Raw genomic sequence first — 72,089 nt, 5'->3', positions numbered from 1 at the left:
CTGACCTTCGCCACTTCATGCCGCTACCTAGGTCTAATACTTGATCGCGACCTAACGTGGTCCCGCCATGTGAAGATGGTTACCACAAAGGCGGCTGCCTCAGTTAACGCCCTCAGACGCATCGCTGGTGCGTCCTGGGGCCCGTCCTGCTCTGATCTTCATCGCGTCCCATCATGCCCTCTTGTTGGGGACACTGCGTTACAGTTTCCCTATCTTGCATGCCCTCAGCCAAACACAGGAGCGCGAGCTACTTAACATCCAGGCCCGCGGCCTTCGCATTTGTCTGGAAGTACCACGAACATCAGAGACTTATTGTTCCCTTGCTGAAGCACGGGAGACGCCTGCCGCTCTTCTGCGGGATGCTGATACACTTCGAGCATATTCTCGCTATCTCACCAGTCACCCTCACCACTACCTTTGCCATATTGACGACGAATGCCCTGACTCAGCTTTCGGCACGGCCATCGCCCGTCTGAAGGATCATCTTCCTTCCTCTTCAACCACTCCCAACTATGCGCCAGCAAATTGGACCCGTGCGAGTCATGATATCTGCTCCACCATCCCCGGTCTTCAGCGCAAGCGTGACTCTCCCGCACCTGTAGCCCTCCAACTCGCTCTCCATTTTCTGCACTCCACGTATCAGAACCATCGCCAGGTATACACGGACGGCTCAGTCACGGCAGACAGCTCGGGTGCTGCATTTTATATCCCTGACAGTGACCTTCAGCAAGCCTTTGTCCTCCCATGCTCTCTGTCTCCTATGGAAGCAGACCTCCTCGGCATCCTGTCGGTTCTACAGCACCTGCTCGGTCTGCCGGCTGCACAGTGGGTTGTTCTGACTGACAGCAAGGCTTCACTGGATCTGCAGGTCTCGTTTCGCCCTAACACTATATGCATTATCCACACGCTCATACTGCAAGCTCTGACACAACTCGCGGCAACTGGTCATTCTGTGGCGCTTCAGTGGATCCCGGGACACGTAGGCCTTCTTGGTAACACCCGCGCAGACACAACGCAACATCTAACAGAGCTCTCCCTGCCACCCCTCTGCCCCTAACGATCTGTGTCTGCTCCCTGCTCATTCACCGGTGGCGCTGTGTCCGTACCCGGCAGTTCCGAGCGGACTCTACCTCGTGTCATAATTTCGTACGTCTCATGGACCCCCTGCAGGACTTTACTATTGCCTGCTGGTGCAATAGAGCTGAAGAATCACTCCTCCACCGTCTTCGAATGAATGTTGCACGGACACCCTTACTCCTGTATACAATGCGCCAGACGAACTCTCCCAATTGCGCAACTTGTTGTGTGGAAGCCGACATGGAGCACTGCCTCCTATCCTGTAACCGGTACCTCTCACAAAGACTCGTCCTCCAACGCCACTTGCGACAACTTGGCTACCCTAACGTCTCTTTGGCCACCCTGCTCGGCCCGGTCCTGCACAACCCGGGGGCAGTTACGACTGCCCTCTTGAGCTTTCTCCGTGCCACCGGCCTCTCGACCAGCCTCTAAGGCCCTTTTGTGTGTCTGTCTGTGTGCATGTGCGTGTTTCTTTCTTTTTTCTGTTTCCTCTCGTTTCGTTTTCGTTCCTTTTTTAGTTTTCTTTCGTTTTTTACGAGTTCTTTCTTTTTTGTTTTCTTTCCTTTTTCGTTTTCTTTCGTTTCGTTTCCTTTCCTTTTTTCGTTTTCTTTTTATGAAAGGAATAGCAAGTCGGTCTCCCCCTGACTAACCTTTCCTCATTTTTTTAAATAAACATATCCCCCCCACACACACACACAGCGGTCTGTGACAAAAGCAGTTTTGACGTTCCTCAGCGACACATGTCTCAGGAACAGCCTGTGAACACAAGTCGTGCCATCTCATTCTTCAGTGCCCTACTCTCACCTCTCACCCTCATTCGCATTACCCTAATTTTTTTCAAAGTTATCTTTGTCTGTAGTTCATCTCATCTTGCTTTCGCCTTTTGTTAGTTTATCCTTTATTTCCCAGTTATATTCTTTTTATTTTACTTTTGTTCCTTTTTAAGAATAGCAACATGCCGTTTGGCTGACCTTTCCTCCTTTCTTTTCTTTATTCTAATAAATATATCCCCACTCCCACCCCACTAGTTTGACACACGTGTCGCCGGGGGCCATCCAAACTGCTTTGGTCACAGACCGCTGTGTCATCTTTTTTTTTTCTTATTTGCCTTTAATCTGCCTCATCCTTCTTGCGCCTTTTGTTAGTTTATTCTTTATTTCCTAATTATTTTCTTTTCTCTCTTTTATTTTTGCGGAGTAGCAAGCTGACATACCGTTTAGCTGACCTTTCCTTCTTTTTTTTTCTCCTTTGTTCTAACAAATATATCCCCGCCCCCACTAGCTTGCCAGCCTGAATAGAATGCGTTTCAGAACCTTTGTGTTTCAAAATTGGAGGAGCAATGAAACGCTTAAAAATTGTGGATTGCTTAGAACAGATGGCAAAAACAGACTTTAATTGCCTGTGCTCATAGCATGCTGTGCAGGGCATCAAATGTGTACACAGATTGCTACCAAATCGTGTACGCGTGGTACATGATATAAGGTAATATCGGCGTAACAATCGCACGGAATGGATTTTAACCCGAAAAAATCAGACCCTACCATAAAGTATGCACTGTTAGAAAATTTTCTGTAATTTCACTGCACAAGTGGCTGCTAACTCTGTTGCCGGAGTATGTGCCGTAACCTAGGTTCTATGTTGCAAAAAAATCCGTTTGGAGTGCACACTGCACAGTTCTGGACTAGGCTTTCGCAGTTTAATATCCGTCCGTTTGATCTGTCATTCTTTTCGCGTATGGAAGCTGTGCAGTGTGCATTTCAAATGATTTTTTATTTTCAATAACTAGGTTACGCCACATATGCCGGCAACAGAGTTAGCAGTCACTTGTTAGTAAAATAACTGAATTTTTTGACAGTGTAGTAGTAAATGAATGGAGGCTTGTGAACACTTTTTTACATATATGAGAACATGCTTCATGAATGTTTTTCTTTATATTTAGATATTTTCCTTGAGTAAATCAGTCAAAATCTGTTTCTTTCCTGTTGCTGCGCACCCTTCTGTGCAGTAAAATTCAGTTCAAGCCAGCGCTCGTGTGTGCCTGATGTTCCTCCCGTGGTTGTCTGTTTTCGCGCTATGTTTTTTTTCCGGTCTAGCAATGAATTACCAACTAGCCCAACAAAACATTTTGTTGAACTACAGTCAAAATCAGCGCCTCTAGACTCTAAACTAACAAGTTCAATGAGAAGTAAAAGCGGGAAGTGCCAACGGCAAGGATAATGTAGTCGTCCTGTACATGACAGAAAGTTCTCCAGTTCGGTTCTAAAGAGCCACTATACGGATTCAATCTCGTGTCTTACAGGCCTAATCGAATTTATGGCATTGACGTCCGAGTGTCTCACATGGTATTTTCCTCATGTATTATTCTCCAAATATTATATTGAGCAATCCGTAATACGTCTGGCAACATTTCTCTCGAAGATCAATCTCCACCTTCTCACCAGAGTCTCTGGCCAGACTTCCAATGTTAGGCGAAGAGCGGAAACGCTCGCGCTATTACGAGGAAAGAGACGCGAACTCCCGATGACGTTACCTGTTCTTGGAGCAGTTCGAAACTCGTCCAAGCGAACTTTCGAAGTGCCTTGCGTCTAACCTTGCACTTCTTCCGCAAATTCGTGGCAGTGTGTAATGCTGAGTGACGACATTACTATTTTGCACGAGGTTGACTTTTAATACAAAAGAAAATAATTATAATTCTTTAGCTCGTAGTGGCACTTTAACCACGGACTTATACCTGTGTTTACTGGATTTACTTGATTACTTGCAATGATAACCAACCTTTCTGTACTGCCCCTCGCTGTGAGGTTCTGCCTACGGGAGTCCACCCATTACGTTGCTGCCATGTGTTGTAACACTGCACGAAAGAGATCATTCGCAGCTTTCTTAAACTTTTGACGTGCTGAAACGTGTGCAACGCGTGTTGGGATCACAAAACAAAGATGAGCGTTTGGATTTTTATACTTACTTCTTGACGCCGTGAGCAGCTGTTACAACAATATCTGATCTGTTCAAGCTTCCACCGCAGGTGTGCACCAGCTCGTTCGTCGAGCGAAGGGAAAGCTTCACCTGCATCGCGTGTCAACACATCAACACATCACCTTACAAACAAATCCGTAACAAATTCGAAGCTGTACATCCGGTTCAGTCTGCTAAAATGGGCTGTGGCTCTTCACCCCGAGATATCACTGAAAAATGTAAACGACTTTTGTCTGCATTGAGGTGAACCTGCGTTTCAAGCTTTCCAGCTAATGGGGTGTGATAGGCACTTGGAAAATAGTCAGCGTTGTCACGGGAGCGATTCCCGGACGAGGTTTTTGTTGACCTGTCTACACAGTGGGGACTGGCTGTTAGGCGTGTAAGCGACACGAGTGAGGAGCCATGTTGCCAACAAACACAACAAACATTTACTTGAATCACAAAGACGACTAAACCTACAAATCTCTGCCACACAGGCGCTTCCGTTTAGTACAATTACACATACGTTGCCACACAGGCTCTTACACCAACCCTTGCCACACAGGCGCTTACAAACACTAACAGTTTGCCACACAGGCGCTTACAAAACTATACTCGAAATGCCACTCAGGCCCTAAACATCAATACAACAAGTAAAAGTCTTATCTGCGGGGTGAGAAGACTTCCGAGTTGGGTTCGCCGGGTCCTTGCTTCTTCTTCCTTCAGAGTCCTTGTTTCCTTGATCCTCCGTCACACATCACTTCACTTCACAGCACAAGTAAAATCACGCTTGAAGCCCGTTACACTCTGAACATACTCTTCACCCCTAACGGCAACGTACCCGCTCGTCCATACTTCTCCGGACCGAATGTGGCCTAAGCCCCGCTCAATCTGCGAGCGACTTCTCCCTTCAAAATCCTGACATTGTCTCTCTCTTCCGTCAAGATGGCGTCTCACTTAAATAACATTTTGCCAGACACAAATAAATGACACAAAGAAAACAGCCTCTTCATTTAAACCACCTGGCCATTCGGCCTTCCGACATTCCTGCTTGCTCAGCTTCCGCATGGCGCGGCCTGAAGGACACTTCCCCATAATTCCATCCCTAAAGCAGCTTTAACCCCTTTTGTTCATCTACAAACAAACAGGTGTCTTTCGGGGGTGTCTAGACGGTTAGCAATTGAGGAAGTAGTCCCACACGGTAACCCAAGGTAAAACATGGATCTGGTGTCCTTGCGGCTTTGTCCGTTGCAGCCAACTTGAATCCCCTATCTCTGAACAGGTGGTTTCCATTAGGGAGGAATTCGTTCCAGAGAAAATAAAGTTGGAAAGACGTAAACATCTAAAAAAAATAATACACATGATTGGCGCACCTGTGACACGACCCCGAACACAAGAATATTATGCGAATAATATTTACAAACAACACACGTGCGACAATGATGAAATATGACATACACAACATAAGCCAGAATAAGACTTTTCCAACTCGCAGTGACAACGTAGGTTCTTCTTCCTCCCCTTTTCTTTTTTTTTTTTTTTTTCATTGCACCAAAACTACACATTGAAACCCAGAATATATTGTAATTACAGGAACATGCAATGTAAAATGTAAATACAAATAGCATGAACACATGGTCACACTGCCCTAGAGACATTACATGCTTACGAATGAGAGCATCATATTCTGCTCAGGTAGTCTGCTCCTACATTTTCGCTCCCCTTTAAATATTGCACACAAAAATCATACTCCTGCAACTGTAAACTCCATCGCATGACACGAGTATTCGTGTGTTTCTTACGGTTGATATATACAAGCGGCTGGTGATCTGTCTGCAGCACGAATCTTTTTCCATACAGATAAGTATGAAATTTGTGAATACCCCAAATGAGGGCTAGACCCTCCCGTTCGACTGTTGCGTATGCTGCTTCCCTTGGCAACAATCTGCGACTCGCATACGCGACGGGGTGCACAATGCCATCATACTCCTGTAAAAGGATCGCTCCCAAGCTTTTATCGGACGCGTCGGTCCGCAAGATGAACTCCTTTCCTAGGTCAGGCAGGCGCAAGATCGGTGCCACGGTCAGCAAACGCTTGAGCTCGTTGAAAGCAGCCTCATGCTCATCCCGCCAATCTACAGTGTTGCTGCTCCGCTTCCTCGTTAACTCTGTCAGAGGCGTTGCCACTTCAGCATAGTGTGGGATAAAATCCCGATAATAGCCAGTGAGCCCGAGAAATGCCCGAACTTGTCGCTTCGTCTTCGGTCGTTCGGCGTTCTGTATCTTCTCCACCAGCTTCGTCAGTGGAGCTACATGCCCTTTTCCGATTCTATGCTCCAGAAAGGTAACCTCTTCAAGGCCTATTTCACATTTAGTTGGCCGAATTGTGAGTCCAGCATTTCGGATCTTTCCAAAGACTTCTCTGAGAGCCGCCATATGCTCGTCCCAAGTGTCACTAGCGATCAGGACGTCGTCGTAATAGTACTTCACATCCGGCATGTCATCAAATAGTTTCCGCATCAGCCTTGTGAAGATTGCCGGCGCGGTCTTCAATCCAAATGGCATGTATCTGAATTGATACAGCCCCGATGCTGTTGAAAATGCCGTCATCGGCTTTGATTCTTCGTCCAGCGGAATTTGCCAGTACCCTTTACTGAAGTCGAGCTTGGTGAAAAATTTCTTCTTCCCAATTTCCGCAAAAAGGTGATCTGCTCTTGGGATTGGTTCTGCGTCTGCTTTTAATCCATCATTCAATTTTCGGAAATCAACGCACAGCCGATGAGTGTTGTCTGGCTTGCGTACAACCAGAACCGGGGAATCGTAAGCAGACGTAGACTTCTCAATTATTCCCATCCGAAGCATGGCCTGCACCTCCTCTTCTACGGCCTTTCGAACTGCAAATGGCAGTGGATACTGCTTAGTATGTACGGGCGTTGGAGTGGTCATCTCCAGCTGGCAAGTAGTTACACTGGTCTGCCCTGGCACATCAGACATGATTTCCTGGAATTTATGTACAAGCTGCCCAGCTTCCTTTCGTTGTTGCTGCGTCAGGTTTGCCTCGAATACCACGTGCCTACAATCTTCCTTTTGCTCGAGATTGAGCATAGGCACAGAATCATGTCTTTCGCTTCCATCAATGGTGAGAACGCTGCATGCTTCCGTACTTTTCCCTTCACAGTGATGCTCCTTCCTCTCCTCATATCTTTTGAGCATGTTGACATGAAACACTTTAGTTGTGTGGCCCAAATCCACTGCGTAGTCAACCTCTCCCTTCTTGCTCTGAATAGGAAATGGCCCCTTCCACTGCATGAGTAGCTTATTGCGATCAGTTGGCAGCAATATCAGCGCTCGATCTCCCACTTGTAACTTTCTCACCCGAGCCTTCCTGTTGTAGTACTGACGGTACCTTGCACCCGCTCTCTCTAACTCCTCATGTGCCACCTTGCACGTTTCCTCAAGCTTATTGCGGAGTTCAAAGACATACTGGTACGTCGTCTTGACGTCATTCTCGATGTCACTATTGGTCCATAGCTCTCTCAACACTGATAGGGGGCCTCTCACGTGGCGACCATACAGTAATTCAAAAGGTGAGAACCCTAAACTCGCCTGCGGCACTTCACGGTAAGCAAATAGTAAGGGCGCGAGATACCTGTCCCATTCTTTTGGCTTTTCTTGGCACATCCGCTTCAGCATGGTCTTGATAGTACCATTAAATTTCTCTACGAGCCCGTTACCCATCGGGTGGTATGGCGTTGTATGGATTTGCTTGAGGGAGAGAAGGCGACTTACTTCTCTCATTGCCTCTGAAACGAACGCAGGACCCCGATCGCTCAAAATCTCATTGGGAATTCCCGTTCGTGTGAACATTTCAACCAGTCCTTCAGCCACATGTTCAGTCGTGATGCCTGGAAGAGCAACAGCGTCCGGATAACGCGTTGCGTAATCCACCATAGTGAGGATATATTGGTTTCCTCTCGCAGTCTTCGGAGAAATTGGTCCAACAATATCGACTGCTACGCGCTGAAAGGGGGCCTCGATGGTCGGCATGCTTCCCAGGGGTACCTTTGATACTCGTCCCTTTGGCGTGGTTCTCTGGCACTGATCACACGATCTAACAAATCTCTGCACCTCGGCTTGTACTCCAGGCCAGAAAAATTCTGTGAGGATGCGATCCGTTGTCTTCTGGACACCTTGATGCCCAGCCATGATTCCATCGTGTGCCATTTGAAGCACAATCTGCCGGTATTTCTTTGGCACAGCTAATTGTTGCAAGTCTCTGCCACCTCCCATCCTGTACATCCGATACAACATTCCCCCTCTCACCACGTATTCGTAGCTGTGATTTTCATTGCGGCAGTTCATCTTCTGTCCCAACCTCTCAAAACAGCATTTCAGACTTTCATCTTCCTGCTGTGCCTTCCCTATCTCTGCTGGTTCTTCGGGCCATCCCTCTATCTCGGGTACTAGCAGGGGCTCCTTGTTCTTCTTGCCTTGTGCCCTTTCCCTGGCTTGATGTCTCGTCTCCACCGCTGCCGAAAATTCCTTCTCTTCTCCTGTCTCTTCACATGCTTCCTCGCAATGATTTTCTTCGTCTTCCTCCTCCCACTTTGAGTTGGGGTCGTCAGGGGCTCGAACGTTGGGAAGATTCCCTAAAATCACATCGTAGAGTGGACTTTCCATGCATTTCACAGTCAGTACTCCACTGTAGAAGGGGGTCCTTATACTGATCTGTGCTTCAGGCAGGTACTTCACTGTCCCATCCACCAGAACAACAGGGTTCGTCTCTCCCGTCATGTCGTCCTCACTCACTAGCGATTTTCGCACGATCGCAGTATTGCTTCCGGTGTCACGCAGAACGGTGATCTCACGTGACCCCAGTCTTCCGACCACCACCGGCATTCCATCTCCCAAACATTTCGTGTTGCGGGTTACAAAGGCATTCACGATTGGGAGCTTTTCCCCATTCTGCAGCACCACATATCCCTCTTTCGGCCATTCCCGCATCTTCTCTTCTACTCTCGGGGCAACGACACACGATGCTTGCGATGTTTTGGACCCTCTCTCCTGACAATAATTCGCAGTATGTCCAATCTTTCCGCAAGTGTAACACGTGACATTCCTTTGCGTTGTTCCTACTCTTGTTCTACAATCTGAAGCTATGTGTCCTAGTCTATTACACAGGTAGCATCTCTTCTGTTTGCGCACATCCTCTCTATCACGACCATTTCTTCCATTCGACACACGTCTCGATTCTTCCTGCATTTTGGACTCATCCCCTCTTCCCCTGTTGGCATGATTTTGCGCCTCCAGGAACCTGTCGGCCATTGTTGCTAGCTCTGTTAGAGTACCTGTCTTTCTTTCCCTTAGGAACGTGGCCAGCTTTGATGGACACCCTTTAATAAACTGTTCAGTTATCAGCAAATCGCGCAAACCTTCATAGTCTTTCTTGGTCTCAGAAATGTCCACCCATCGGTCGAATAGGTTGCTAAGTCGAGCAGCGAACTGTGTTCCCGTTTCCCCATCCTCGGGCTTTCCGTTTCGAAACCTTTCGCGGAATCCCTCCGCCGTCAACCGAAATCGCTGTAGGAGTGCTTTCTTCACCTGGTCATAATTTGCGGAGTCCTCTGGGGTCAGTCTAGCAAACACGCCCAAAGATTCTCCTGCGAGGCATACACTTAGTGCGGTAGCCCACTGTTCTTTAGGCCAGCGTTGACCCGTAGCCAGCCGTTCAAACCGTAGGAGATAAGCATCGAGGTCATCTCTCTTCTCATCAAATGGTGCAAGCCACCGATGCGGCGTCACGGGCAACGTACTGACGGCTTCCCGGGCAACCGTTGTTGTCGCGACCTGGCCCGACCCATTGTTTTGGAGTTCCTGTAGCTTAATCCTCAACTCCAAACATCGCTGTTCTTCCTCCGCTCTAACCTTAGCGGCTTCCTCTAGAGCTCGCGCTGCTTCTTTTTCCCGAGCTACCTCTAGTTCCTTCACACGTAGTCGTTCTCGCACTAACTCACGCTCTTCGGCTCGCTTCTCTCGATCTTTTGCCTGTTCTTTCTCAATCCATTCTCTCAGCGTTGCACCTTCGAGGCCCAGTTTCTCGCCCACTAACAATAGCTCTTGTAACTCCATTATCACTTTACACGGTCCTCTGCTGTGTTCGCCCCAAACCAACACACCAGTTGTCGCCCACGGTAACAGGTCCTGTCGCGGACGCCACTAATTTGTCACGGGAGCGATTCCCGGACGAGGTTTTTGTTGACCTGTCTACACAGTGGGGACTGGCTGTTAGGCGTGTAAGCGACACGAGTGAGGAGCCATGTTGCCAACAAACACAACAAACATTTACTTGAATCACAAAGACGACTAAACCTACAAATCTCTGCCACACAGGCGCTTCCGTTTAGTACAATTACACATACGTTGCCACACAGGCTCTTACACCAACCCTTGCCACACAGGCGCTTACAAACACTAACAGTTTGCCACACAGGCGCTTACAAAACTATACTCGAAATGCCACTCAGGCCCTAAACATCAATACAACAAGTAAAAGTCTTATCTGCGGGGTGAGAAGACTTCCGAGTTGGGTTCGCCGGGTCCTTGCTTCTTCTTCCTTCAGAGTCCTTGTTTCCTTGATCCTCCGTCACACATCACTTCACTTCACAGCACAAGTAAAATCACGCTTGAAGCCCGTTACACTCTGAACATACTCTTCACCCCTAACGGCAACGTACCCGCTCGTCCATACTTCTCCGGACCGAATGTGGCCTAAGCCCCGCTCAATCTGCGAGCGACTTCTCCCTTCAAAATCCTGACATTGTCTCTCTCTTCCGTCAAGATGGCGTCTCACTTAAATAACATTTTGCCAGACACAAATAAATGACACAAAGAAAACAGCCTCTTCATTTAAACCACCTGGCCATTCGGCCTTCCGACATTCCTGCTTGCTCAGCTTCCGCATGGCGCGGCCTGAAGGACACTTCCCCATAATTCCATCCCTAAAGCAGCTTTAACCCCTTTTGTTCATCTACAAACAAACAGGTGTCTTTCGGGGGTGTCTAGACGGTTAGCAATTGAGGAAGTAGTCCCACACGGTAACCCAAGGTAAAACATGGATCTGGTGTCCTTGCGGCTTTGTCCGTTGCAGCCAACTTGAATCCCCTATCTCTGAACAGGTGGTTTCCATTAGGGAGGAATTCGTTCCAGAGAAAATAAAGTTGGAAAGACGTAAACATCTAAAAAAAATAATACACATGATTGGCGCACCTGTGACAAGCGTAAATACGTCAATATCGACTAGTTAACGAAATATATATAACTGAATAGTCGGGACTTCTTTGTTCCTTTCATTGCGGTCATTTAATTAGGGGCTTTCGTGCGAAAGTGAGGCAGCAGAATGTGAGACAATCCTCGTTCAAATACATTATATTCTTTAAAAATTCTGAAGCGAGCACGGACGTTGAAATACCTGCGAATTTCGCTATGTAAATGAGCCGAAACCGCGCGTCACGTCAGAGGCCACGTGCTTTGGAGCGATGGAGATCATTCGAGTAGCTTCTGATCTGCTGGCGATATCACCTGCTGCTTTACAACGCAGCAAGCCTCAAATTCTACAGGGTGTCCCAGAAAACGTGTCATTGAATCATAATAAAAAAACTACACAACCTAGAGTCATACGGTCAATGGCATTTGTTCTTACTGGGTTTTTGCCACCTCATCATGTGACTGTCGTGTAACGTAAGTTTAATTAAGTAAATTTTTGCGAGCTTAAGTCGGAAATTTGCCTAGTAAAGGTCACTTTTTTACCCCACCAATGTGAAGAGCGTGTCTAATTTAGCCAAATTAATGATAATTGACAGGGATATTCAGGAGCTATCCCATCGGAAAAAATAGCCGAACATCATGCTCTACGGAGGTCGCACAGAATAGCGCACGATGAATTTTTCAGCGCAATCTTTGTCAGTTCGACGTAAGGAGGTTGGAATCCCAGCCCTCCCCGACATCGCAGAAAGAGATAAAACAGGAACGGCTTATCACGTCCGACTTTCGCTGAGATAATGCTTTCCCTCTCCCAATTTTAGGAACTGTTACTTTTTCTACTATCACTCTGTGGGCTGGCTTCGGAACCTCCTTTCGTCGCTCTGAGAGCGATTGCGCTCAAAAAGTCATCGCGCGCTATGGTTCGGTGCTCCGAAAAGCATGATATTCGGCTATTTTTTCCGATGGGATAGCTGGTGAATATCACTGCGAACTATCATGAATTTGAGTGAACTCAGCACGCTCTTCATATTGGTGGGGTAAAAAAGTGACCTTTACTTGGCAAATTTCCGAGTTCAGTTCGCAAATATTTACATAATTAAACTTGGAGTACATGACATTCACATTAGGAGGTGGCAAAAACCTAATAAGAACAAATGCTGTTGACCGCGTGATTCTAGGTGGCGTAGTTTTTTTTATTATAATTCAATGACACGTTTTCTGGGACACCCTGTATAGGTGTCCTTACATGTGGCACTGACCTCTAATCGCTGCTTGCGCATATACATACCTGCCAACTTGGGAACATCAAAATTAGGGAGATTTCAAAGGCGCGGGAGGGGGGGGGGGGTAGGAGAAAGCCGATGTTGGGTGGCTTTCGTAACACGAGCACACTTCATCCCAGTAGGCTCGTCGGGCACAAGTTTTACAGCAACAGACTTTGCCCTCTCCAAGAAACTATCTGGGTGTCAAGCTGTGACAAGGCTATGACACTTTCTCAAAAGAACGTGAGGTCACAAAACTACGTCTCTGTTCTCTTTGCGAGGTACGCAAGGTCGAAACAGCTATAGTGCAAAGGCACCTTTGTCGCCCGAAAACATGGAGGAAATGCACGGGAACTAGAAGTGCTAGAACTAGAACTATGATCAGAACACCTGAACTCCGTAACACAGAGGCTCCGGGAAGCGGCAGCGATGCCGACGGCAATTGGGCTGGTATTGGATTGACGTTTTCATCTGTGTGCCCAGAGAAAAAGCAGGCGTTTGAGATATAGAGAGGGAAACTGCATTTTCCGGGAGATTTGCTTCTCGGCCGTACAATCGTACAAACCGGTCCGAATCCGGGAGTCTCCCGGATGAATCGGGAGAGTTGGCAGGTATGCATATAGCTGCTCCAATGAATAACATGGCCAGGGTTTGAGATGAGAAACATTTTTAATTCAAGACGAAATCTTTTACCTTACAGAGTAGGACACAAGAAAGATGCCGCTTAATCAACGTCGAATGCCTTCGACGCGGTGGCTCTGGCAGCTGTTACGAACCCAATAGCGGGCACTTGCTCACAAAACTGACTGCAGCGAATGCAGCGCGCTTAGGTACTACAGTGTTGGAAGATAATTTTATTAAGAGTATTTTAAGTCGATGTCCACAGGGGCTACAGAGACCGAACCTTGGTCCATGTGATTTACACTGCGGTGTTCTGGTAACAGTACGTCAGCCTCCTTGCGACCTACGGACCTATACGTGCAGTCACTTACTCGCTTGGACGTTACAAAGTTTAAAGTTAGGAAGATTTAAATATCATGCTGTTAGCAAGTGCATGGAATACCTGCTTGGTGACACAAATGCATGGGAAACATATGTAAACGGTTCTAAGATTGTGTGAGCTGTCCATACCTGTCTTAACTGCCGTTGACATAGCGCAATTATAAGCACATGAGACAGGACATGGAGGGTCCCATGCTCAATATTCAACGCCAGCGCACGACTATTTTCTAAAGTGCACTCGTGTCATGTTAGGGGGAGTACATTTAGCGATACCGTAACTAAACGTCGGAAACGCTGGCGTATTCGTAGAAGGCTATCTGGGTTCGTTGAGGTGACTTCCACAGCAACTTGCATTCAATCTTTGCATGCACGCGTGTACTCGCACGCTACATTCTTACAGTACAGAAAGAAAATAACTCAGTTCTGTGAAATATGTTCGTGTGTCCTTACAATCCATGGGATTTCTCCTGGCGTCGCACTTCTTCCTCGGATGATCCGACCAGTTAAGCCCGGTGGTCTACCACATGGCGGATCAATGACTGAAAATAGAAAGATGTGGCTATATGGCGAAGTTGTTTTCGTTTCGAACGTCGTTTCGTATGGTGTCGTCGTTCACGAACGTTGTGTTCGTGGAGGGACCCTTTGGCTCTTTTGGAGCCCTTTGAAAGGAGCAATCTAACGTTTCACGGACCACCCGCCGTAATCTGGACGGGAGGTCCGATGTCTGTATGACACTTCCCACAGGTCAACAGGTCCTCGTCAGCCCTGCCAAACGACAGCGGGTGGAGAACCCTTCCTCTGGTGATGCCGACAATCCACAGACCGTGAATGTTCCCGATAGCACAATGGACACTTCGGTACCGGCAGCTCCTCAGCAGACAGATGAGATGAACGATGGCAACCTTGCCACTTCTCTTGGTGACCCGTTCACCACTGTCACCTACAGGAAGAACCGAGACGGCGGTATTCCCATACTGTTTCGACCATCAACTAGTGACTACTCCTTCTGGAAGGTCATCCCTAATGTAGTCGCCAGCGAAATACGCCTGCTAGCCCAACAACAGGTTATACACCACCGTTTCCACCGAGATGGATCTCTCTTCGCCTCCGTCCAGTCAGAAGCGGCTGCCCGCAATCTTTTGTCAGCTCAGTGTTTAGCTGAAATCCCCCGTATCCCCTACAGTACCTCAATCGTACGCCAGAAATATGGGCAAGATTTATGCGACAACTAAGGAATACTCCAATGACGGTCTCGTTCTCTACCTGAAAGACGCAGGAGTTATATCGGCCAGACGACAAGTTCTGCACTCCATGGCAGAAGATGGCAGAGATGTGTTCATCCTGTTACCCAGCGTCATTTTAACTTTTCAACCCACAATCCGTCTTCCACACCGAATTGCCCTTGGGTTTGAGACCTTCATCGTTCAAGAATACATAGAAGGCTCCGTGCAGTGTTATAACTGTCAACGCTTTGGCCATCTTGCTCGAAATTGCAGAGGTGCTACTACACTCTAAATCAGGTAAGGCATATGTAACGGTTAAGTACCGCTTGGCCAAGAGGTACATTTTTTTAAAAATTTACCTCTCAAAATTAAGAGGTACACGCGCCCTCACATGCGGTACATGTAACGGATAGCGCGCAGCGATTTAGGCCTACCTGTCGGGGTGGTTCCCCTCCTCCACGATATATTAACAGCCCAGAAAGCTACGCTGCATGACAAATATAAGAAACAAATACCTTTATCCGAAAATTATATCAATTTCAGGGGTGATGCTTGTCCATCGCGAGCGTGCATTGTCATGATGCACAAACGCCGAACATACGGGGCACAACGTATATTAGATGAACGATGACCACTGCATCTCTCCTTCACCATTGCAGCTGCTCTGTGGTCACGCTTCTTTATCTCTACCACACCTTTGGATTGCTGTCCTTCCCCAACTTCCGTTTCTTCCGCAGAACGTAGCACCAACCACAGTAGACGATTGACTCACCCATTTACGACATCGCCGGGACGTAACCTAGGAGAAAATAAAATCCAACAACCGAAATAGCTTGCCTGAAAAACATGCCTACTTGCTTGTGTAATCCAGGTGTAAAGTGCAATCTAGGCTCCTCTAATTCACGCATGAACGTTCGTGCATGAAGCACAAAGTTCGTTGTCTCCGTCCCTCAGTCGTTGTGTCCAGCCTGCCGGTGATCAGGACCACTGGGAATCAGAACGAAGATGAACGAAAATGCGTCGTGCGGACGAATGATTACTTCATAGATATAATACGCACCTTAAATGACTTCAATCTTGAAAGTCTCAAACGAGTTTCTTCAAAGACCGAGCAGACTCGTCCTCGCTCCCCGACGTTTCAAAACAGACTGATTTGCCAGCGGTTGCAAGAAACGCATTCTTCCCAAACGTGCGATCCCTCACGGTCACGGGTTCTAGTTATTGCACTTCTTTGATAGAATGATAGTGCAGACCCATTACGGCGCTGCCACATAAGGGAAGTTATTGCCTGGTTTTCGGAATCACGCGAAATATTTTTGCAGCGCATGGAGATCGTGAGAAGGCGTTCGTACCCATACGCCGGAAACACGCGGTACACATGAGGTACTGAGGTACAGCTGCTAGACCGCGCTTAAAAAATGTACATAGCCGCTACCATTGAGGAAGGAAACACAACGAGCGGCCCCTCCGACAATTTTCCATCGGGACAAGCGTAGCGGGATTCGCATTGCATTCTGGGATGCTCTGTATCCCACGTGATCGCTCACGTGACCCTGATCGCTCACGTGACCCAGACAGCACGGCACAACCAGTGCAGACGACGCGAGCTGTGGTCGCGGGACGGGAAACGTCACATGTGGCAACGGTGGCTTCCAACGTATGTACATTTCCTGATTAAGTGGTAAAGAATGCCGAACAACAGGGGATATGAAATGAATCTGCGGCACGGTGTCATGTCCCAAACGAACTATTCAAGATGACTTGAACACGTCCCTTATGAAAATGGGTGTTTAGTTTCTGTTTACTTTCTACAGACCCCAGTCAACATGGGTAGCAAACTCTCTTCAGAGTTTCTGTAGACATCGTGTTGACGGCGTATGTTTACTTCTTGTTGACTTATGGCCCTCAACTTTTTGTAGACATTTGGCTACAGAATAGCTGTGCAATTTTTGTTCACTTTATGTGTACTGTCAACAACACTACACAGAGGCTACTAAAACAACTCACCGTGTACTTACGAACAAAACGTGCTCCCGTGACAGAGCTGCTTCCAGGTAAAAGAGAGCCGCAGCAGGGACAGGAACACGTTGCCATACGTCGTTTCTACGATGGTGCTCGCATTTTCACAATAAATTACTTTCGAAAAGCAAAATCACACAGAAAGCAGCGACCCTTGCAAAACTGAAACTTTAGAGAGGATCACGTGGTGGATAGGACGTAACGGCGAATTTGACTCGACCTACCGTCAGAGGGTGGCTAGCTAGTCTGGAGCTAAGAGCCGCTCCTTGTGTTTCCTTCCTCAATGGCCGGTAGGGATGGGGTGTCGGAGCCCTTGTACCGCTTGAATTTCGCAGTGGTCGCGAACTGTACCTGCTGGTTGAGGACCGTACCTCATGTGCACCGCTTGGCCCAGATGCGGGTCCTCTTTCATGCGGTACATATCGGGTGCCGGATTTATAGTGTACATCTCCTGTTGCGGAGTGTGGCGCTCCTGCGCCTCTACCCACAAATCTGGGTGCTTTTCGCGCTCTACAACCTCCTCTCCGGTTTGACCCGCGCCTTAATTAATATCTTTCACGCTCCAGACAACCGGATCGCAAGACGACTCTACCGGAAAAGAGCATTCTGTGACACCCAGATACCTGCAGGCGCTTTGCACACGCAACACGCACACATCATGTGGTTCACAATCAAAAGCTCCCTTGGCTTAAAAATCGGTTTAACAGAGGCTCAGGACCGTGAGGTGCAAAGTGGATGGAGCGCGCTCTCGAAGTCGCTACTTAACGCGCCCCGACATATTGTACAGATCATTGCTTACTCCTTACCAGCGCGGGACGTACGCCTTCTTGTGACAATCAATTAGAGGTGGGGAGTAATGCATTACATCTTCGTAATCGGTGCTAATACATTACGATTTGAGGTCGAGTAATGAGTAACGTAATGCCATTACTTTGAGATCGGATGATACGTAATGACATTACTTATTGCTTAGGTTGAACGGTCAGGTATTGTCTAAAGTCAGTAGATGTAGTAGTCAGTAAAGTCAGTATTCAGTAGAATTGTGTCTGGTACAGGCAGGGAAAGTCTCCGAGCCGGGATGTTTTTTTTTTTCTTTTTCTTTTTTTCTGAGCGGTGTCGTTTGTCACCGACTACGTTGCCAAGAAGGACGACACAGTCCAAGTGGAGTCTTTGAACACGAACTTCTTCTATGCTGCTGTAATCTTTATATCTCTGTCACACAGGTAGGCTTCAATGGGCATTGAAACCAATGGCCATTGAACGTGCGTATAGCGCCACCAAGCGCTTATAGGTCAGCGACGCCGATTTCCCGATGTGTTAAAACGGTTGTGATATTGAGAACGAGCACATCCAACTGCCCCCGAAACACACCTTCGTTTCTCAGTTTTGTCTTCTTATTACGAAAATTAATTAATCAAAGAAACCAGAACAAGCCATGGGCGCAACCCTTTTTGTGACGTAGATGGGAGAAACCTGCACCATCTACGTAGATAGAGAATCGTGCTTCTGATTGGATGAAAGCTGAGGCTTTCTCTGACTTCCCTGGCGTCTTCTCCGGTTTGCGAGGAAATCCAGTTATGGCCGCCGGCTACGATGAACGTTTCGTCCGAGGTAATCCCGAGAACTATTGAACTACGGAAACAACAACCGCGAACTCCGTATTTCTGTCCATGCACATCCTGCGATGGCCAGGCATGTTACACGAGATACTTATATTGTGCAGCATTATAGCGTGGCTGCAATGAACGACGTAGGAATGTATCGTGGCCACTCGAACTGCATTCGTTGAACCATTCGTCGGTTATGTGAAAGTGCTCATTAGAGTTGTCCCGCACAAAAAGTGTTGGATGTAGTTTTGTAGTGTGTTGTTTATCCCGTAGAGCGCATCGCGGCATGTAGATCGAGAGCCCTTATACGTATTTTTTGCATGTTTACTTGAGTGTGCGCATTGTTCTATACCACACAGGCCATATTTCATTCATAATAGTCTCGCAAATAAACACGTACGGGTCGATCTCATACTGCTTTTGAGTTAGGCGTTGTATCCTCAGATTAGGGTATGTGTATCCTGTTTGTTCGGCCCAACAGATGTTATTAAGGGTAGTACAACATTTCCCACTTCTTGAACCATGTCAGAATAAGGAACATTACACTGTGCTGTGCATTCTACATTCAGTTGTCTCGCGACCTAAACCCCCAATTATTATATTGTGTACTACACATGTTCAACCAGGCGGCACTTCTCATACCCTACTTTTTTTTGAACATGTGCTTAAAATTGCGCAACTGCCACTCAAGTAACTTTGCCACCGAATTAGTCAGTGACAAAAGGTATATGCACTTTATCACAAATTTAATAACCTTGCTGGAAATGGTTGATGCTGTCCTCTGCCTTGTACGGTGCACTTCGTAGCAAAATACACAGGGTCCAAATGTTTTCCTTGTCCACAAATGGCCTGTCAAAGCTGAAAGACCCTTAACATGGGGAAGCCTGGGCTTGCTTTTCCAGAGAAACAAATATGAAACTGCAGCGCTCAACGTAAGTAACTGCATGCTCAGAAACTAAGGCTGCTGATGCCGAAGACCTAATATTTCTACGTTAAAAGGAACAAAGGAAAAAAGACCCGTGCGGCGGATTATTGTTGTTTCAAAAGTACAGGGTTCGCCAAGATAAACTCCGGGGTTTGTAACGAAGATAAAACAAATAAGAACAGTGTCGGAACGCTAAAGTAGACGTTAGAGGACGTATTATGCCCCCAAATTTTATGTTCATAATGCCACCTAGTCTGTTACTCTGCGGATAAATCGTGAAAATTTAAAAACCGCCGCTGCCTAATCGGCTATACCTGTGTTCCAGCTACTTTCCTCGGATAGCGACACGGTCGAATGCGGCGTCGTGGAGAACTATTCTGCATTCAGTTCCACATGTTCGATGTCGTCTGCAACGTCGCACTCGACCGCTTCGCCATCTGACAGAAAGGAGCTGAAACACAAACTGTGGTTCAGCTCCTTTCCCTCGGATGGCGAAGCGGTCGAGCGCGAGCATGTGGAACTGAATGCAGACTAGTTCTCTGCGACGCCGCATCCGACCGTGTCGCTATCTGAGGAAAGTAGCTGGAACACAGGTATAGCCGATTAGGCAGCGGCGATTTTTTAATTTTCACGATTTATCCGCAGAGTAACAGACTAGGTGGCATTATGGACATAAAATTTCGGGGTATAATGCGTCCTCTAACGTTTACTTTAGCTTTCCGACACTGTTCTTATTTGTTTTATCTCCGTTACAAACCCCGAAGTTTATATTGGCGAACCCTGTATAACACCACAAAATTTGTGAGTGTCAGTTGGTGTGTTTTGTTATGTTGGTCACCTCCTGCACCAATTTTTAATAAGGGTCAATTGCGTTGATACCAACCAGGACCAAAACGTGACCTATGATCTAATAATAATAACAATATCTATCTATGACCTATATGGACCTTCAACACTACAGCTTTTTCCGTCGTTATTAATCCTCTTGTCGTACATCTTAATCCTTATACCATGACATTTAATTCATTTGTCATCACAATTAATCCTCCTTTCATTATTTTTAATCCTCATTTCACATAATTTAATCAGTTTCTCATGGAATTTAATCCAAGTGACTATGTGTGTGCTACATGACTTTTTTTTGTGTATTTTGGGACAATTCCCATGTGTACGCATATTGCACGTGCTTTTCACTAATATTGTGGATTTCTGCACCATAACGGGATATACCACACAAAAGATGACAAGTTCGGGCAGTTGCCCCGTTTTACGAAGGAAATTGTGCTTTTCACGTGTACAGGCGCCGCGACCCTTAACCGCAGTGCGGGAGCGCGTGACTTGCTCGCATGCCAGCGCTGCCTTGCGTCGACGCTGGGGCGAGCTGGGCTGGAGACTCTGCGGCCCCAGAGCCGTATATTAAAAGGGAGTCTGACCATTAATGGGTCATGCCTATACCTGAAGCTCCACCCACTTTTTCAGCTTACAATATACAGAATGGACGCCTATTTATTCCTTGATAAAGAGTGACTCACCTGTATGAATTTAGACCCTGTATCCTTGCCAGTACGGTTGGTACGACCGTAGTTGCAAGAAGTTGCCATGATCGCTGCGGCGACTGTTGTGGGTACAGTAATATGGCGGCCGGTTTCTTCACGCTCGCGCTCCCTATCCGCGATCCAGCCTTTTACAATCGAGATCAGTGATTAAAAGGGAGTCTGGCCATTAATGGGAGTAGTACTCACTCAGAGATACTCCTGACAAGAGAGCATGGTGACCATCATTCCCCACCGCTCTAGATAGGAAGGTATTTGGAGCAAGAGCGTTCGCGCCAAGGAGGAGCACGCACCAAGACCGCCCCGCGCGTTTCGCGGCCGCGCGTCGCGTAGAGAGGGGTTTCCTTCTCGCGTTTGAACATGCGTGAACATGCAAAATACATCTTATTCCCTTTCCACATCTTTTAATACATCCCCGAGCGGGGAGTTTTAATCGTCATTTACCAACGATCATCTCACCTATCAACTTTCTACACAAAATGGGAGCTGCATGGAAGCTTTTCACTCGATGTTTTGGAAAGGAATATCATGATGAGCGGGAGACGGCGGACGAGAAAAAATGGCGACTTAAACAAGAAATATATGAAGCAAAAGCAGAAGCTGTGAGGAGGTTCCTCGCACACGAGCGTCTTATAGAAATGAAGCGTCGTTCCGCAAAAAGTCAAGACGATCAAATCGATTGGTGAGATGTACAATAAATCCATTTCTCACATCATCACTTATTCATTGTCTCATTTACTTTTGCATCGTGATGTCTGACGCAGGTCGATTTGCTTTTATCCACCCTGCAAGGGTTATTATTTGCGGTCCTTCCATGTCGGGTAAAACCTATCTCGTTCGTAACATTTTAAGAAATCTTACAGTATTCACTGTAGTCCCAGAGCAAATCTTTTACGTTAGCAAATATGATGCGACCTGGCAAAATGAATTCGCAAATGATGTTACATTCCAGAAAGAGCTACCAAAGACATGGGATGAGAGCGTGCCTACTTTGATTATAGTCGACGATCTCATGACTGAGAAGAATGTGATGCAAGAAATGGTTCATCTCTATACGAGAGCATCACATCATAAGAACGCATCCATTGTTTTTCTTTGTCAGTACTTATTTCACAACGACGTCAACTATAGAACATTATCTCACAATAGCACATATATAATATTATTTAATAATTTAAGGTCACGCACGCAGCTGGAACTTTTAGGACGCCAGATCTTCGGCAAAGCTCAATTACCATACTTTATCAGTGCATTTGAGCAGGCAACAGAGAAACCATTTGGTTATCTAGTGATTGACCTACACCCTCTGACGCAGTCTCAATTTCGTCTGCGAACAGGCATTACTGGAAACGTTCGACAGTTTGTTTTCTTGCCAAAATGAAAACTCTGCGTCATCATTTAACTTTTCTAAAAGTCCTTGCAACATGTACACCTAAAGAGCGCGATGAGATTTTAAAGGAGGCGCCACCTCATAGCATAGAAGCTCTTTCTGAAGTCTGTAAGAATATATTGAATGGTAATATTAAGCTACCGCCCAGATTGTTCAAAGAGCTGGAAAAGTATAAACACACCATTCGATACATTGCATATAAAACGCTGCACAAATCACCAAAAAGACTAAGATCCTTCCTCTATCGTCAGAGGGGTGGATTAGTGCCACTAATCCCCTTATTACTCACGGGATTAACCAGTGTGCTCGGTGGTGTCGCAGGTCGTGCTCTAGCAAAGACGGTAGGTGTCTAAAAAATGGCTACAAAGGTTGAGGTATTGACTCCTATCGAATCAATTCTGGAATCTAACGAAAGCGATGATATTAAAGTAAAACGAATGTTAACTGCTATGTACTACATTATAAAAAATCATCAGAAACCATCTAATGAAACAGAGCCAGCATCCACAGTACAGGAAGAAAAAAATGATGAGTCACTTCCAATGGGACGCTCATTTGATTACAATTCGCTTCCTTCTAATGTCAACATTAAAAAAGTAAGACGTGTAGTCTCAGTGCTACCTAGGAGCTTGACTTGGAATGATAAGGGAGAAATCATTCATAACAACCAAACAATCGCTGGTTCTAATATAAAAGAATTGGTGTTGCATCTGTCCGGACACAAGAAAGGGAAGCCTGCCTGGTACCGAAAAGTGGCAAAGTTCTTGCAGCCACACAAAATACGTCAGAAGAGGAAAGCAAGGAAACGTATACTCTGGGAAACGTATAAATCGCCCCAAAGAACAAAGTTGCTTTCATCATCATCATCAGATGAATATATCACAGAAGAAGAATGAATTATAGGGATCCAAACGCTGGTTTGGGGGGGGTTGCCCGATACTGCAGAGGTCGAAACATCTCTAAGAAACAGGCAATCGAAGAACTACAGCGAGATGATGTCTACACACTTTACAAAGAAGGAAGACGTAGATTTAAGAGAAGAAAGACCATCTCACTGCACATCGACGATCTTCATCAAGCAGACCTGATTTCATTCCTGCAGTACAAGAAACAAAATAAAGGATTTTCCTTCATACTCATTGTGATAGACTGCTTATCAAGACGACTCATGGCTACACCCATTAAGACCAAGCGTGGTGAAGATGTGAAGAAAGGATTGATCAAGCTCTATAGGAGTCATAAAGCCTATCCAAATCTCTTGCAGGTAGATAGAGGGCGAGAGTTCTATAACAAACATGTGAAAGCATGGTGTAAACGTCACTCAATACATATGTATAGCTCTTTTTCACCCCTGAAGGCTGCGGTCATTGAGAGGGCGATCAGGACTATTAAAGCTAGACTTTATCGTTATTTCGCCAGTAAAGGCCATCACAAGTACATTGCTGTTCTCCCAAAGATCATCGCTGACTACAATTCATCATATCACTCGACTATCAAGATGGCCCCGAACGACGTCGATAAAAATAACGAGATTGAACTATTCAATAGACTTCACAGTAAAAATGACAACAAACCAAACAAGATTACATTGAATATCGGTGATCAGGTGCGCGTACTCACAAGTAGATCAATTTTTGACAAGGGGTACATTGGGCACTGGTCCTTAGTTGTCTACACGATCACACGATACAAGAACTCGGATCCACCAGTGTTTTACATAGCTGGACCAGATGGGGTCGAAGACGATGCAACTTACTATGCCAATGAATTGCAACGTGTAGTGAAATCGCAAGACGACCCATACCCGATTGAACGCATAGTAAGTCGAAAGAAAATAAACGGTGTCACACATTATAAAGTGAAATGGCTAGGTTACGATGACTCATTTAATTCCTGGGTTCCAGCCCAAGATGTCGCGAAGTTCTGATTTTTACATGTATCTCCTATCCAATGATTGCATGGATATGCACCCGAACAACAGTCTCAATGACTTTACAATCACTCTGAGTGCACCACTACAAGTGAATGAAGAATATGAAGTTGGCCTGCATGAACTTTCCATCTCTAATGTATTCTACAACGTTCCACGGACTAACGATGCTACTATACATATTACTTCCAGAAGCATTATTGAGCTGCATAAGGAAGTTGTTGTGATAACGACTTTGGAACATGCGCTGCAAGATTTTTTAAAAGAATTCAACATCGCATTTGGTTATGTTGATGGAAGGTACACATTCCAACTACCTCAAATAATTCGTTCTATTAAGTTTTTGGATGAAGAACTGCAACAAGCCATGGGTGTGTCCACTATACAGGGTTTGAAAGTTGCAGGTGCTAAAGTTCCACGTCAGAACATGTACATGGGAGAGGAAGCTATCTCAAAGATGCTTTTAAAGGAAGAGGTGACTATCATTACACAATATGCTCCAATCATATTCATGCCAGGTCGCCCTATCACTGTCACACTAAATCGCTTCTTTAAAAGATATGAAATCGATGGAAAGATACAATTTCAAAACAATACCTATACATTATTGGTCCCACGTCTCTTTGTTATCCCTGAACAACTCAAGAGACTCCTCAAATTAAACTCCAGTAAACTGTTAGAAAATACAACACAATACATTGGAGATCCATTTACATTCAGTTTTAGTGTTGTTCTAGAAAAAGTAATACTTGCAAGGGAAGAAGTCCAAATTCCACCAAATTATTACGAGACACCACGTTCGCTTCTACAAGCTATCAGAGGTGTGATAGGCAGCAATGCTATACTAACATACAATGAAGATACACAGCTGTTTACTTTCACTCCACTTGATGGAGTAACTATAGATCTTTCTGAATATTTGAGTAATATGTTGGGTTTCGCACCAATTCAGTCTATTGCAAACACCACCACCGGAACCACACCACTCAATCTTAAACCATTGTTTCATAATTTCGTGATTTATTGTGATATTATCGAATCATCTCATATAGGTGCAAAAAAGTTTCCCATTTTGAAACTCGTCCCATATTTACATAAAGATGATCCCCAGATTCATTACAGCTTCCATAACGTGCAATATTTGAAGCTGTTACAGAATGAAATCACGTCAATTTCGATTAAGTTGTATGATGAGACAGGTCGTCCACTTCATTTTAGAGGACCAGGTCGTACAGCTCTAGTTCTACACTTCAAAAATGTATCTTAAAGACGTGCCGGAGATCCATTATGGATTGGGACTTGGTGATTTAGTGCCGTATAAAGGACCTCTTTTTCAATCTGGGAATGGCTTCTTTAGTTCTTTGCGTAAGCTAGCATTGCCACTATTGCATCGTGCAAAGCCTTACATAGCCCGTACTGCGATGAGCGCAGCGAAAAATTTGGCGAAAAAGTTATCTGAAGGGCAAAACATCAAGCAAGCACTGAGAGCAAGCTCAAATGAATTAGGCACACAGATTTTGAAGGACATTGCAGGCAGCGGACATCGAAGGAAAAAGAGGAAGAGAAGAGACATTTTCGATTAATCCTCTGTAACCATGAAATAAAGAAGACACTTTTTTTTCATATGTTGATGTTTCTTCTTTATAAAGAAAAAGGTTTTTCTATGGAAAAGGGTCGCACTCCGAAAATGGCGACCAAGAGGGGTTAGAAGTCGGGACAATGGGTCACCCCCTTTCACCTGTAGAAAGTGTGGCGGACAATGCTTCGAAGCGGTCATCGCGTTCCGAAAAAACAGGTGGCCCAGGTAGGGTTGGCTTGTGAGGGCGATGTCAAAAGGTAAAAGGGGGATTGGAGGACAATGATTCCAATCGTGAACGGGATCGCATTCAGAAAAGTGGTCGGCGGGGGGTTAGAGGAGTGGATCGACTGGCGGTTAGCAAAACGGACCATGGTCGCCTTTCACGATGTGGACAAGGCTTCGAATCGTGAACTGGATCGCATTCTGAAAACGGTGGGTCAGCGGGGGGTTAGAGGAGTGGAACGGCTGATGGTTAGCAAAAACGGACCATGCTCGCCAGCGGACAATGTCAAATGGTAGGGGGACTGGAGGACAATGATTCCAATTGTGAACAGGATCGCATTCTGAAAACAGCGGGTCAGTGGGGGGTTAAAAGTGTGCATCAGCATCCAAGCTGGTTAGAAGTCGAGCAATGGGTCGCCTTTCACCTGTAGAAAGTGTGGCGGACAATGCTTCGAAACGGCCATCGCATTCCGAAATACAGGTGGCCCAGGTAGGGTTGGGTTAGAGGGCGATGTCAAAAGGTAAAGGGGGATTGGAAGAGTCTTTTTTTTTTTTTTTTTGCTTGGGTAAGATGCTAACAAATAAAGCTATGCGGAAAGCAATGTACCTTTTCATTTGCAAAGATGTCGCAGGTCAACGTTGTACACGCACAGTCCCAGCTGGCTTTGAAGGGGGAGTGTGAGTTATTCAACATACCTCCGACCCAAGTTTCAATAGAATCATGCGAGGCGCAAGTTTATTATCCTGTTTCTACAATCAGCGGAGGAGAATCAACGATCGAATGGAACATAACAAATCTCTCAGACTTGTATCTCGATTTATCATCTCTGTATTTTAATATAACTATGCAGATATTGAGGTCGGACGGGAGTGAACCAATTACCCGAAGAGCAGATGGTATCACTGAGGACATTGTATTCCCAGTCAACAACTTGGGTGCCGCTTTATTTAAATATGTAACCATTCACTTGAATCAACGTCTTGCAAGCAGCAACTGTTTGAACTCCTATCGATGTATGATTGATACCCTACTTCATACGAATACTCATCTGCAGAAGACTTTAGATGATTGTGCAATGTATACATATGATACAGGAGAGCATGCAGCAAATGATCCAGTCGCTCGGGATGCAAAGTTGCGCATAGCTAGGACAAGTGGGGGGAAACTATTTGAAATTGTCATGAAGGTTAACACAGACCTCACAAACCAAGGGAGGCTTTTGTTACCTGGTGTGGGGGTTCGAGTGACTGCTCTACATAATACGGATAGCTTTAGATTGCTAACTGGCACCAATGAAACTCATAAGCATCAATTGAAAATCCACAGCGCGGCACTTGTAGCACGCAAAGTCAAAGTTAGCAACTCAAGTTTTATTGCACACCAGAAAGCCCTTAGATCATCCCCGGCATGTTACATCATGCGTGGACTAGAAAGCAAAGTCCGCTCGCTTTCGCCGGGCCTTCATGATGCAATCTTTGAAAACTTATTCCCTGATAGAATTCCTGATCAACTTACTGTATGTCTAGTTCGCACCGAAGCTTATCAGGGTGATTACAAGTCGAGCCCCTTTTGTTTCGAACATTTTAATGTTAGTTCTGTAACACTATCAGTCGATGGACACAGGAAGCAACTATCCTATGACTGGGAAAATGATCTGGGTAGAGCAAGCTACTACGAATTCTTGTATCAACTGAATGAAAAACATGTCGAGTTGAGTTATGAAAAATATAAAAAAAATTCCTTTATCATGCATTGGAACTTGAGTGCTGACGAAAGTTTTGGTTCCTACTTTAATCCATTGCGGAAGGGCAATTGCCGGATTGAAATGAAGTTTGCTAAGCCATTACCTTGCGCAGTGTCGGTTATACTTATTAGTGAAGCACCCAAGATTTTATCAGTCGATGGTGATCTTGTTGTTCGAGTGGACTAAGCATGAATGTGTTTGATCTGGAATTATTGTTTTCTCTGAACCATGAAACTTTGAATCTGTATCGCGGGACCTTCGCAATTGATATGGTACCAAGTTTAACGACAGAAGGGTTTATAGTTATCAATACACACCCACACGACGGTCCAGGAGAACACTGGCTATTGTACATGAGAGACAGGAATGACAAGTACATCTATGTGGACAGCTTTGGTCTACCACCGATTGAAGAAGAGCTGCTAGATCTACCCATTGATCAGTATTGCGAGAAATGCATTCAAAGCATTTACAGCTCACACTGTGGACTTTTTGTTTGTTTCTTTGCTTCCCGCCTTTGTAAGAATTACCAACTCAAGAGCATTGTTTCCTTATTTGACAATAACCTTGTACACAATGACCTCAAGATAATAAAAATGATTGAAGAGGAATACCTCATTTAAAGAAAAATGTCTCATTTTATTTCTTCAATGTACAGACCTCTTTCAGATAGTCCTCCAGACTCGACACCTTGCGACAACCATCTTTCTTGCGACGCACGATGTATTCCGAGTGTTGGATGTAAAAGTTTCGAATTATTGGTCGCTTGAGTCCAGCATTAAGTATGGTTGGAGAGATATTGTCACCTTGACGATACCGTCGCAACAAGTCACACTTGATGGCGACGAAGCGTTGGAGCCTCCGACTAATCTTTCCTCGTTTCGTCCGCATCGGAAACGGGAGAATTTGCATAATGAGACGAAAATCGGCCTCTGGCCCGTTGCAGTTCAGATAGGAGTTTAATTTCATCAAATCCTTGTACATCAGCCATTGTACCGTCAAAGCAAAACGTTCACTGGGCTTCATGGTTGATCCGAGCTTGGATGGCAACCGAGATAAGGTCGGATGTTATTGTCTAGCCAATGAGATGGATTCGATGACCACAATCCACCACAACGACAGCGTCGCAGATGCTCATCATATTGTATAAAGAAAGTTCTGGGTGGTGGCTTCAATGTCTTCACAAGAGGAAGATCCCCCGTCAGGAGACAATCAGAATCTTAACAAAGAATCACATTTTTAGAGAGGGAAAAAACGGGAAAACTTTCTATACATACAATCGTCCTCGGAGACCGCGTAGCACTTCTGCGCTTCCATCGTCGACTGTGAGGGGGATGTTGAAAAGGAATCCGATGGAGAGGATGTGCATACTTTCCCTATTGGTTGCGTTTTTTCCTTAGTTTGCAATTGGTTGTTTACTACAAAGACTTTTGCTACAAGTGGATTTCTCTAGCCCGCCCCCACATCAACATTTTCACCCTATAAATTCGAGCATTGCGTGCAGTGTTTCTCCAACAAGTTCTGTTGCCCTGGTTGCAGTGCTTGTTTCATTTTGCCTGCCAAATTTTGTTTGGTGTGCTACCCTCCTGCTCAAGTTCCAGGCCAAATTTTGTTTGGTGTGCTGCCTCCTGCTCAAGTTCGAGACCAAAGCTTGTTTGGTGTGCTGCCTCCTCCCCAAAGTTTCCTACTAGACCTGCTGAGAGTGAGTATTTTTCTTGATTTATCTTCAGATATTATAACTGAGACCTTTCCATTTTCTTTTTTTATTTAGTGCCTCGCTGTGGAATTTGTGGGTATGATGGTATTGATCAATTAATACAACGTATTGAGGAGAGGGAGCAAGCTTTGCAAATTGATGCTGGTGGTGTGGAAGCGAATCATCCGGAGTGGGAATTGGATTTTAATATGTTACTGAATGATGGTCTGTTTGATTCGGATACTCCAATAGATGCCATTCAAAATGACAATTTTGCCGAATTAAACAACCCATTACCACCAGAGCCAAATGTCGATCAGGTACAAGAGCTCTCAGAACATATTAGAGGTGCCCACCCCGGCGTAGAAGTTCCATACCTACCATTCTTTCTAACTCGGAGTGCATTTGGCGGTCATAATAGAAGTTTTGTGCTGTTTGCTTCTCCACACGATGACAGTGTGGAAGATCCGATCGATTATGTTCTTTTGTATCAGCATGATATAGTGAGAATGTTGCAGGATCAGTGTATACCGTTCCGATTTTATATGCGACTAACTTTGCATATGGTGAAAGAAGTAGGTGACAATATCACAACTAACATCGCATACATACCAACAACATCACAAGAGATACATAATCTTTCAGATATAATGATTGCACTAAATGAGAGCTTTTCTGAACTCTCACAAAACCTGGAAAACTATCAACGAGTTGGTAGTGGGTTTGTTTCCAGGGATGTTTTGGAACTTGAGGTAACCATCACTAAATTAAAGAAGAAGCGCATTGGGTGTAAAACAGCTATACCTGATGAGTTGAAGAAAAAGTGCAAGACAATTACCAATGTGGACTCTCCTCCCAACGCCCCTCACGAGTGCTTCAAATATAATACATTGGCTTTGTTGCACCCTCAGAAGAGGCGTATAAATAATTGGCAATCATATACCAAATACTTGAAAAATTGTGAGTCAAATTCTATTGCTCGTGTGAAGTGGTGGCCTGAGGGTCCAGTCTCATATTCTGATATAGATCTCTGGGAAGATCGTAATCAAATTGGTGTATTTATTTACAAGTATGAGGATGGGACATTGCATGCCTCTCGCATACCGAAAAAGGAATGCAGTGATAGTATTAAGTTGTTGGAAGTGAATGATCATTTTTTTGGTATCAGAAATTTCAATGCTCTGATGAGTCGTAACGGTCGGGTATTCTGCGAGAAATGCACTCGTGGATTTTATACAAATGATTCGCTAATCAGGCATCGTCGTGTGTGTAGGAACTTGAAGGAAGTCATCTTACAGTTCCCACCACCGGGCAAAAATATAATAAAATTTAATCAATATTTCAATATGTTCGCCTATCCTTATGTGATAGGACTTGACACAGAGTCCATTCTGGACCCTAATACAGCAGTCAAAAATGCCGTACAACGTCACGTAATGAGTTCATTTTGTGCAGTTCTAGTACGAACTTACGACTCGCAGATCATTGCAAAAGATGTATATTTGGGACCTGATGCTGGTTCCAAGTGTGTAGAATATCTCATGCTTCTACACGACATCGCAGCAATGTATAACAGCGAACCAGCACCTATAATTTTGTCAGCTGAGCAAGAGAGTAAACACAATGCAGCCATTCAGTGCGAGTACTGCGGTGTTCTCTTTGATCAAGCTCACCCTAAAACTTGTCATCATGACCATAGTAGGTATGATGGCCCAAACTTTTTGGCCTCTTTGTGCAACCAATGCAACGTTGGTTGTGCAAATAAAGGTAAGATACCGGTGTTGGTACACAATTTGGCCTATGACATCAGTTCTCTGCTTCGTGGTTTCCACGACATGAAATGGAAAACACCACCCAAACTTATTGCAACAAGTAGTGAAAAAATACGGAACTTTGAGTATGGTAATTTCATTTTCCGTGACACTACTCAATATTTGAATCAATCACTGTCCTGTCTTGTTGACAGTTTAATGGTTTCTGAGGGTGTTCAAGCATTCAAGTGTCTGAAGCAGGTATATGGCGAAGATTTTCTTCGTCTGACTCGGAAAGGTGTCTTTCCATACTCATACATTAAGAGCTTTGATGTGTACAAAGAAGAAAGTCTTCCAGCCAAGGAAGCTTTTTTTAATGATCTAACTAGGACACCTGTGAGCGACGATGACTATGCCTATGCACAGGATATATTTAATCACTTTTCTTGCAGGACCCTCGCCGATTACAACAACCTTTATTTGTTATGTGACACACTGTTGTTGTTGGATGTAATGCAGCATTTTAGGTTTCTATCCTTGAAGACGTACGGGTTGGAAGTGCTTCGCTTTGTGAGTTTCCCAGGTTTCAGCTGGCAAGCTGCTCTGAAGCACACTTCGGCGGAAATAGAGCTCTTCACCGATGAAGAAATGTACCGTACGATTGAGGGCTCCATTCGTGGAGGTATTTGCCAACAATCGAAACGCTATGCTCGAGCTAACAATAAGGATTGCCCTGATTACGATGAAGAAAAACCATCGAGCTATTTGGCCTACTATGATGCCAATTCTTTGTATGGTGGTTGTCTCACAAAGTGCCTTCCAGTTGGAGGGTTCGAATGGGTGCCTGAAGAAAAGTTCTCAAGTATCGATTTTGTTAATCACCCAGAGGATGCAGCTATCGGTTATATATACGTATGCGATCTAGTATACCCTCCAGAGTTGCATGAGAAGACACGGTATTTCCCGCTGGCGCCGCTCAAGCAGAAGGTGGACTCAAGTTGGCTGTCAACGTATCAACATCAACTAATTGAGCAGCTTAATTACAGGACATCCGCTCAAGAGAAGTTGCTTCTCACATGTATGGACAAAACAATGTATGTTGTGCACTATCGCTTGCTGGGGTTGTACTATAGACTGGGTATGAAAGTGAGCAAGATCCATAAAATACTACAATTCAAGCAGAGCAAGATATTTGAACCATATATCATGATGAACATTGAGCGTCGTAGAGCAGCACAAACAGAGTTTGAGAAGAGCTTGATGAAGCTCTCTATAAATAGTATCTTTGGAAGAAGTCTTCTTAATCCTTCTCGTTTCAGGAATATTAAGGTAGCCTTTAGTCTAGAGGAAGCTGAGCGGTATAGCAGTTCAAATGACTGTGTTCATTTCGAAATTCTCTCTGAGAATTGTGTTCTGTATGAAATGAAAAAAAGAACTATCAAATGTAACTTCCCATTGCAGATTGGATTCTGCGTGCTTGAGCACTCGAAGTATGTCATGTATGAGTTCCTCTATTGTACTCTACAGAGCAAGCTCTCCTGTACAGTCATTCCCATGTACACGGACACTGATAGTTTTATCCTAGAGTTGATGACTGACGATTATGAAGGTGAACTGAAGAAAATTGCAGATGAACATCTGGACCTGTCATCATATCCTGGAGATCATGCATTGTACAGTGACAAAAATAAGGGTAAGTTGTTTAGATTCAAGTGTGAGACTGGTGGTCGTATAATTGAGGAGGTAGTTGCTCTAAAGGCTAAAATGTATTCGATAAAGTTGGTTGGTGATGATCAAATAGCTAGAGCAAAAGGAGTGAAGAAGGATATACTTCGCAAGCATTTGCTTCATGATGTGTACAAAAATGTGTTGTTCAATAGTGAAAAGGTATCTCATGTGCAAAGATCAATATGTAGCAAACGTCAGTGCATGTATACCTTGGAGAATACCAAGCTTGCTCTCATGCCCTATGATGATAAACGTTATCAATTCAATGCCATCGATTCATACCCTTATGGAAGCTGCCAAATCAATGAAGAAAATGTGTGAGTATGTTCCATTCTCATGTCTTAATTGCCATCCTGTAGCATCTTTGTTGTCTTGTATGTTTCTTCTGTTTCAGGTGTGAAGGTTTTTCCGCTGGGTTTTCTCCTTCACACAGATTGGCAACATAATTGGCAACATAATTGGCAATCCCCAGCACCATTGGCTTTAATTGGCATTACTAAGCATCATTGACTTTAATTGGCATTAATAAAATATTTTTCACTTGTACAAATGTGTATGTCTATTGCTTGCATGTCTTCAGGATGAATGTATGCTATGTTAAGTGCGGTAGGAAAACTCCCCGCTCGGGGATGTATTAAAAGATGTGGAAAGGGAATAAGATGTATTTTGCATGTTCACGCATGTTCAAACGCGAGAAGGAAACCCCTCTCTACGCGACGCGCGGCCGCGAAACGCGCGGGGCGGTCTTGGTGCGTGCTCCTCCTTGGCGCGAACGCTCTTGCTCCAAATACCTTCCTATCTAGAGCGGTGGGGAATGATGGTCACCATGCTCTCTTGTCAGGAGTATCTCTGAGTGAGTACTACTAATGGGTCATGCCTATACCTGAAGCTCCACCCACTTTTTCAGCTTTCCGACCAATAGAGTCTTGAAATATGGGGCGCTATCAATCAACCTATCCTCACTATTTGTCCTCGTATCCAGCATGGGCAGCGCCATTTTGGGTGGCAAGTGGATTGGATGGGATTGAAATGGATACCTCTCGCAATCTGCAGAACTAGTGGATTTTTGGTGCAAGTTTGATGAACGCCACCTAGGGAGTGTAAGGCACGCCAGGAATTGTCGTCTGCTTCCGTCCTTTTACCGCTGCCGGCAGAACCACCTGCTGGGACACATTCTGTTGTCGGTATGACTTTTAAACAAATCTACATGAATAGTTGGAACATAAGAGGCAAGAATGTTCCTATCCATGAAATCCAGCTGTTAAATATAAGATTGTACAGCACAGCGCCGTTTTGGTTGTGATCAAAATGGGCAATATCCGTACACATGGGAATAGTCCCACAACACCGTAATCCAGATTGACAGTCCCGCAGCATCGCGTTATGGTGCAGAAACCCACAATATTAGTGAAAAGCATGTTCAATATGCGTACACATGGGAATTGCCCCAAAATACAAAAAAAAGTCATGTAGCCCACACATAGTCACTTGGATTAAATTACATGAGAAACGGATTTAATTATGTGAAATGAGGATTAAAAATAATGAAAGGAGGATTAATTCCGATGGTAAATGGATTAAATGTCATGGTATGATGATTAAAAAGTACGACAAGAGGATTAATAACGCCGTAAAAAGCTGTAGTTTGGTCTAGGTTTCACACATGGCTTCTAGTGAAATTCGAAGCTGCTCTGTAGAGCTGACAGGAGACTTGCAGAGTAGAGAATTTTTTATTTATATTTTCCAAAGAACGTGTAAAAAACAATGTGCTGTACCAACTGTATTCAAAGAAATACAAATATACTTTGTTTTAGCTATGTGCATGTTAGCAGATTACAGGTGACCGATGGCACACAATGGGCGTCAAGGGTGAGAACACAAGAATACTGCCACTGCCGTCACTGTCCTCAAATTATGGGTCACCATTTGTCAGAAAGCGATGACCACGCACAGCCTAAGGACGATATTGAGCTCCTTAAATTATTCTTTTTATTGACAGCACGTTGGCTGCCATTCAGTTCATGAAGGTGACCTTTATCGTTGAACGAATGGTTCAACAGTAAGTGAGCTGGTCATAGTGTCCATGATGGCGAGTCCTGAAGAGGAGATACAAGAAGGGACATACACACACTATGTTGAGACATTGTGTATGTCCCTTCCTGTCCCTTTTTCTCCAGTCGCCCAAGCGCCCCACTTGCGCTGTTGAAGCTGATGTTCCACACCTTCTCCTCGACTGTCACAGATTCGACACCCCTCGAGCGACGCTGAGACGACGCCTACTCGAGCTGCGGTATACGGACTTTTCTCTGGCCACTCTGCTCGGCCCAGTACGAGATACACAGCGGTCCGTGACCAAGGCAGTTCTGACTTTCTTGAGAGATTCAGGTCTTATGAACAGCCTGTGAACTCAGTCGTGCAATCTCATTCTTCTGTGCCCCACTCTCACCCTCAACGCATTAAAGGGACTCTGACCAGAAGTTCGACACATCTTTCGTTTGCATCTATTACGAAAGTATAATATGCCTCCAAGCCACACGCGAAATATTTTGGCTGCGCGCGGCGGCAAAGTTTGCCAAACGGCGAGCTGAAAACCGGCTTCGCTTTTCCTCCTCAACTCGCGCAATCGGGGCCGAAATCTAGCCTCTTTGTAGTGGACATCCTCCAATTTCCGTGTGAGTGATGAAATCACGAGGGCCACGTTTCATTGGGCGCCCGGACCGGAAGTTCTGTTAGTGAGTTTGTGAGAGCGCCGGCATCCGTCCGGAAAGCGATCTTCAATATGGACGTCGAAGGAAGATATGCGGAGACTTCGAGCCCGGAACTTCTTTCTGACCTTTCTGCGATCGAGAAGAAAATTCTGCGTGCTGAACAGCTCGGTAGGCTTTCGAAACGTCGCCGATGCCGCGAATGCGAGACGAAGTTAGAGCTCTACGAATATCGGTCACAGATGGAGCAAACAGCATGAGTCGCCTGTCTTCAGGTAAGCGATGAGCTTTTTAACGCACACTGTGATAGAACACGTAAACGTTCTCTGAAATTTCGTGTTCTGATATTTAATGCGCACTTGCTGTTCATGGTGCCGGTGTGGCTGGTGTGTCATAATGCCGAAGGAGATCGAATGCGTGTGCAGCCAGGAGCTCGAAAACACTGCCGAATGACTGCCGTATGAGTGCATTACAACCCACGAAGATTTCCAACTTCTATGCTTCAATATGACTGTTCTGAAGGTCGCATATTGAACTCCGTGGGCAGCGCGAACCTATGAGCGACTATATTCACAAGTAAGTCACATGTGTCCTTGACGAACGATGTTAAAATTTGGGCGCCCAAAACTGGTTTGGTCCTGCATTATTTTATTTATTTATACCCTTAAGGCATAGCATTACAGAGGGGAGTGGTTACACATGGTTCACAATGATCTTATGAAAGTAATTAGGATTGACACAAAAGGCTGACGACGGAAGGCTGTTCCAATCATTACTGGTACGTGGTACAAAAGAACTCAGAAAAGAATTAGTACAACAATGCAGGACTGCTACCTTGAATTGATGGTCAATGCGAGATGAGATGTATGGTGGTGAGGAAAGCAACTGTTCTTTTAAGGTAGGGTTATGAAAATAAATGGCGTGAAAAAGAGACAACCTTGCAATTTTTCTACGTGCTGATAATGGTTCTAATGACAGTGAGGTCTTCATCGAGGATACGCTAGCTGTGCGGTTGTAGTTTGATAAAATGAAACGAGCTGCACGATTTTGGATCGCTTCTAATTCCTCTATTAATGTGGAGTGATCGGGATCCCAGACGGATGATGCGTATTCTAATTTCGGTCGGACGAGGGTTTTATATAGTGTTAATTTGAGGTGAACAGGGCACATTCCAAAGTTTCTCTGAATGTATCCAAGAGTGCGGTTTGCGTTATTTGTGACATATTTAATGTGGGATTTCCATGAGAGATCGGTTGTTAATACTATACCTAGGTACTTGTACGCTGTGACTGATTCTAGCTGAAAGTTGTTAATGTGGTAGGAACGCGTGGAGCTAATGCGTTGACAAGAAACAGACATGTATTTACACTTCCATCCCCCAGTGCCTACACCAAGCAAACATTTGCGATAGATCATACTGCAAAATAACTGTATCAGCGCTGTTGTTAATTTCTCGATATATCACACAATCATCAGCGAACAGACGAACAGGTGAAGACAGGGAGTTTGGGAGGTCATTAACATATATTAAAAATAAAAGTGGGCCAAGGACCGAACCTTGCGGAACACCAGAAGTGACCGGAAGGCGACAAGACGCAAGCCCATTGGCTATTACGTACTGGGTGCGATTGGAAAGAAATGACTCTAACCATGTTAGTACCTGTAGGTCAAGATTGAGGGCGCGTAATTTGCAAAGAAGTAGGGAATGAGGTACTTTATCAAATGCTTTTGAAAAATCTAGGAAGATGCAGTCCGCCTGTGATCCGCGATCCAAATAAGTGTGTAAGTCATGTGTTAGCGAAATCAGTTGTGTTGCACAGGAAAATGATTTGCGAAACCCGTGCTGCCTAGGCGAAAAGAAACCATGGCTGTCTAGATGCTCTGTGAGATATTTAAATATGATATGTTCCAAGATCTTGCAAGATATGCTAGTTAGTGATATCGGCCTATAATTACTAGCGAGAGATTTATCACCTGATTAAAGTGGTTAAGAACTCCAGTACAGGGCGCAGCACGTAAAAAGACTGTACAGTACACAACTCTGAACTGGAGAAAACCAATAGAGGCAAATTTGTAATGCGCTGTGTCCTGAGTCACGTTTTTATGTATTGCCCTGTGCATAAGGTTTTAGCGTAGGTTTTTAGCGATATTGAGTGTTCTTGATTGTCGATTCAGTGAAAAGTAAAACAATGTTGGTTTCTAAAAGAACACAGCATGTGTAGTAATGTACAGGGTGTGGGCAGGTAAACTGCAGTTGCTCTCAGGTACATGTAGAAATGACACTGCACACACACTGTACTGTAACTGGTTACCTATTTGCCTAAACTATATTTTATGTACATCTGTGTAGACGATGCAGATACACTGCGTATCGCCAGTTTGCAAGGTGAGTATGGCACAAGCTTGGGAAAAACAAGAGCATGGTCATCCCAGCCTGTGCAGTGAAGAGGGTCTGGCAATCCTTTCCCACAGAAAATGCCACAGGCTTCAAGTACCCAAGATCCTAAATGGAGGTACCTCTTCGCACAGCTCGTCTATCGCATTTAAAATAATTCAGCATCTGTATTTGGGATGATTTATAGCTCTCAGGATGATGCATGGTTCATGAGTTCAATATGTTGTGTTGAAACACAACACTAGTCCTTTTTAATGAGTCTTGCGGAACGATAGATGAGCACTCCTTTCGTGACATTGTGTACTATTGCTACAGTGAACAATTTCTTGAGCAAGACTGATGAACGAACGAAAAACAGAGTCTGTCTTCCAAGTGACCCGTGTTGATGCCCCCTCATGTAATGCCTGTGAGGGCCTTTGAGATATATTCATAAATAAATAAATATCAAAACCGGAAAAAGATGTAACACCTATCCTCTCTTTGTGTGAATGATACATAAACATTCTCAGAAGATCCATGACTTGAAAACCCGAGACGAGGTAGGGACGATAACAGACAAACACAAACACGGAGACAGTGTTTGTGTTTGTCTGTTATCGTCCCTACCTCGTCTAGGGTTTTCAAGTCATGGATTGTCACCACCAGCTCAATTGCTACCTAACTTTCCTTTCGTTAGGATTCTCAGAAGATTTGTACATAGTCACACTTTGCCTCATTTTGCCTAAAGCCTAGTTTCACCTCTTACATCATCTCCACATCTTCAATCCCCAAGGCAGTACAAGGCTAAAATAATCTGGTACTACATAAAAAGAAGGAGGGAGAGGAAAACGAAAGCTGGCACATCTAAAATTCGAAGAAACCCTGGTGCTTTCACGGGGCTTCTCACGGCTCAGTCCTGGATTATATACCGATGGAAAACAGCTTTTCTGAGCCTCAGTGATAGATTCCCTTGATTGCACTGACTGTGAGGCACAACTCATTGGCTTGGTGGCAAGTGGGCTTGCATCTGATAGTACAATTTGGAATAAAGGGAGCAAGGAGCATCTCTCTAGGGTCTTAAGAAGGATATCAACATTACCTGTCAAGGTACAGCATTTCATGTTGCTTTCAGTAAGTACAACACTCCTCATAGCAGTTACCATTCGTGTTGGGAAAGCATGCTGAAGGTAGCTCAGGCAGTGCATCCAGAACTGTGAATCAGGTTCATAGAGAGCACCTGGTGAGAGGGACAGCAACAGTGTCCAGTAAAGACTCTCCAGGAATTTTGTGCAGGTTTGGGGGTCACACCTTTTAATAGTGTTGATGGAAAGCAGGGTGTGTGAAACACTGACCTCTGGTAGATGCATTCTTGTTATTTATAACCAGGTACCCATGTTCTAGTAATCTAGAAAAAAGCCTTGGCTCTCTTGGAGGAAATTGCTAATGAATCTTGAGTATCTTTTGTGGAAACAGGTTGTAACTGCCTTTCTATCCACCCTTCTTAGTTGCCCTAGCAAAAGCAAATATGTAATGCTGTACACCATATCTGATGCTAGCACACTAATTGCGTTGAGTGTTCTCAGGCTCCTGAAATGGAGCTACCTCGTACATACGCTGTGCCATGTCGGCAAGAACATAAATCAGACTGCCTTTACTTTTTAAATTGGCCCTTCAGTGCTTCATGCCACTGCAAGAATGGCACCCCCAAAATGATAGGCAATGACAATGATTTCTGCAATGTATTGAGCTTTGTAAAATAACAACTTTATTTGAAAATATATTCCAAAAGCCGGGTGACGACCTGATAATGTAGCGTCCTTTACTGCAAACACCGCTCAAAACAACGATTAAAAGGAGAGCGTAAACGTTTTGTCGCCTATCCGAGTGGCATCATCAGTACAACAAAGGCCAAAGACGAGCACATCAGCCTATCTAAGAGGGCATCATACACATCCGATAGGGGGCCACGGTTTGTATTACGGGCTGAAGCATCACGCCTGATAAAGCAGGATTCTAAGAACTTTCTAGGGCCCCATTGCTAGTCATGTGCAAAGGTTACTGCACCATCAAAATATATGTCTCTTAGAACAGCAATGGTAGATTAATTCGGTCTTGGTTAGTTAAGCTAAGCACTAGGAGCCCTGGCAACGTCCCTTGTGTGCTCTTTTAGTCTTGTCCCACGTCTTTTGTCTATCTCGCCAATGTAGGTTGCATCACATTCTATGCACTCAACTTGATATGCACATTCAAATTGCCTGATGGGCACAGTGCCCTCCAAATAGCGTATGAAATACGTTGGATGAAAGGAATGCGCACCACCGATTTGACTGCTTTGATGTTGTTTTTGATTGTTCTCTGTTGTAGGGATGATGCCAACTGGATAGGCAATGAAACATTTACTCTATTCTTAATTGTTGTGTTAAGCCGGTGTTCTCGGTAAAGAATTTTGCATTATGAACTTTGTTTGAATGATGATTAGTGGCGAGCTTCATATCCTGGGCCACTACTCTAACAATTGCTTGTGGTAGTGTGGCGAAATGGAATAACGAGCCTTGTAAACAATGTACTTGGAAATATATTTATTTATCTCTCATAGGTTGAAGAACCCAGTGTGGGGTTACATAACGGAGGGGCATGTAATCATACAAGACCGATCACCAAAAGGCCTTGTTTTTGACTAGATTAAAATGTGATGCAAATGTAACGTGACAAACGCTGCATGGTGGCGATATGATAAGTTCTCCTCACGAATTGTTGGCAGCACGGTTGCGGTTAGTCAAGAAACTGCATATCCCATTAATGGTAGCAGGATCAAATTTTAATTAGGCTACTTTGGCCAACACGCGAGCATACAGCACAGTGTCAAAAGCCCTTACAAAATAAAAAAATACTACATCTATGTGGACCCAGAAATCAAGACTGTCGAAAATGCTGTGAACGAATTCCACTACGTTAGTTTTGCCTGAATACCCTTTTCTAAAGCCATGCTGGAATTTAAAAAAAGAAACCGACAGACTCAACTTGGTTGACAACGTGGTTGTACATGATGTGCTCCATTAGTTTACAGGGAACCCTAAAAAGTGGAGCTGGTTAATAGATAGAAGCAGCATAGTTGTCACCTCTTCTGAAGACAGGAATCAGCTTGAGACCTCTGTCCTCGACTCACACACATACTAAGCACCTTTCACACAGATTAACGTATCTTCGTTCCAGCTCTTTCACTTTCAGATGTTCATCTCTGTTGAGTGGTCTGTCATTCTTGTAATGCAGATTGGAATTAAAATGCAGGTGCATAAGGGATGCTCTGAAAGAAAAGTGTTTGGTTTTAGTCCTCTTAATGTTTCCGAAAACGAAAACAAACTTCACGGTGACTATTCTTCTGAAATGAGCAATTCCAGGTTGACAGCAAAAAATATATCTCGCCATATCATTATATTCACCTGGCACTTCAATTGAATAATGGCAGTTGAAGACAGTGATTATTCAATTTAATGGCGCATAAGCAACTCGGGCTATAGTGTGCCAAAACCATGGTAAAACTGTGACTTGTTAAATATCAGACGATTATACTAAAATAATATACTTTGTTGGTTGGTAAATTGAGATATAGACAAAAACATGATATCATAAAAATAAGCAATTGAAGAAAAGGCAATTGTTGGCTTTGTGTGACTGATGTCGAGTTTGCCACACTACGTATTGAATAATAATGTACGTTGTAGCATATAAAGTACAATCATACACACGCTCAATATGTGGTGGATATGTGAAACCAATATACACATACTTACATTTCAAACTTTCTTGAAAAAGGCAGTCCAAATCTATCGGATTTGCCAGACTCTATACAAAGCCAGTACGCACAGTGTGGAAAGACTGTTTCATCTTTCGAAAGCGGAGGTGCAGCTGCCACGACGCTTCCCCACCTCAATGCTTCGGAGCGGCATAGCCTAGTAAGAAGCCACCAGAAGGATCTCATAAAGATAACTTGGTTGAAAAAGTGGAGGGTTCTGTGGGATACGTAAGAAAGCATACGCGTTACACAACAGCTACGAGAATGATCGACTGCACTTGCATGGTTTTCAGTACGTAGACTTGGAACTGAAAAATAAATATGCTACCCTTGTTGAAACTACTTTTCCGTCAGGACCACACGAGAGCACACTTGGTTTCTTTAGTTGAAGGTATCATCAGTGGTCCCCATGCTCCTTTGAGATGCAGCAGACAGAATTTCGCTGAGGCGAGTGACTGCCGTTGCGGTTCGTCGCTTCGCAGCAGATCAAGAACAGTACACCGCAACGATAGGTGAAACGTTCAGTATATGGCGACCAACTTCGACACCAACCCAATGACTCGAACAAAGAGGATGAACCGGGAGTCCCACAAGTTCGCAGTTCCCAAGCTCGGCATACGGCATCCATTACAGCTGGCCGGATACGGAAGCATATATGAAACGCGTGTACAGATTGAAAAGAAAATCGTAGAAACTGTTGCAGGTGATAAATGCAGGGTATATTTTTCTTTTTGAGGCTCTGTAATAAAAACATATTAACATAGAAATGCCATTTCATGAAGGAAATTGACAGCTATTGCGTGACCACGTGACGCATTTGAGCCAACTGTGGGTGTTGCGAGTGGCCCCCGTGTTGACGTCATCTTGATGGTGGACCGGGGTGGATATTTTATATAAACGTATGTTTTCTCGGTTTGACGCTAGGCGTGCTGCACTCGGATGAAGTCGAATGTTTAAAATTCGAGTTTAGAGAAACCGCGGGGTTTTAATGCATGAATTTTCGCATGGAGAGTCCTTGTTGGGTGCTTTATCGAGTGCAAGTACGAAAGAGCTCCCACAGTTTCTAGTCAGAGTCCCTTTAACCTCATGCTTTCCTTTTAAAGTAATCTTCTGTGATCCATCTCATCATTCTTTCACCGTTTGTTAGTCATCTTTTTTTGTGTGTCATCTTTGTCTTTAATCTGCCTCATCCCTCATTCATCATTTGTTAGTTTATCTTCTTTTATTTCCTAATTCTTTTTCTTTTTATTTATTTCTTATTTCTTAATTTTCTTTCTTTATTTATTTCTTATTCCTTCCTATTTTTCTCTTTCTTTCTTTTCTTTTTCTTTATTTATTATTTCTTAATTTTCCTTATTTATTTATTTCTGGAACTGCATAGAGTACATACAGTACAGTACATACTGCTGTCTAGCAGTTGTTCGTGTTTGGACATGGTATGGTGCATGCAGGGTAAATTTCATGGCTAAAATATCCAAACGTGAACAACTGTTAGATTACATGATGTAGAATGATGTATAGTACAGTAAAACCTCAAAAGTCGGACACCTCCCTACCTCGAACAACTCCCCACGACTTCATTGCACGGGCAGGCTCCCATTGAAACTACATGGGAACGAAATTGTCTATGTCGGACACCTTCCTATCCCGGAAGTAGGACAGGGTTTTCCCTGCTAAGTTGGACAAAACCCTTGCCAAATTACCTCAATCTCGGACCATCTTTGCACCAAAAAGACCCCAAATGAGCCAGTCGCCTCGACTTTCGTCCCCCTTTTTCCCCTATACTGGCCTCAGCATTTTCTTGTTTTAGTTTTTCGAGTCCAAAAACAAGTGCTGTCAGTCTACATTGCAATTCTTTGTGTAAGCACTTGTCTTCGGTTTGCCTAGAGCCGTTGAACGCGCACTGCACAAAAGCAATGAAAAGCGGGCTGACGCTTCAGATAAAAGTCCTTGCTGCTCGAAAAGCTCCAGAGGTAATGCTATTGAGTGGAATCTGAACGGAATTGAATCTACCAAAATCAGTAATAATTACCAATGAAGAGTGGTTAGAGGTGCCACTACCACCAGGTACCACTACCAGGCACCACCACCTGGTACCACTAAGGAACATAAATTGAAGAAGGGGGACATTACTGGCAACACAGCTGTGATCTTTTCCATTTTTCGTTTCTCTCATATTCTGTAACTCGGACACCTCTATAAGTAGGACACGCTTCGGCTGCACCGCGGGTGTTCACCATAGGAAGGTTTCACTGTATTTATATCTCGTGTCATGTGACCAACAACAATATGTGCATTTGCTCATGCTCCACAGCACAGCCGAAATGAGCTTCATGTGAGGATAACAACATGAAACCCGAGGCGCGGAGGAAAAGCCATGACTTTACTATATCTGTGTGAGTTGTTTCATGTTGTAATTGCGTACCAGCTCGCCTGTACCTGAGAATAGGTCTAATGTATTGTACACGCACCTTAGACATGCAGTGTGTGGTGTGTTGTGATAGTAATGCCACTGCCAATAATTGAAAAATAATGCTCCAGGTTGATTGTTTCGGTACATTCTTGAACTAAGCATACCAAGGGGTAGGGCATCTGCGTGACAGGTTTACCTGGAAGTAAGAATGTAAATGTTAGCTGAAGTCATTGAATAATTAACATTATCAATATAGTGCTGCAGATCATATCAACAATAGCACACAAGATGCTCCGATATGTTCTGCAGGAATGTCTCTGTACTCACAATTCCAGTACAGCAGTTACAGAAAGGCAAAGGTTTGTATACATGATACCACTTGGATGCAACACAAGCTTCTGCTGCAATGCCAGAACACAACAGCGGACAGGTTTACCTCACTTCACCTGAGAAAAAGAATGTCACTGTTGCACACATGATGCTGTTTGAATGTAATCCTGAAACTTCTCGAAAAACATAATTTATGACTGAAAGACATCAACTGGAAGATTTCTATTTACCTTAGTCAAAACTGAGAAAAGGTAGGTGCTGTTGCACATATGAAACTGCTTGAACTGCCCTTGAGGGCTCTGGAAGAGCACCTTATTTGTGGCCAAAATACAACCGCTGAGCCAACATTTTAATTTATACGTTACTCAAAATACACAAGATGTGCGGCCGTGCATATGATACGATGATACTGCTTAAGTGTAATCTGAAAGCGCTGGAGTAAGAACATAAACGCCTCAGGCATGGTTGCTCTAAGCTAGAGAGCAACAGCAAGGGTATATACGAATAAAAGAAGTCGAGCACAAGTGATGCAATGCACTTGATTCATCAGAAAATGAAATGTTTCAGTACCAGGTGTCATTGTTTCGTCAACAAAAACAGATGAACTGTGAAGGGGCGTCTGGTTCGCACTGGTGACAGCCTTCAGCTTGAAACCAAGACGGTGATAGTTGAGACGTGGAGTGCAAGCATTTTGGTGGTGCCAGAATGCCTGCGAAATCATTTAACAAATAAGGCAACTCCAAATCTGTACTGAGAATACACCCGCTGGGGCCTAATCTCTAAAGGATGACGCAGTAACTGCAGATAGCGTATCTTTCTTTCCTATGTGATGGCATTTGCACCGCATGACTGACTTGTCTAACATTACGAGTCTTACCTTTATCTGATGCCTAAACCTGCCCCTGAAATCAAATGTCATGCCAAGCCGGAGCACGGGCACGAATGTGTCGTCGAGAGAGGGTTTGCGGGCCACAAGACGGAATGTCAGTGAAACTAAAAATTCACTTTTTCGAAAAACCGCGAGGAGTTTGGGATAACTATTTTGCACACATAATCAGTGTTCACTTATGAACACATCATGTGAGTACCATTCCATTCGGTAACACTCGAAAATCGGTGTAGTTGAGCTTTAACATGTCAAACTGTCAAGGAGCACTGTATTCAATGCAGTTTGATAAGTTCGTATATCACACTAGGTGGCGCTACCAATCATCATTGAAGACCGCCCGTGCGATAGAGGTGTTACTCATGGTTGCGCATTTATATTATGCTATACCCGGTGTTTCAGTTAAATCCCCGTGCTAAATAATTCGAGAATGGGTGCACCAATCGCCGAACTTTCTTTTTTACAAGTATCTGCCCGATACCATCTACAAGCTGGGCACCGTGTGAATGAGTGGGAAGCGCTCATTATTTAAATAAAAATTCAAATAAGTTTCGTTAAAAAAGCAGGGCGCTGTCGGCACTAAATTGGGTACTACCCCTTTTGGGACCTCCGGTGGACACCCTTTAGAGAAAAATCTGCCACCGAAGCGGGTCATTTGTTGCAGTAAATAATTGGTTTCGGTTTACATATTTTTGTCGCGGCTGGTCGCAGTGAAGCGCAAAAGGACGCTCTTCCACTCCTTTATCCACCAATGAAGTATGTCCTTACACCAGTGAATTACGTCCTTTTGCGCTGCACCGGGACCAACCGCGACAAAATATGTAAACCGAAACCAATTAATTACAGCAACAAATGCCCTGCTTCGGTGGCATATTTTTCTCTAAAGGGTGTCCACCGAAGGTCAAAAAACGGGTAGTACCCATTTTAGTGCCGACAGCGCCCTGCTTTAGAAGTTATGTTCTTTTTACGAAACTCATTTGAATTTTTATTTAAATAATGCGCGCTTCCCACTCATTCACACGGTGCCAGCCTGTAGGTTGTATCGGAGACATGCTTGTAAAAAAGAAAGTTCGTCGATTGGTGTACCCGTTCGCAAATTATTTAGCCCGAGGGTTTAACTGAAACACCTAGTATATTGTTTTCATCTCTCGACGAAATCATTCATAAGCAGCGATTTTGCAGAAATTATAATTACAATCACCGGTACTGTGTAGCCAAGTAAAAGACGAACCACGTCTCTCCACTGTGCGCACATCAAACACCAGACAGGGCTCTGTTAGAGACTTCTGACAAAATGTAGCGGCAAAGTAATGGCATTCCTTGATGAAATTAACATTACTAGTCATGAAAAGTAATGAGTAATGGTAATGCCGAATGTCGGCACCGTTCCCCTTCAAGTCGTCCCAGCACGCATGCTAACCCCTCTATCCCCCAGTTATTCTTGCTGCTCATATCCACAGTTGCTTTGCGTCTCTAGCACGGAATAAAAAAATAATAATACATTACAAGACACAAGTAATTTCGCCAACTCTGCAATTAATGTATATGTATAAGAGACATAACGTACAGATGTCGCGAAAAGGCGTACGCCTGTCGTTCTCAACAAACCAGGGTGAATAACGATGTTATCCGAAATGAAGGTTTTCAAGAAGCGCATTACCGGGTTTTAACAGTGTAGAACAACATCACCAATCGTAGAACTTTCTAAAGTCTATGTGAAATAAAATTCCTGTTTAAAAATGAAACAGTAAATAATCAGTAGTACTTACGAACTGCTGTACAAAGGCCGCACGCGAAAATGACGAATATTTGATAGTGAGATAGCGAGGTCGCTGCCATTCTGTCGTCTACTAATGGGATCAACACGGAGAACAGCCAGCTTGCACCGTGGTTTGCCTGATACAGCAAGAGCATAGGATAACGTTTCCACGACGCGATGCTGAGATAGGCAACGAACAGCAGTCTGCCGTGTATGCAAGACTCGCAGTGCAAGATTAAAGTTCCAGGGGTACGTCGTATTTCTAGACTGAATCGTGGCAGGGATTCCCCTACCTCCCTTCAGAAGCGGTGCACACACCCCTGTTTTTTTACAACACCCCCCTGATATTTTTTTAGATTGCCCAATAGAGCTTGTCTATCAAGACCTATACCCATGGATATATACCAATAAACGTATGCCCTCACCCGATTGGAAGCTTGGCCCCTTGTTGGGCACCCCCCTCAGGGGTCTATTTCTGGCAAGCTCTATTTCTGGTTGTTGCAGGGCTCATGTGAGCAACTCTGTTGATGTGTCTAAACTTGTACAGTTATGGAGAAGAATTGTCGATTACTGAATGGCTTAGATTAAACCACGTGCCATTTTGTTGCTCACCCCCATCTCTCTCTATTCCATTGAGGAGGCGTGTCCCTTGCAACATTTCCTATGTGTTCACATCATTACCGTCGTCTTATGTGTGCTTGGAGGTGATAGCGAAACGCTACACAATACCAAAAGACTATAATTTTTCTAAATCCCAGTACTAGTGATAGTGAGCGCTCACAGTGACTTTTATTTTGTTTTTATTTCTTTACGATTTGTCTAGATGCACACTTCCGCGGTAGTGCATTGTATACCAGTACCCCATTCCGACTTTTCGTAAAGGAATGTTTCGTGCTATATGCGTAACGCGGATTGTAACAACCACCATTATTTTGTACACTACATTGTGCACCATTATTTTGTACATTTCTTCGCACAATGCATGCATGTGCGTCCATAAATGTTTTTTTTTTTTTTTCAGTAAAGTGTATGAGCAAAAACAATACATCCAGCCAAGCAAAGTATAACGACACATGCCTGAAAAAACATCTCCTTTTCTTGTTTTACTTCTTGCAGTTGGCATAAATTTACTTTCACGAAAAGAGCAACGGTATGGGAAAAAAATGCACAAATCACACAGAAACAATTTGGTATTTACTGTTCACAAGTGATTATCGCGGTGAAGGATTCCGTCCTAGAGTAACAACAGGGACCAGTTAAGAAAATGGCAAATTAAACTATTATCATCGCGTATGTAAATTCATATTGTTGTTCAAATGCTGTTGGAATTGATCCAGTCGAGGTAAGACGACACGCGGACAAAATAGGCGGGAATTTTTCCGCAACCACCTCCTCCCCCAGACGAAATACCGACCAAGACGGCTGATTTATTCGTGTACTCCACTGCACCGCCACCGGAGTCACCCTGAAAAGAAACCAGAAACAGGACTGTAAAATTCATGCCAGTCATGCAGATGTTAAATGTTATACAATTTGAGCTTGATGCAGGTTGTACTTGCGCGTGCGAGAACAAGGTGTGGCATAGAAGCAGATGATGTTGCAATTTCATGAAGTTTTAATTACTAGTGGATCGCCTGCATGGGTCCATTACTTTCCTTTCCTTTCTGCTTGCCTTTTTTTTTTCTTTTTCGTAATAAACATATCCCCCCCATTACTTTCGGTTCATTAAAATCTACGAAATGCTCTCGTTTTTATAGTATTTATTTATTACTCATATTTCTATGGCAGAGTATCACAATTACGGAGGACACGCTAATGAAACGGATATAGCAGAAGCCATGACATGGGGGGGGGGGGATTTAATGGCAGAAAAAAAGAAAGGGGAAAGGTCAGCCGTGCAGCACGCCGGCTTGCTATTCCCTAAACAAAAAAAGAAAGGAAAGGGAAAAACATAAACAAGAAAGAAAAAGAAGTAACAAAAAGTCAAATAAAAACATAAAAACAAGAAAAAAGGAAAAAGAAACTCGGCTCACAGGGAGCCCAGGAGGCCCATGTCACGCAAAAAGCGGAGCACCGCTTTTGTGACACTCCACTGGCTAGCTCGCTGCACGGGGCTGTTGCGAGAAAAACGTCTGTCCGTCCGTCCGTGCACCCAAGCTCGGAGAGGTGTTGCCAGAGCACGGCCCGATGATGGCCACGACATGGGACTAAGGCGTGCGTAGCAAACTGCTGCATGTCAGGATCTCCTTAAATATTCGGAGATTAAGTAGTGTTCATTCTATAAGAGCTCGATATTCGATAAAACACACAAGATGGAGCAAAGGCTTGTATCACACCAGCCTAAGTTGTGAAGCAAAGAAAACACTGAGGCGATTGCTGTGTAGAAGACGAGCAAGGTGCCCTGCTAAACAGTCTGAAAGGGAAAATGGCAAATGGCAATCCACCGAAGATAAAAGTGATAGCTCCGTGATGTCTTGGCACCATTGTCGCAGTGGCTGGATCGTGGCAGGCAACAGCGGTCTCTTGTCACCCCTCGACAGCACATATTGGGCACAACTGCCCAGCACAATGGGGCACAACCAGTGGCGTATCTAGGGTGTGGCAGGTGTGGACAGGTGCCATGGGCGCCAGGTGAACAGGGGCGCCATTATGTGGTCGGGTGTTAATATGCCAGGTCGGGTACTCAACCTGGCACAAGCACCCGCCAATTAGAGCACCCGCCATTAGAAGCACCCGCCATTAGAGAGGTTGTAGTGTGAAACCTAGTGCGGAAAACACGAAAACGCATCCCCAAGGACATCATGTTAACCATGTTGCCATGGGCGCCGGTAGCTCTAGATACGCCACTGGGCACAACACAGCAATGGGGACAGCGCAATGGGGGGCCAATGCTAGTCTGCACCCACTGCGGTACTGCTATTCTGTACCGCACGATGACCTCTGTCGCCCAGACGTTGGCCTTGGTGGATGGTGACTGTTGGAGGATGGGGGGACTATGAGTACGGCGACCCGACGGATCCCCATGTTTGCCGTGTACCTTAGGCCACAGCAGCCGTCCATTTCGCGTAGACCCTTAAGACCCACTGACTACCATCCGACATCCTTCACAAAACCGACAAACTGTCATGGAAATCTGTCAGTCTTGGAAGGCGGTATCCGTGTGCTTCTGAGTCCGTTGGGATGACAAGATGCATCCTATAAGCATTACGAGGAGATGGTTCCTTCATAGAGGACTGCAGTGTGGTCAGTGTACGCAGAACAATGTGGTCGCCTCACGCGTCGACCATTTGCTTACCCTTCGGAAGTGTGTCGTTGGCACGGCTACCTCGAACCCGATGGAATTTGTTCAACTATTGGTACCAACAACTCAAACTGGCTGCTCCATGCGATTATCTGTGACATTCACATCTCACAACAACAACAACAGCAAATAAGTTAATGATAATGAATGGGGAAATTCGCCACGTAAGGTGCGGCCCACTACCCCAAGGCACAATGGGGCAGGATGTGATGTGTCCTGATGATGAGGTGATGAATGATGACAAGTGTTGACACAACATACACAAAATAAGCACAAACAGCAGAGGGCACGAGCTTACCGCGATGTGTTTTCTCAACCACTGGCATGTGTGTTCTGGTCAATACTTCACCGTGCAATCCTTCCACCACAGACACATTGTAAGAGCTTCGCTGTACTCATAGCGGTAAAGATAACTGCCGCTTCAAAGCTATCACTATTTTCATCGACTAATTGTTTGAGCAGCACAATAAACTGAAAGTTGGGGCGCATGGAGGTGGACCGCGGGTGTCTGATCAGTGAGATCAGGTTCGTTCCTCACAGGTGCAGACACTGTAACAACCTTGAAATTCCAGTCCGCCACCATGCACTCGCACTATGAGTGCATGCTGCATGTCTCGTTTTGTGAATCAAACATTGAATATTACCGGACAGATGCCTCTTCCGCCACCTCCCGCGCATAGCTTCTTCTCAGTGTAGCAAGGGAACCTTGTGGCGCATACACTGTCATCGACCACAGGAATCGTTGCGTACCGCAGAGTTGTTGACCGTTCCGTGTCTGGAAATATATGCTACGCTGACTTTTGTTTCCAGATTTTATTACAAGGTACGCACAGAAGGACGACCATAGGGGCAACCTGGTATACTTTGTGTCCCGCGATCGCTTTTCTGAAGAGCTATATCGAGGACACGGTTAGCTATATCGAGGTTATAGCTTACCTGAAATTCTTCCCCATCCTGTGACGACGACTTCGCCGTTCACTTCGTGATTTCTTGGAGGCAAATTAACAGTACCGATCGTGCCGTTACTCGCTTTGATATCGAATGGAGCCTTCAGCTTGATTAGTGCGATGTCATCTCTGCATTGGCCGAAGATTTTCGGATGAATCTTGAACTTGTCTGCCTTTCAGTCATATGAAAATAAAATGCATAGGTTTTGACACGGTAAGGAAGTGCCTACACATGTGCACTGCACTGAACTGAGCGAGAGAGAGAGACACGGTGAGAAACTGTACTGTTCGAATGAAATACATTCTATTATATATTCATCAATTATTATAATATATGCCTATTATATTAATTGTAAGACGCAGACAGAAATGATGCTTGACGACTGCACGTAGTACAGTCATGTCTCGATTATCCGGACAGCTCGAGAGTCCTCCCTTTCTTTCCGGATAACCGAACCAAGAAAACTTGCGTGGGAACCTGAAAAATCTGGGAGACCTCCTCATAGCTCCAGAGAAAGATACAAGGGAACGATTGTTACTTGGAAAATTCATGCGAAGTGAGCTGCTTGAAATTAGTTGGCACGCGTGTGACATAATTTCGTCACAGACGGGGCACCCGCTGCGTCACTCTGCTGTTCAAAGAAGGGTAATGGCTCAAAAAGTTGGCCCCTCGCACGTTTTTGTCTTGCAAATGTCTTGGGCATATGCCAAAAGACAGGAGATACTCCCGCACAGCCTGGACATTGGAGTTCACATGTGGATTTCTTGCGCCCACTGGATACAGCTCATGCGCTTATCTCTACCGTGCGCCCGCACACCAAAAGGCAGTGGTCTCTGAGTAAAATGGAGTCAAACAGTACAGAGTGCCCCGATGAGATTATACTCTTTTCCGGATAAGCGAATCAGAATGACCTAGGCCCTGGAAGACCGGTCCCCGTACTTGCTGTCCGGATACGGATAACGAATTCCGGATAAGCGAGACAAAATCGAATTGTAGTAGGTTCGTTTCCTATACTGTAGTCCGGATAACGAGTGTTCCTGATATCTGAACTCCAGATAAGCGAGACATGACTGTATGGTATGCGCGTCTGCTTGCGGAGCTACCGTTAACCCTGCTGTGGCTGACGATTTCGCCCTACACACTTAAAAATGAACTCCACCGCATAGCACGCTCCTAGCCAACCATAATCTTGACAGATATCGTTATCTGCCCTGATTTGTTGAAAATGGGGGCGTACGCCTTTTTTGTGACACTTATGCTGTTAATAATTGTCACAAAGAAGGCGTACGCCCCCCGTTTTCAACAAATCAGGGCAGATAAAGATACCAATCGAGATGATCGTTGGCTAGGAGCATGCTATGCGGTGAAGTTCATTTTTAAGAGTGTAGTAGGAGTTTTCCATCACAGCGCACGTTAATTACGTGCTTTGTGGGGAAGGACATGTTCGTAGAGCCTGCAGCCTGTCTGACTGGAAGAAGCGACCGGATGTCGCGTGTGGAGGGGACATTGAAAGTGAAAAGGGAATGGTAGTACAGAACAAGGAGGGCTGTGCCGTCGCTTTTGCTTTGAAATTTGAGTATAGTTCCGCACGCCTACCCATCACAGGAATCCCACCCCCCGCAACCTATATTGGGATGTCCCAATGCCACGGTGACCGCAACGGGCCTCGGGCATTGGACTAGCTCCCGTGGCATAGTGGTTAAGATGATCGCTTTCCACGTCGAGACGGGGAGGTGACTCGGGTTCGAATCCTGTCACCGCCTGTGCTGTCTGAGGTTTTTGCTGGGTTTTCCGGAGACTTTCGAGACGAATGTCGGAGCTGTTCCACCTGAAGTCGGCCCAGGACGCATACTAACCCCCTGTCCGCCACTCCTTCCCACTATCCTCTCTCCATCTGTCCACATCTGTACGCCGCTCATAGTCAGAGATGCTTCACGGCGCTAACACGGAATTTAAAAAAAAAGCTTCCACACATTGCTTCGAGCACCGTGTGTCGGAGATTCCGGCACACGTGAAAATACCCAGAATACCGCGGCACGTGCAGCATGTCGTTACACCGGGCGGACAAACCTTACGTGTAACATTATTCACGGCGACCACTGGAATATTCGGCGAATTTATATGATGCATCGGACGTGCTTTCGGGAGTATCACACCTAGGGAACAGAGGTTAGATAACCTAGGACCTACTTAGGATCTGCGCGAACGGTGTATGTCGGTGCGGGCGAATATAAGGCGAAGCTCACAGACCCGCCGCAGTGCATATCGCTATCCCAGCCGCACGAGGGCTTCGGGGGGATATACTTATTGGAACAAAGGGAGAAAAAAGAGGAAAGGTCAGGCAAATGGGACGTCAGTTTGCTATTCCACAAAGAAAAAAGATAAATAAATAAAAGAAGAAAGGGCTTCGGCTCATTCACTATAAGGCTTTTCTGCACAGAAAAGGGCACGCGTTCGTCAACAAGAGTAGCTCACGAAGAAGCCCATAAGTGCCGGTGCGAAGGGTTGAATCGGCCAGGTCCTGGTCGGAACATGAGTCCTGATTGCCAGACAGGTAGGCTACCTTTACACCACCTTTACACCCACATGAACTGGGGAGCCTCAAGTAATCGAGAAGGACCGAAAACTGATTCGTTTCCACTTACTGTGATATGTTTCTCTCACTCACTCAACGTTGATACACGGGGCAGGCGACTGATGAGACACTTGGCAAGACGCGACATTTTTTGCTCGAAGCCGCCTGTCTGACTGACCCGTTGCTCCAAGCGCTTGAAACTTTACTCATAGGTGTCTCTGCATGTACGCTTTATTGCACATGAGAATTGTTCGGATTGGTGGATTCGCTTTGTCTGTTTCAACTGCAAAAACTAACTTGTATAGGCTTCGGGCACTAAAATTTCGAAGTACTGGTAGCCCACCGTCCCGTGTAGGCCGTTTCCAACTGAGTAGTTGGTTGACACATCGTGGCCCACGGAGGTCCGCGGTTCGAATCCGCGGGCCGGCTGTGCCGTCTGGGGTTTTTCCTGGGTTTCCCTCAGATGTGTAATAGGTGTATGCCGGCACAGTTCCCCTGAAGTCGGCCCATGGACGCAGCTATCCTCCCCCCGAGCGGATTCCGCTCGGTCTTCCACCTCACCCTTTCCTCTTTTCCTCTCCACCGCCTTTCCCTTCCCGAGAAACATGCCGCCTAATCAGGCAGGCAGACCTCTCGGGTTCCCCCCAACGACACTCCTCCTCCTCCTCCTCCTTTCCTTAAAATAGTTTAAAGTCCCAAGGGCAAAAAAATTTCTACCGAAAAGTGTTTTCAGGCAGAATTTGATATATTTGTTTAATTAAACAAAATCAATAATGTAGTTCACTTTCAGGGGAAAGAGCGCCCAAATACTACTGCTTAAATGTAATTTATTTGACATGTTATTCATCGACTACAGGAATTACATAAACTCTCGTGTCTGAGTACTTCCCATAGAACCAAGAAACAATCAAAAGCAAGACGATGTTACTCTTAAACTTGTAATGTCAGAGCGTTATCATTACGTCTCATTAGCTACAAACGGCACTGAGGCAGCGCCCGGCCTGCTGGCCGATATCAGCCCCATTTCATCATCGTATCTTTATATAGTATGTGTGTGTGTGTTTTATTCTGTGGTTCTGGCGCGCCCGGATCAGGCTAAGTAGGCTTTCTGTGAGCTTTGTGCTTTCTGTGTTTTTAAAAGAAAGACCCTCACAATTTCGGTGGATTTGCAAGGTCCGATTCGCCGTTTTAGACACTGGAATTCGGATCAGGCTAATCAGGCCTTCTGCGGGCTCCGAAGGCGCCAATTTTAAAAAGAAACGAACGAACGTGATTGGTGCATTCGAAACATTCGATTCGCCGTTTTGGGCACAAGGATTCGGATTCGCGAATCTCGAATCCCTTCCTAGGATTCGCGGATTCGCGGGATCGGTTGGACCAACCCTAGTCATTTATACTGTAATAACTGATTTGTGATATATTACCCAGTTGTTACCTGCATAACTAGCGCATTTACAATTATGTTCTATGTTATTCTAGAATTATTCCATTTAATGGAGGAGTTTCTCATCGGTATCTGTTCTTGTTAGTAGCACCACATCCCGGAACTGGTTTCAACTATGAGACCATTTTCTGTATGTTCCGTGACTATACCACTTTGTGAAGTAAAATAAATGTCAAAATCGTCGTGCATCAAATGCATAATGCTGAGTTAGGGTAGCTGTAATGGGTAACACGGCTCGGAAAGACACCAGCACACAAACAACGACGTAAAGAATATTTCTTTACGTGCTAGTAGTGTTGGATGTTTCAACGGAACGTGGAATCTACACAGAACCGACTGATCTGTGCGCCGTAACCATGTTTACCAGTATGCGTTACGTAGCGTGTATTGCAATCACGACTAGGCCACCGTTTATTTTGTTCGGAGTGTCATGGACTCTATACATGCCCACTCTTCAACTTCGACCTCTGGAACAGATCAATTCTCGAAGCCACGGCGTACATTGTAGCCGTGCAGGCGTACTACAGCCATTCCAGCCGGCTCACCTGCTCAGTTGCTAGGAGTTCCGCCGCTGAGTGGCGCCGAAGGCCGACCTGCCCCTTTGCGAAGTGCACGGAGCCTATAGGTCATTACAACGGCGTGTCTCATCTTGCCTCTAGGGATGGGGCAAGATGATACAATCTGAATTTTTGAATTTCGTGTGCTGTGTTTACCTTACACTTGTTAAGTCCCTTCTGCATCTACAGGTCAGAAGGTTTAGACCTCTGAGAATGCGCCTTTAAGAAGTTTTTTTTTTTTTGTTCTAAAAGCAGGAAAAGTAAAAATTTCATATTCAATTGGAAGTTTCTGTCTCATTTTGCCCCACCTTACCTTAACAGATAGGCAAACGAGCTGAGGCGAGCTCCATCTAGGGAAACACACAGCACATGACTTGTTGACATGACAGCACATGCGTTGTGTTTGTCCCCAGATGAAGCTGTCTCGGCTCGTTCGCTGATTTAGGTGTTGATTTTGCAGAAAACTTTCTCTACATCGTTTCATGCATCGACGAAGTACCACAAAGTGCTCGATTTATGAAGGCTTACTTTTCGGCGCTGCACTGTACTCGGCGGATCAACCCACTTCAGACCTCCGATGACGGTTACATCAGGTGAAACCCTGCAAAGTTATTATCATTATTTTTTTTCTTTGCGTTCAAGCCTTTGTGGCGTTGATTTCGTTTTCAGTTTACTGTCCTGTTTCTCACGGATGCGTCTATTATGAGCAGGTGGCAATACCTCGTCCTGCCTGAAGCCGGAGCATATTTGTTTCAAGGTACGGTTTTTGTGTTATCTGAGACACATGCTGTTATATTATCAAACCGTGACGTTAGGTAAACGGTTGTATGGCTACACATTATGGTTGTTGATGCACAGGAGGTAGTATAACATTTGTAGCGGGCCGTGGACAACGACGAAGATGGCCACGCGCCTGGGGCACCCGCCTCAGTTCTACCGGCACCGTCCTAGCGTGAGGCCACGACCATCTGCCCGCTGGGACATTCCATCACCGCCGGTCAGGACTCATGTAGAGGAACACCACCTCCTCTACATTTGGTGACCCGAACGATGAACATCAAGTTCGGAGCAATTCGGCCCTTCTCCATCCCAAATTTTTGACAAAATCGACTAGCACTACCAAGGCAAGCTATCCCTGGAAGCCACCACCATTACCCGACGCATCACGACCGACACGCCGACCGCATCCGTCCCGCTTCCGTCCACGATACCGATCCGACCGACCACGCAACGTCCAGACTCATCATCCCATGCGCCCACCGACCCGCTCCACGGCTTCCAGGGACCGACCTGCGCTGTCCACGGCCCCCGGCACACTCACCACCCTCTTCATTTCTGCATCTCAACTCGCACCCACTGCCGGCCGCGACACCTGAGCAACATGCTCGCCTGCCGGTTTCGGCAGTCGCGGCAGCCGACGCCACGGCACGCATCAGCCGGCGTCTCGGCAGTCCTCACGGCTACGCAGCCTCACCTGGCGTCACTTCCTGGGACCCTATGAGCTCGCGCTCCCGTGCCGGTTGCGGCACCCCAGGCCACGACTCCAACGCCAGATCACGACTTCGACGACGTCAACGTTCATCTCTCGCAAGCCTCATCTCGGCCGCTCGCGCCCCACTCATCGACCTCTGCCTGCAACGTGTGCTGTGCCGCCCGTGGACATGTCCAGCAGTGCGCGTCATCCACGGTCACTCTTACTCTCTCCCTCCGGTATAGACGTGATTCTTGGATCTTTCTTATCGCCGCTCCGCGTCTGAGGGGGGGAGCACTGTAGCGGGCCGTGGACAACGACGAAGATGGCCACGCGCCTGGAGCACCCGCCTCAGTTCCACCGGCGCGGCCATGGAGATAGGCCACCGTCATCGCCTCTTCGTGGCATACCATCATCGCCGGTCGGGGCTCATGTAGAGGAACTCCACCTCCTCTACACATTAACAACAGTTCGTCGTTGCCGATGACACAACGACAACATTCGCACTCCTAATAGGGTTAAACAGATCTTGCTGTAATCGTGTCCACTAGCTCCTAAGCGACCTGAGAGAAGGCAATTGGGAGTACTAGAGAGACATTTCTGCTCGAACCAGACGACCAATTCCGCTTGTTCGAAAAGTTTAGGGGAAGGGAGTAAAGTGCATTTTAGTAAAACGAGCTGTGAAAACCTGTTCCTGTCAAAATCTACTCCAGTTAGGGCTCCGATTAAACTCTCCCCATAAGTGACCTGGATTTCAGTGGTACTGAGTGAGAAGCACCGAATCGCGGCGGATCATTCGGCCATTTTTCTGAGTAGTGGCGTGTTCCATCGTACATTACGACTTTCTCATTTTAGGTTGGCTTATGCTGGGACGCAATTCAGGACGTTTGTCGCGGTGCCATAAAAGTGCTTTCAGGCAGACATCGGCAGTTGGGTGACCTGTTCTCTCTAGAATTAGTCAACAGGATGTAACAAAACAAAAGGAAGGAAGGAACTGGCGGTCGTTCTGCTGATGGACGAGGCGTAATCCAACAGAACTTCCGCTGATTCGCGATACTGCTACGAAGTTGCGCTTATAATTTAAAGTTCTACGAACGCTTTACTGAGTAAAATTATTATTATAGAGACGCCCACTAAACTCATAACTCCTCAACGTCATTGGCGACTCATAAATGATTGCATACTAAACCGTGTCTTCCAGATGGATCGGACATGAATTGTCGTCCAAACAGAAAATAAAAAAGCAAGAAAGAAATTGTTTTCGATTCTTCCCCCTTCACATCGGGCAACCACCTTGCGATATGGTTATGTGTGCAACTTATGGTACTCATGGACCTTTCACGCTAAACCCCACGGCACGTTATCATCTCTAGCATTACATCATAACTCACTGCACTTATACTCCTACATTTGACCCATATCTGCAACCATTACGCGCATGTTTAAAATTATGCCCGCATTTTCTTAACAGTTAACTATTGTCATCGCATTACACCTCGTTGCATCAGCAGAGAGACCGCCATTTCGTTTTATTTTTCGCGAGCAAAAAGACATGTGTCCAATATCGAACCTCCTTCTAGTGACTACAGCTAGCGATACCTCATGATCGTGAACGTCGTCGTGACATGGGAACTGTATGCAACACCTCGTGATTTCATCTATCACATGCATTTTTATGGCGACTTCTGACCCTTTGAGCATAACAGAAAATGATGAGGCACTTAAGGGGGTCCTCTCCGCTCCTTGTTTGCGCGCTACCATCGAGGGATGGCAGCACCGCTGCGAAATTGTTTTCTTCATATTTTTTTTCCCTCGGCGCTGGGGGCGGAGCATCCCGCTTGCGCATGTGCCATGTGTCGCTGTCGCAGATCGCAGTGGCAGTGGCTTTGGAGGAAATTGTCTTCTGTCTCTCGCGTGGCGGTCTTTCCGAAACCTTCGCTCGGAGGGAACGTGGCAACGAGGCTGGTTTCACACAAGTTTTCATGGGCCGAGCACGAGCATATTTATGTGTATGGGACTGTTCACACAACTGCTGCTCTCAATTCCATATGCTTCAATGGGATCCGTGTTGCGTCTGTGAGGCGCACAGACGAGAAACTCTCCTGACGCCGCTATTGCGCCGAAACTTTTCTCGTTTCATTGGCGCCTTTTCGTTTTCTGCAATATGCAGTCCAAGTTTGCGGACTTTGTTTTCGTCGGCCATGACGTCGTGCATGCGTCCAGCGTGTTACATCAACCCTGGGCTTGTAACTCAAGTTTCTGCTCTGCGCATCACATTCTCATTATGATCATCATTACAGATCCCATAACCCCCCTGTGAGCCATGGGGTAGTGGTCCAATATTGTAGTGTGGAATTTCCTGAGTCATCATCATCCCGTATGTGTTGTTGTGACTGTTTGCAGACTTGAAACTCTGGAGTTTGAATGATTCGGGAAATATTCTGATTTTTAGAGGGTGGAATGAAATGGTGACAGTATCAAGAGAGGGGGAATATACGCTTACCGCTGCTTCAACAAAATGCAATAGCCTTGGGGCCCTTTGAGAATCGTTCTTTCGAACACACGACCAGTAAGTGGGATCCCCTAGGCTTGTGATGTAAGGCTGTAGATAAAAAAAAAAACAATCGGTGTATAAAAAGCTATTTTTTTATGCTTCGCTTTTTTTTTTTTTTTTTTCACGCTCCTTGCTCTCCTTTATGGAAGTGACGGTTTCCTCCTAGTAAGCGCGGAGCCGTCGAGAGCAAGCGGGTTGCGGCCTGACCTTGAGGTATGATTGACGTATCGTTTGCTCCTACATTTGTCGATGCTTTTATTGTTTTTAGTGGCGGCGCGTGTGCGAGATGTGGCGTGTATGGCTCAACTGCTCCGATCGTCTCGGCTGGTTTGTCATCGCTTCGGAGTTTTGCTGACCACTTCGGGAACGGCTTGAAGTGATAATACATTTGGACTTGCTTACAGAATGAGGGACGCTAATTGGGGAGACGGAACTGAGCAAAGCCGAGCGACCAACTTGTGTCTGATTTTTCGTTCTTCGCAGTTTGGGTGATGATAACATTGTGCACAATTACAGCATGCGGATTAGGCGATACAAATCTATCAAGTAGCTATGCGTGGCGTATTACAGAGAAAGCACAGTATTCTGTACCTGTCTGCTGCAGTCCCAGTTGGAATCACACCTATATGGCTTTATGAGCAACGATAAAGGTAGGAATGGACGTAGTCGCTGGTCATGTCTCCTGTTTATATTGTTAGGAGAAGAATCGCAAGAGCAGGCACTTGCTAGGCGGTAGCCCAAAAGAATGATTTATTCTCGAGCGCGTTTCCCGCGCTTCAGACCAACACCTTCTTCCTCACATTACCCCCCTCGGCGAAGGCGGCTATGTCCTCATGCCGCATGATATGGTTTGAGCCGGATGACATGCACGGTCTGGATGGCGGGCGTTCTGCGGTCGGCGGGGGGTGTGCATGGCTCTATTTGATAGTTCAGCTCAGATATACGGCGGAGGACCTTATGAGGGCCTGTGTAGCGTGGGAGGAGCTTCTCAGAGCGCCCAACTCGACGCGTTGGCGTTCATAACCAGACCAGATCACCGGGGTTGTAAGATACCGGGCGATGCGACGCGTTGTATCGGGTAGACTGCAGTTGCTGAGAGTCGTGTGTGCGGATCCGTGCGAGCTGACGTGCGTCCTCGGCGTTGCACAGAGCGGCGGCGGAAACGGGATCGAGCGGATCGTCGCTAACCCGTGGAAGGAGGCAGTCAAGAAGGGACAAAGATTCGCGGCCGTACAGTAGGTAGTAAGGGGAAAAGCCTGTGGTCGCTTGGCGGGCGGTATTGTAGGCATAGGTGATGTATGGCAGAATGACATCCCAATTTGTGTGACCCGCCGTCACGTACATGGACATCATCTCGGCGAGCGTTCGATTGAGTCTCTCAGTAAGACCGTTGGTCTGCGGGTGGTACGGGGTGGTAGTGCGGTGGACGATGTTGCTCAGCTGAACTACATTCTGGACAGTTTCGGAGAGAAACGCTGCACCACGGTCGCTGATCAGAGTCTGAGGTGCACCATTCCTTAAGATTATCCGCTCGAGGAGAAAAGAAGCGACGTCCAACGTCGCGCTTCAGACCAACACCTCCTTCCTCACAATATGTTGGTATCCGGCTTTCTCTTCTACTGCCCACGCGTTGGAGATAGCGAACCTGGGGAACCAAACAACCACTACATTCTGACTATGGCTGGAGTCACAGTACAGGCTGCACAGCGGCGCACTATCGCTATGATTTCACGTGCCATGCGCCTTACCTTATTCTTAGTGTGCGTGCCTGTTTAAGAATAGTGGAACACAAAACAAATAAATAAAAAATAAAATAACGAAACGAAGCGGTCTTCTTGCTTGACACATACTCTCACGCACACACGTAATAATGAAATGACGATGGAATGGGAAGTTCACGGAATGTGTGAACGTTTTCAATTGCACTGGAAACACGAAGTAATCTTGTTCTTTCGTACTGGTTTTGCACTAATGAAACGCATCAATGACTGATATCAGGAGGTTGAAGAGGTTGAAAAAAATAAGCCCACTTCGCATATGTAATCATAAAGGTCAGAATGGAAAAACAACAGGCGCCTGCGACAGATTTGTATCTGTTCCCGCGGACAGCTTCCGCCGGTCCGGCGATAAACTGTTCTAGCTCCATGGGGGCAGGAACATGTCCTGCCCTTCGCGCATCTTTGCGACTGATTTGGTGCGCCGTTGAATACCCGAAACTCCGAAGCCTCAACTTCGGGACTTTTTTTGGGCAGCTCCATTTGCAATATCGAGCGGATTTCTTGGTGGATCTGACTAAGTTCGCTACGGACTCTCTAATTCTGTAAAAAAAAACGTTAGGTTGACTTGGGAAATTTTGGAGTTCAATTAAAGAAATTCAATTTCTTTTAATTAAAATCAAATGAAAATATTTTTACAAGGTGGCAAATTCAGTTACCACACAAATGCCGTCTACCCCGTATTTTTCCGTCGCCCCGTTTTTTTATAAAGTCCGAATGACACGTTTTTTGAAACACCCTGTATACGCTTCTGTTGGTGAGCGCACTGCGGGAGCAATCGGACTGTGCATGGCTGGCGCTTCCCTTTCATTCTTTATATATATATATATATATATATATATATATTCCTTTCAATATATCCGCCCTCCCCCCATCCCCCCATCGAAATGTTTGCAAATCACACCATGGGGATAGGGTGACGGCAGGAATATCCCCATGACTTGCCTGCGCCTGTTATTTCACGTATCATAATCGCATAATTCAACATAGGTACACGGCCGAAAATATGATGTGCTGAACCATCGGTGCAAGCACGCGAATAACTGTGGATGAAGCCGTGTGGTTTGTCTCACACAAATCCTGTAGCTAGACCCGGAAAAACTCAACGGACATCCATAACGATGAAAGATGAAAGTCACTGAAAAGGTTAGCCAGCTGTAGGACTCGAACCCACATCTTCTGGATTGTATGTATTTGTCCCTTCTATGTTGTTCCAGCCTCAGAACATCAGTTCTTTCATATCCATAACGAGCAAGGCGCAGGCAAGATCAACCGTCGTCTTATATGCCCAGTGTCAATAACTTTAGCTGGATTTTTTTGTAGCTCTTGTAGTCACGGTCACCCGCATACATGTTATTTGCGCTCACCTGTGTGTACGTGGTGCAACTAAGCAGAAATGAATAACACTAGTCTATGCAGATGAACAGTCCATTTGATTGCCTTTAATTTTGTCCTCTTGACAACTAGTACACATAGCTCCCACACTTAGGAATGACTCAGAGTACATAGAAGTGGCACTAAGGAACGAAGAGAAGCACACGCACGATAAAATTCCATAAACAGATGGTCTGATTTATGACGAACAGAACCTGCTGTTGTATATAAGGACAGCCGCACACGGCGTGGAATGCTACACATTATGCTACACATGCTACACACGTCATGAGTGGAATGCTACACAATAATAATGGTACACAATTCAAGCGTCTTTCCGACACACTTGTTCAAAATCAAGGCACGTCTTCTCGTTCTCAAGCCACATTTCACGGCGATCCTTCCCGTAGCGGCAGCTTAGTAACATCCTGGACACCTTATCACGCACACCTCATGTTATCGTGCACTTGTGTTGGTCGCATGAGATGTCAGCACATCTTGACCATGCCAGATTCAGCTATGAATACTGTCCTTCGCTCCATATTTAGGCTGAAGCATTTACTGGGTCGTGAACCAATGTAATAAAACAAGCGCACCCCCGAAAACATCACGCAACTGACACACAGAAAGTACAAGACGTACCTTCTCTTCAACACCTATTTGTATCGTGCATTCCCAAGCAGCAAAATGTACTGAAAGTCGAGTGCAATAGGGGTGGACGGGTAGGTGGAAGGCCTTGAACAGACTGATGAAACTAAAGAACATTGATAAGACACATACCGTCCACCCCTATTGCACTCGACTTTCAGTACATTGTGCTGCTTGGGTTACGCCACGATTACGCCAATTTATGTCCTGCTGATTGCAGCCGAGGTCGCAGTAACAGGCCATGCGTGAGGAATATCGATGCACGACGCTGACGCCGGATAGAGCAGGCAAAGTCATTCACCACGATAAGACACGCGCCGTTCTGTCCCGTCGCCAAGGCAGGTTGACACAACAACCTCACGCAGTGCACGTAGCCGTTTGCCTTCCCTCTCGCTCTCGCACCTCCCATCTCGATGTATCCCCTCTCCCGGAGCGGAAGCCCACTGGGGGCAGCACAATGCAGCCTATGCTAGCAGACGACAAATGTCCACACATTTGTCCCGTTCATCTTGAATAATACGAAGGTTAACGTTGCAACTTAGCTTGTACTGTCATCAGGGGACACAGATGCACGTCCTGACATATTTTTCAGGCGTTTATTTCGTCGCTGAAAGATGTGAGGAAGTGATTTCTGCTGCTCCCATAGGACTCCATGTATTCGCATTAACAGAAACAAAAAATCGTCTAAATTCGCCTATTTGCTGTATTCAGATAAAAAAATATGTCAGGATGTGCAGAATTTGCCCATGTATTACCAGCTCGGCGTACTGCTCCATTACTGCGGTAGTTTTCGAGATGAACTTCCCAAAACAATGCCCATAGAGAATACATTGGGTTGATTCCGCCTTAAGTTACACTGCCTTCGAATTAACATATACCATCCACCCCTTTCCTGTCCTCATTCTGTTGTTTCCTAATAAGTGTGGTGGCATGAATGTTAAGAATGCGGCAAAATCTTGATACCGTAGGTGTCAAGAATACAGCCCGTGCCAAATACAGAGCTTACCGGCTTCAACGAATCCGACGTATAGCGCTAGACGGCCTCCTATGGAATTAGTCAAGAAGGATCCCGAAAAACAAGGGCACCAAAAGAAACACAGAAATACGGAGCTCATCACCGAAGGCCGCCCGATCAACTCCAATTATGGTGGGCTTAGACTTACCTCGGTGTTCCCAGCAAGCTTAATAGTAGTTGCTTTTCGCACCTTCACGCACCCCAATATGAACAGTTCTTTTTCTTTCTTTCTTTTTTTCAAATTGAAAACGTACAGGTGAAAAGTCACACATTTTCCTCCTTCTGCCTTTGTTCCTACCGCAAAGCAAAAATATGGCGCGCTATCTCATTCACTAGTGTATAACGATCATCTAGTGTACTCACCAGTTTACGCAGTGGGCTGCTGTGATGACAACGGTTGGTGTTATTAAACTTGCCCCGCCCAGGAAAGTTGTGCCATTCGCTGTGATAATCAGCTTAACCTAAATAGATGTAAAGCATGAAAAACTGTCAGGCCGTGGTCAACCTGCACGAAAAGGCTTCAATTTCTTGGCAATCAGTGTTGCCAACGTGTCCAAGAGATACTGGCAAACTCTTCTGACTTAAACTGATAAAGCTCTCTTTTTTTACAAAGGAATGTTTTTTGTTTTTTTTTGCTTAAAGTGGAATTGGCTGTCCCTGCGGTAGTTTCGGTTTCGACCCAATGGTTTTGCCCTTGCGTCCCTTGAACGGCTGCGGATCGGACCTGCCCACGATGAAAAGAGAAATAATATTGTCGAACCTGTATCACTTCGTGGTCACTCAGTACACAAATCAAGAATACACGGGACGACGAAAAGTGCAGAAAGGGGCAACTGGGGAACAGGCGTGCAGTCAGCTGAGTGAAGAAGAGGCAACCATATAAAAAAACGACGGGCGCATGGAGAAATTGCTGCTGGCGAAACTGTGCGCAAGAAATTGGCCTCTCGAAGACCTTACAGAGGTGATCGCCAATTCTAATTCACGGATTACAAAGAACCCTGCCTCACTTTATTCAAGCGTTGTAAGATTCATGTTGCAAATCGAGTCACGGAACAAGACTAAGTATGCTTCACATGAACAACTTTGGGGCGTCTCTCCCGCGTTGCGTAGTTCCGAAATATTTTTATATTGTTCTTAATTCGAAATGCTTTTGGCAGTTTATTATAGTTCAAAATCGCTCATTGTTTGTCTTATATATTCGTTAGAATTCTTTGAAAACCCAACTTTTTTACGGAATTTAAGGAATGGAATGGGGTTCGCGAACCATTCCAGGAGGTGTCGAACCGAAACGTTTTTCGTTCCGGTTTTCGTTCCGGTTACATCATAAACAATCCGGTACCGGTTCTGCTCCGGAGCAAAAAAAAAAAATAACGGTTCATACCGGTTCCGCTTCTGCTGGGAATATTTATCCCCACAAAAAAAATCAATGTTACAAAATGTAAACCCGTTCATTCCGCATACATGGTATTTAATATTAATAGACAGCTGTGAAATTGGTAGCTCCTGGTTCCTGTAGGTTACTGTCTGTTCGAATAGGCTTTCTCCTTTCTTGAAGCACATGCTACAAACGGACATGTTTGCCGTGATGACATACGTAAAGTACTTTCTTGCTGGGTTGGAGCGATCGTGTCCCATCCGAGTGCCTGTTGCTACTGTCTAGCCAGCAAGCACCACCGCCGAGTACGACGCAAATCGAGGAACACCTTCACTCACAAACGCGCTCGACGGCTCCGTTTTATTTTCTTTGTGTCCTGTCCACAAAAGAGTTGCCACTTCGCACGGGCTTGCCCTCGCGTATACGTAAATGTATTCAACTTAGCTGCTCTCAAACAAGGGACGCATTGCACGACATTACATATAAAGAAGGCGTTATGCAGCCCCCTTGGGTCGCTGTTTAGTTGAGGAGAGTTTGCGGGGATCAAATTAGAACGAACAGTACGGCACATTGCTAGAGAGTCACATGTACCTCTAAGCCTGTGTGCGTGCGCGAACGATAAACCATTACAAAGGGAGCCTAAGGGTCATAGTATACCGACATACATTCCACCGTAACCGTAACCCTCATATGGTACCCATGACATGACTTCAGAGCACACGACGTCTGTTTCATTCGCCTATCCGTAGTCCAAACCGGCGAAGTTTTATTTTGGACCGAAAACCGTTAAATATATTTTTCGGTTTCCCTCCTGAGCGAAAAAAACGTATACGGTTTCGATTCCGTTCCGGTTCGCAACAAAATAGCGTTTTTTTCTTCGGTTTTCGGTTCCGGTTTTCGGTTCGCTCCGACACCCTGGAATTGACCATAACTTGTTTCCTTGGAATTGAAAGGAATGTAACCAGCAGCAATCTCAATTCCTCGCAATGGAATTGGAATGGAACGGGAGCCTGGGAGCCCCCATTCCGCAACCCTGGTTATAACCGTGCCTTCCGTTTTGCGGCACGTTTCCTCAGTGGTGATGCGAGATCGAATCAGAGAGGGGAACCACCTGCGAGTGTCCTAGAGGGATAACGCAATGTATGTATGCATACGTGAACGTTCCTTCTATATGCTGTGTATGGCGCATCCGTCGGCGCTTTGTACGCGCAATGCCGCATAACACGTCTTCTCTGTGAACGGACATATTTATGGTGCTTTTTTCTATGTGTGTATGTGCCAATGTAGACGCCACATTAGGTGGAAACTGGATAATAGTGCACCTGTGTGTCTTCCTGCGTCTTCGAGGCAAAACATCGAATACGAAAAGAAAGGAGTTGAAGTAAACGTAAGCACAAAAACGTTGCGGACACCAAGTCAAGCAGGCTACACGAAGGAACATATGTCATCGTTTAGTCTGGTTGGTGATTATCACCCACGCTCTCGCTTTTCTTGTCATATACACCCTTGGAAGTGAACCTCACCGATCTTATGTTCAGAACAGACTGCCATTCAGAATGATAATGGTTCTCGTTTCTAATATGTTGGAAATCAGATGTGTCCGCTCTTCTCTACCAGTTTTTTAACTGACACAAAAAGGCGCGGGCTTGCCACAATATCCCCGCGTTCATTATTCCATCTCCAAATACACAATACCTAAATCACAAATTGCAAAAATCAAAGCATATATCTGCGAGGTCCAAGAATTACCGTGTTTCAAAGTAGAATCTCACTGAGCAAACATGCAAGCTTCGCGTGTTTTTAATGTTCATCGTAGCCGTTATGGCGAATGAAATGCACATTTTAGCGACGTTTAGGCTCAGCAGGGCGGACGCGCTTGAGCAACACAAAGCGGAGCGACGTTGGTTACTTTATGGTCACGAGAGACCAATATAAGTACCGCAGTCAGACTAAAGTTGGTTCAAGTTGGTTGACTACAGGTTCCCGCGCGTGTTCCAGCAGCATAATGGTGCAGCATTAAGAGTGTGCCGATTTGGGATTTTGAACGTTTCTGAACATGTGGATTCTTAACTACGGGAAATCGGGATAGTCCACGGGCCCGCTGTCTGCTAAAGAGAGGCAATTCGAAGCAATGGTACAACAAGGACCATGGTCTTCCCCTTTTTTCCTGTTTTCCGCGTGAATTCTTTGAGGAAACGGTTGGCGACGTATCTACTGCACTTGCTTATCTCGCCAGCGGAAGGGCTTCCTTGTTTTGATGGATATCGCTAATCTACGTATATCTTTACAGTATTCATCGTAAAAGACCCTTACATGCCATGGGAACTGCCCTGGAGTGGCGTTTTTTCCACCTGCGATGCCAACTTCCACGTCGCTGTACCCTCCACTTGGTAAGACTGTTGCTAAATAATATAACAAAAACAATGAGACGACGTAAAAAAAGAGATTTTACGCAGAGTTGTTGTGGTAATTTTCGAGCAATACTGTAAGTGCAATGCGCATATACCTCGATTTTCTTTTTTTCTCTCTCTCTCTGAGGAAGAGGCAAAGTTTGTCTCGTCTTATTCCTTGTCTAGTTTTAACTTTTGCACTAACGAGCTAGCACAGAAACAGAGGTGGGTAGAAATCCAGCGAACCGGTAGAGAAGTACGAAGCAAGTTGCCTCAGGACAGGAGCCGCCGATATTCCGAACAGAGACTGTTCTTCTTCTCAGAAGAAGAACTGTCTGTGTTCGAAATATCGGTGGATCCTGTCCTGAGGCAACTCCCTTCGTGCACAGAAACAGCTGGTTAAATAAACTAATGAATCCCGTTGTGTTGTGCGTGACCAATGTGTTTTCTTCGTTTCGCTAATGCGAAACTATCGATGACATATCCGATCGGATTTTACATAGCCGAAGTAACAACACGTTTGTTAATTAGGATATCCTATCTCCTCTGGTACTTCGATCACCCATGACCTGTGCTCCAAGCTTTCTTTCTGTGCATCCACCAACTGAAAACAAAACTTCTGATCTTTTGAACTCTCTGGTAGGGAAGTGTCCACTTTCCAATTCCACCTTAAAGGAACGACGTACTGCCCTACAACGATTTGCTTTTAAATAATTTAAACGAAACGCCTGTACCTTTAGTGCTTATGAAAGCGCAAGAATGTATTCTTGACAGCAAGTCAAAAACTTTACAGTTGGCAGTTCAGTACGTTCAAGTGGCATCCTTTCCGTACCCGTCTTTGTTTTCCCATCACTGGGGTATTTTCCAAATCTAACTGCGTTCTAGCACTCAGCATTAACCAATAGAATAATGAAGAGGAAGTACGAACCCTCAATAGTAAGAGTCACTAATGCCACTACAACGATTGCGACGGTTCGAGACATCTTGTTGACGCACCGAGTCCTTCGCTCCTGGACCTCGATGTTTTTTTTTTATATTCGCGCACTAGAGTACTTTGTTCGTCATCAATTTGTTTCGGATGCGCTGACTATGCGTGCAACCTTCGCCTCGTACTTACCTTTGTCTAAGCATCAAATCCCGTTATGGGGGCGCAAGAGCAAAGGTAGGCACAGTGTCGTGTATATCAAAATACAGCCTGGCGATTGGGAGAAGCTTGACATATAGAGGCAAGACTTCTCAATCAGACTTCAGCGTGTGTTATTCGTTCCTGGTTTCATTGTGCCTCGGGGGGGGGGGGGGGGGCGCACTTCATGTGACGGATTTCCCCATTCGTCATCGTCACTTTTTCTGTTATTGTTGCAGGGATCTCGTGGCAAAAAGACTTTCATATCTTACTTTTATTTCATTTGGTGACTATATAGCCTCTTGTAACTATCCGCAAAATCAGGTCAACTTTCCTCCGCAATAATTATTTACGCGAAAATAATGTGTTTCGTCGCGGAGGGAAGGTTAATTTAGACCACCCGCGGTTCTTTTGACGTCAGCCGGAAATCTCCAACCCATGGTGCTGGAAACAGTGTTTACCTTCCCCACATCGCTACCGTCCTTGGTCGAGATCGAACCCGCGATCTTGAGCTCAGCAAGCCAACGCTTACCAACCGAGGCACCGAGGTCGGCTACCAAGAAGCGGTTCTACCTCTCTTCCGGTCATTCAGATGTGGCACCAAGCACGGGTACAGAACGGGACAAGAACCAACGGTGAGGAGTTCTGTGCTCGTCCAGTTTTCGTCCTCACGTTGGTCCTCGAACTCAAAATAAATGATGTTACCGTTCAATCGTGTACACCAGCTTGCTTGCCTCCTCTTCTTATGTACATAAACATATTTCGACCGTTGATTGGCCAGGCACCTCAAAACGTCACTGGAGTCACCAGAGAAGACAGAACCGCGCAAATCTTTTTGAAGGGAAGGCTTTCGTCCAAATTTTAACTATAGCATAGTAAGTAACTTTTGACAGCATAGTCGCACATTGATCATACACGGAGATAGTGTCATCCGTGTAAAGGGCCAGTCGGACAGGATAGCGCGACACGCGATGCAGGAAACTTCTTGTAACATCTGTTTCATGAAATCCGTCCTGCAGAACATGCTAAGCTACTTACGAGACCGCTTTGAAAAGGCATACTTCCCTTTCATTTCAGGAAGCACGGGAAGACAAATACTACGATGTCCGTCTGTGTTCTTGTGTTGCCTGAAATTTAAGAATGGTGCTTTTCCCATCGATGACATTAACGGCAAAATATATGGAGTTTTCGTTGTGTCTTACATGTCATAATATAATAATAATTGGTAGTTTCACACGTAAGATGATAACACGTTACTAAAATGAGGGTTCTTATGTTAAAGCAACTCTAAAGTGAATGGCAAACCTGTAGAAACTGTATGCTTTTCTGAAAGCTTGCAACTTGGACGCTTCAGATACGTAATACCTCTGCTGTATATTGAGAATTTTTTCAGCAATAAAATTCAAAATCGCTGCGCTAAGCAAAGCTGTGGACTCCAGTCGCCAACCCTGAGGCGACACGTGCGCCATCTATTGGAAACGTAACCGACTCCAACGTTGCCCTCGTCGATTATCGAGGGTCGCCACACTTCAGACTCAGAGAGTGCTCAATATTAATTATTGCGAAAAGTATAAAGAACTGAGAGGTGATGACTTGCGTGTGTGATCACACAGCCAAGTTCTACATAGCGGTATCTTGAAATGTTGTGGTTATATTTTACTACTTAGAAACAGCGCAGAGACGGGACACGAAGAAGAAACAAGTGCACACACAGAGCGCTGACAAACAACTGAAGCTTTACTTCCCAAAGGGGGCAAAACCTTTTGGAAGTAAAGCGCTAGTAAAGTAAATGGTTTTGCCCCCCTTGGGAAGTAAAGCTTCAGTTGCTACTCAGCACTCTGTGTGTGCACTTGTTTCTTCTTCGTGTCCCGTCTCTGCACTGTTTTTACGCAGTACCAACTTGCCCAAAAGGCGGACATTGTGTGGTGAGCTTGCCCGCATCAGCAAGAGGCCGCTCACCTTAGCTGCACTCATTGGTCCCTATGAAGATCCTGTGCTCCATCATCGGGCTCTTCACCTGTTCATGGACGCACCTGTCGTCCACTGGATTGCTTCAGACGCTTTAGTTCTTTCTTGTGTTTTCATCCTTCCTTCATCATCTTCACATGATGTTCCGGTGCAATGGGGTCGGGTACCGCGCCACCGCGGTGAAACACCCCATCTCATCGTCATCATTTATTGTTGTTGTTGCTGTTGCCCAAATCTCCGCCTTAACTCAGTTATATTTTACTTTACGGTACCTTCAGTAGTAATGTAGTGGTTACCCGCAGACAACGAAATAGGATCGCCCACCGCGCGACCAACCAGCGAGCTATATAGGGTGCTTTTTGCAATTTTTTTCTTGTGTGTTCTTTTTTT

General features: G+C 45.3%; 2 protein-coding genes and 2 long non-coding RNA genes across 4 annotated transcripts; 1 reads left to right on the top strand and 3 right to left on the bottom strand.

Annotated features, from left to right (window-relative positions):
• Nucleotides 1-5,709: 5,709 nt before the first annotated feature.
• Nucleotides 5,710-10,158, bottom strand: LOC135384523 (uncharacterized). The gene has a single exon (XM_064613721.1). The coding sequence runs from the start codon at nt 10,156-10,158 to the stop codon at nt 5,710-5,712; it is 4,449 nt and encodes a 1,482-aa protein (XP_064469791.1).
• A 19,053-nt stretch (nt 10,159-29,211) lies between these two features.
• LOC135385287 (uncharacterized) lies at nt 29,212-33,490 on the top strand. The gene is made up of 3 exons (XR_010420384.1): nt 29,212-29,448; nt 29,518-29,539; nt 32,824-33,490. It is a non-coding gene; the product is annotated as an uncharacterized LOC135385287 (long non-coding RNA).
• Nucleotides 33,491-40,564: 7,074 nt separating this feature from the next.
• On the bottom strand, nt 40,565-47,359 carry LOC135383359 (uncharacterized). Its single transcript, XR_010419830.1, has 3 exons — nt 47,192-47,359; nt 41,792-45,245; nt 40,565-41,304 (listed from the first exon to the last, which is right to left on the bottom strand). It is a non-coding gene; the product is annotated as an uncharacterized LOC135383359 (long non-coding RNA).
• A 604-nt stretch (nt 47,360-47,963) lies between these two features.
• On the bottom strand, nt 47,964-69,645 carry LOC135385286 (tryptase beta-2-like). The gene is made up of 7 exons (XM_064614506.1): nt 69,537-69,645; nt 68,532-68,620; nt 65,207-65,304; nt 56,535-56,607; nt 51,419-51,602; nt 51,127-51,257; nt 47,964-48,646 (listed from the first exon to the last, which is right to left on the bottom strand). Exons 1-7 carry the CDS (start codon nt 69,589-69,591, stop codon nt 48,494-48,496), a joined length of 783 nt encoding a protein of 260 aa, XP_064470576.1. The 5' UTR covers nt 69,592-69,645; the 3' UTR covers nt 47,964-48,493.
• Between the last annotated feature and the right edge of the window lie 2,444 nt (nt 69,646-72,089).

The sequence above is a fragment of the Ornithodoros turicata genome, chromosome 2, assembly GCF_037126465.1.
Source record: "Ornithodoros turicata isolate Travis chromosome 2, ASM3712646v1, whole genome shotgun sequence".
Taxonomy (NCBI): domain Eukaryota; kingdom Metazoa; phylum Arthropoda; class Arachnida; order Ixodida; family Argasidae; genus Ornithodoros; species Ornithodoros turicata.
Note: the sequence above shows the minus strand (reverse complement) of the source record. Positions and strands in the feature narration are given on the sequence as shown.

What these genes read in the sequence shown, in the direction of transcription:
- LOC135384523 (XM_064613721.1), bottom strand. Translation starts at nt 10,158, where the DNA reads ATGGAGTTACAAGAGCTATTGTTAGTGGGCGAGAAACTGGGCCTCGAA.
- LOC135385286 (XM_064614506.1), bottom strand. Translation starts at nt 69,591, where the DNA reads ATGTCTCGAACCGTCGCAATCGTTGTAGTGGCATTAGTGACTCTTACT. An exon ending in GCAGCCCACTGCGTAAACTG is followed by an intron (nt 56,608 to 65,206) that starts GTGAGTACACTA and finishes ATAACTTTGCAG; the next exon opens with GGTTTCACCTGATGTAACCG. An exon ending in GTACAGTGCAGCGCCGAAAA is followed by an intron (nt 51,603 to 56,534) that starts GTAAGCCTTCAT and finishes TATGACTGAAAG; the next exon opens with GCAGACAAGTTCAAGATTCA.